This window comes from Papaver somniferum, chromosome 9, assembly GCF_003573695.1.
Source record: "Papaver somniferum cultivar HN1 chromosome 9, ASM357369v1, whole genome shotgun sequence".
NCBI lineage: Eukaryota > Viridiplantae > Streptophyta > Magnoliopsida > Ranunculales > Papaveraceae > Papaver > Papaver somniferum.
The window spans coordinates 84,609,146-84,681,234 of record NC_039366.1 but is presented as its reverse complement, the minus strand read 5'-3'; the positions used below and the strand labels follow the sequence as shown (position 1 = coordinate 84,681,234).

The window sequence follows — 72,089 nt, the reverse complement described above, 5'->3', positions numbered from 1 at the left end:
CAAAAATCTGCTAAAGGTTATTGTATATACACCTTTCATCATCCACCACGTGTACAGAAAGAGACACGTGGAAGGCATGCGAAGCGAGACATCAAAACATGATAGCAAGCATCTCATCAGAAGATGCCATCGGTCAGCAGATCTGACGGTCAGAGACAGAGGACCACAGAGGTATGATGGCTCAGAGGAGCACCAGATAATACCCATTGGGTGTTAACACACCCAATCCCGAGGAAGATCCCAGATCAACGGCCGAGAGGAAGTTTGGCTGACACATATGTGACCAGACAAAGAGACACTTGTCTGACACGAGCAGACATCCATCTACCCGCATTAAACACCAAAGAGATATACACGTGTCAATCAACTCATGGAAGAAGCGAGGATAACCCTTCGTATTCAAGCTCAGGCCGCGGCATATGCCGAAGACCTCTGCGTAATAGGAACAAAGCACAAGAAGATAAGATTACAACGGCACCTCAGAAATGGGACCCACGTTCCATCCTTATAAATACCCCTCTCCACTAAGAGAGAAGGGGGGAGGATGCTGGAGAACAATTAGAGGAGAATATAGGAGAGATAAATATGAAGAGTAAGTAATCCCCCTACTTCCGCAGACCTATGTATATTCTAAAGTCATTCGACTATCTTTGTAACCATTCAGTACATAGTGAAACACCAAACCCCGTGGATGTAGGCCTTAGTGCCGAACCATGTAAATCTGTCTCATTTACATTTCAGCACCTTACATTCCGCGTTAAACTTCATATGCTTTATATTTATACTTGATTCTTGGTTTATTTCTTTATACGAACATTATTTATGATAATATTCGACTAGACAATGACAAGCCCAAAGGCTTCGAGTCGATGAATCGATATAATCATCCTCGTTACGCATAGGACGTACAATTCTAGAACTATGATGTATGCGAATATTGTTTGTGAACACGTGAATGGCCTCGTGATTTATGTGTTTGGCGCTAGAAACAGAGACTTTGTCCCGGTAAAATATTTATCTTATCTTGTGATTTCACCTTAAAACGCGCATTATGGTTGTGCCCTATTTTGGGTTCAGCGTGCTTTCAAAACCTTTTTTATTTTGGGTTCATGGTCTTCATTTTCACAAACACCATTTCAAACTAAGACTTAATAATCCAGATCCATGAGTCCTCGCGACGGATCTGCCTTTTCAAGAGTTTTCCTTTTCAAAAGTAGTCTGAAAACAAGGCCCATGATTGTTTATTAGAGGATTTGTATTGCAAAAACTAGACCGATGAAGTCTTTACATTTCTCTTCTATTAAGGCCCTTGGGCAGCTCTTTTCCTTCTATTCCAATAGTCTTGCGGGTACGAATGGCGGTAACCCGATCCTCGTGGATATCTTTGGTTCTCCTTAGTTATTCCCCTATGCAGAAAAAGATTAAAAATGGAAAAGATACTAGAGACAGGAAAAACCAAAGCCTCATCAAAGGAGACACCGAGGGTTACCTCGGTCATGACCCGAAGCAAGCAGAAAAGAGACAAAGCTAAAACAACTACTCAGAGGCAGGATGCCGCGGAGATCACCTCACCTATGAACACTAACTCCATTGCAGTCGCGGCTCTCAAAGTAGCAGCCACGAAGACTGTTGCGGCCCTCCAGGCTACAGAAGCTAACAAGACTTTGGTTTCAAGCCAAATCCATCAACAAAAAGAGGGGGTGGCAGAATCTATGACACATCAGCCCGCACATCCACCAATCTTCGGAATGCCGTCAACCAACGTTCAGAATCAAACCATACCAGTGGTTTTAGTACCACGGGTGGAAGCTCAACCGAGGGGACCAAACTTGGAGATACCAGCAATTGAAGTTGATCCTCGACCACCTTTAATACACACAGTAGACGAAGGGGGAACTATGGTCGTAGGGGTACAAGCCGGAACTCCCAATCAGGGATAAAACCAGTCCCACCGACTGATGGTAGAGCTCTAAGAATTGAAAAAGATCCAGCAGGTCTATGCAAATGCCGTGGCTCTTCTGGCCAGGGAGAACCAAGACTTGAAAGATAGGATTTCCCAAAGCACGAAGACTAGCCAACAACTGGACGAAGCAAATTCTAAAGCACCAGAGCCTAATCGAGACCGAAGAATCATCCTAGCAAATGACGCCAGGGGAAGCAGTGCATCCGATCCGGAATATGCCACCGAAGAGTTAGACTATTATGACAGCGAAGTTCGAAGAAAGAAACGCTCAACTGAGCATGAGAACGTGGGATATTACCGCGCAATGGAGGAGATGCATGATGAGATGATGGCTGAGATCAGGCAGTTAAAATCCAGACAAGGCGGAGGAAGGCTTGAAGAGGTGATGAAAGAAGCTAACTCCACGCCCCTAACTCATCGCCTGGCAAATACCCCCATTCCGTTAAAGTGCCCTGTCCCAACTTTTGAATGCTACGACGGATCCAGTGATCCCGCGGCACATATCCGGTATTATAACGTATCTTAGCCCGATGGAGTCAAACGACGCCGTCCTCTGTAGATATTTCCCATCAAGTCTGAAGGGATCGGCTTTGTCTTGGTTTGACAACCTGCCACCTGATTCCATCAACTCCTACGATCAACTCGCAGAGAAATTCTGAGGACCTACATGTACAACAAAGCTGTCAACACTGGAATGGATAAACTTTTTCTCTGGCAATTGGTACAAGGAGAACACGAGGGAATACACCAACAGATGGCACAAGATCTGCCAAGCCATAGGGAGTGTGGATCCCGTAGTAAGTATCAACTGCTACAAGTGGGGATTAGACCGAATGAGTCCACTATTTGTTGAGATCAGGAAGCGTACCTAAGACAGAAGGAGATCTTCGAATAATTATTGAAAGTACGCTCGTCTTGAAGAAATCCAGCGTGAGAACCCGAGGGCACAAACGCAGAGGTCTCACCGTACCAATTCCGCAGAACAAACCAGCGGGGCCAAAAGAAATAGCTCAGTGGAACGGCCTCACGAAGATAGGAAGGAACGAAGGATGAACGACGAAAAGACGATCGAAAATTCGAAGATCAGGTTTACACGAAGCTCAATGCTAGCTACGCTCGGATCTTGCGAGAGATCAAAGGAAGGGAAAATTTGGAGTGGCCGTGGTCTAAGGGAAAACAGCCCCCAAGAACCGAGAAGTCTAAAGATTACTGTGAGTATCATTGCTTCAATGGACACCAGACCGAGAAATGCAAAAACCTCAAAATAATGATCCAAAAATTGATTGATGCTGGCGAACTCAAGCAATACATACGAAAGGAGGTCACCGAGGACAGATCCAAACGACCAAGCAAGTCCAACTTCCAGAGGGAAACCGCACAATCAACACCATCTCGTGTTCCGAAGCCGCAGGGCCCTCACTTACACGCAGATAGGAAAGAGGCTACGGAAGCAATTCGAAGACCACTGCGAATTATATAAGATTGATGGCGTAGAGGTGACGAGCACGAAGAGTGGATGGACGCACCTATCATCTTCGATACTGAAGATATCGAAGAAGATATGGAAGACCATAACGATCCCTTGGTCCTCACACTACCAGTGGCCGGATGTAACCTCAAAAAGATCCTCATCGACGGGGGAAGCTCAGTGAACGTTCTATTCTACGACGCCTTCAAACGGATGAAGCTCCATGATGAACAGCTAATGACCTCTTATTACACACTACGGGTTCAATGGAGCGCCCACAAAGCCATTGGGAGACATCGTGTTGCAGGTGAACGCCGGACCCATGAAAGTAGAAACACGATTCAGCGTGGTTGACGCCCCATCCCCCTATAACGCCATTATTGGACGAAAGTGGGTACATAAACTCAAGGGAGTGGCAGCAACTTACTACCAATATCTCAGGTTCCCTACACCCGAGGGAGTGATGGAAATCAAGGGAGATCGGGTCTCTGCAAAAGAGTGCCAGACCACTCAGGATCGTATCAACAACGAACAGAAGAGCAGCGAAAAACCCGAAGGATCAAAAATAAAGAAGCTGCGAAAGAAAAGGCCATAGACCTGTTCCTCAAGGAAACCACAGGGAAGGGCTTGACAAAAGATGATAATGTCCTAACACAGAGGCAAGTACTTCAGCAGCCAACGAAGGACAGAAACATACCAAATAGCAATTAAAGAACGTCCCAGTCCTCGGGGACCCGAAGCCGGTGTTCACACCAGTGGAGCCCGTAAAAGAAATCAACATAGGAACGGAAGAAAACCCGAAGATGATCAAAGTAGGGACCATAATGGACGAAAGAAGAGAAGATTCCTTAACCAAATTACTTAAAGAATACGCGGATGTATTCGCCTGGAAGTTAGGAGACATGCCGGGGATTGATCCGAAAATAATCCAACACGAGCTGCGCATCAAACCAGGCACGCCACCTTTCAGGCAGAAAATAAGAAAAGTTGCACCAGAGTATCATAAGGCAGTAGAAAAAGAACTTCGGAAACTACTAGAAGCAGGCTTCATCAAGGAAGTCAAATACCCTACATGGATCTCCAACATGGTCGTCGTTCCTAAGAAAAATGGAGGGGTTAGGATATGCATCGACTTTACTAACCTCAACAAGGCATGTCCAAAGGACAGCTATCCCCTGCCAAGCATAGATCAACTGGTTGAAGCAGTGGAAGGATACGAAGAGCTGTCATTCATGGATATATTCTGGTTACAACCAAGTAGCCCTGGCAGAAGAAGATCAACTACACACACACATTCTACACCCCATGGCCTTTATTGCTACACTAGAATGCCCTTTGGACTTCGAAACGCAGGGGCAACGTACCAAAGAATGGTCGATGCTATCTTCAGGCCATGGATTGGTAGTACCCTAGAAGTCTACGTTGATGACATGCTCGTCAAAAGTAGCTGCGCAAAGATCACCACCGGACCTGAGAGATATTTTCGAAGCAATGAGGAAACATCACATGAAAGTAAATCCAGAAAAATGCACTTTCGGTGTCACCTCAGGGAAATTCCTCGGATATCTGGTAACAAAAAGGGGCATTTAGACCCCCGAAGATTCAGGCCATAGTAAATGCCATCTCCGAAGAATTTAAAAGAAGTGCAAAGCTCAATGGGTCCTTAGCAGCCTTGGGCAGATTTATTGCCCGATCCTCGGACAAATGCAAACATTTTTTCAATATTCTCAAAAAAGGGAGTAAGTTTGAATGGACCGCAGAATGCGAAGAAGCCTTCCAAAGAATCAAGGAACACCTGGCTTCAATTCCAATCCTGCAGAAGCCTGATCCTGATGAGGTTTTGGCATTGTACATAGCAGCGACAGAAGACGCAGTTAGCGCAGTGTTGGTCAAAACCAATACGAAGATAGAACAACCTATCTATTATGTCAGTAAGACCCTCAATTCTGCGGAAAGGAATTACACGAAGATCGAACAACTCATCCTGGCATTGGTATGGGCTACTCAAAAGCTGAGAACCTATTTCCTAACTCACTTCATCCGCGTCCCATGCAAAGCACCACTGGAAGCAGTCCTCAAAAGCGCGGGAAAAGTAGGTAGAATAGCCAAGTGGAACACCCACCTGGACCAATTCAACATCATTCATGAAATTCAACATTCCCAAAAATCCCAAGTTTTGGCGGATTTCTTAGCAGACCTCCCCCTGGACAACACGATGAAGAGATTAGGGGAATACCAGAAGCCGACGAAAAGCAAGGATCCAGTTGATGTCCTCGAACCCGCGAGTCAAAGACAATGGGAAGTCTTCGTTGATGGTTCCAAAAATAAGGAAGGGGCAGGAATAGGCATTGTCATCACCACCCCAACTGGAGAAAGGATCGTACAGGCACTCAGGTTAGAATTCAAAGAGCATACTAACATCGTCGAATACGAGGCAGTCGTACATGCCCTCCGCTTAATAATAGAGATGGGGGTAACTGATGTAAGACTGACAAGTGATTCGCAGCTTGTCATACGACAAATAGGGCTCGAATACAATGTGTACGACGACACCCTCTCAGCTTACATGGCCTTGGTCCAAACATTGGCATCACAAATTCCGAACATCAAGTTCCGACTTATGCAGAAGGGATCTCAGGCACGCGGATGCCCTAGCATATATATCATCCATGCTGAAGGACAAGAGTATCGAAGCTATCAAAATAACAAGGGTATACGAGCCTTCGATTGCAACAATTTTCCTTTGCTACAAATCAAGATACAGTGGAAGAAAATATCGAAGATCAGGTGGGAGAAGACATCCGTGACGATTTTGACGAAGAAGATATCCTGTCAAGAGCAAATCAAGACGAAGATTTCAACAACGAAGATGATTGGAGAATGATGATCCATGCGTTTCTCAAGGATGGAACCTTACCCGCGGATCACAAACAAACCAGGAAAATACTCTCCAAAGTAGGAAGATATGATCTTCGGGATGGATCGTCTGTACAAGAAATCTTTCCTCGGACCGTTACTACGTTGCTTATCCAGGAAAGAGGGGCATCGAATTCTAAACGACATCCATTATGGTGACGCAGGAATCATAGCGGCATGAGATCACTAGCCGACAAAGCAAAAATGCAAGGATATTACTGGCCCACAATGATACAAGATGCTGCAAGAATGTCCCGACGATGTGAAGAATGTCAGCGTTTCGCCAAAAAGATACACACCAGCAACAACGTTGAATTCTGTGGATAGTCCGTGGCCATTCGCAAAATGGGGCATAGATATCGTTGGGCCTTTCATCGAAGGATCAGGGAAAAGACGATTTTTGATAGTAGCCACGGACTACTTCAGTAAATGGGTGGAAGCCAAAGCCTTAGCCAGGATCAGAGACGTGGACGTGTTTACTTTCATATTCCAAAACATTATTTGCAGGTTCGGCATACCAGCGGAAATCGTGTCCGATAATGGTAAACAATTACAGGGGAAAAACATAGACATGCTCTTCGACACTTTCAAAATAAGGAAAAACAAGTCCACCCCCATATACCCTCAAAGCAACGGACAAGCGGAAGCTACTAACAAGACCCTCGCCCTTATCCTCAAAAAGCAATTAGACGAACACAAGGGGCGATGGTGTGAACAGCTACACAATGTATTATGGGCATACAGGACAACACGAAGATCTGCCACTGGGGAGTCCCCATTTCTCCTCACTTATGGAGCTGAAGCAGTCATCCCAACAGAGATCCTCATGCCAACCACAAAGACCGAAGCATGGGAGAAAAATCTCACAACAGACATGATGTTAGAGAGACTGGACGACCTGGAAGGAAGGAGGGAAGCAGCATTGCAAAGATGGAAAATTATCAACGGAGACTAGCGAGAGAGTACAAAAAAGGTTAAGCTTCGAAATTTTGTAGAAGGGCAGTATGTGCTAAGAACAATCCCGCAGTATCAACGAGAGAAGAAATGGGGAAAGTTAGCACCTACATGGGGAGGACCTTTTATAATACACGACATTGCGGGAAACGGTTCCTACTATCTTCGCAATCTGAAAGGCGAGGTCCTCCGGCACCCTTGGAATGCTAAATGGCTCAAACCGTACTACCCATAGGAGCAGCGCAGCTTTGCATCTGCGTGAGAATACCAGAAGAAGAAGGCAGCGTAACCGCTTTACATGTTTCTATCTCTGGACGAGGAGTAGCAGGCCTCAACCTATCAATCAAACAAACTTTTTGGGAAATCTTCAAGCAAACGAAATGGTCAAAAGGCCCGCTGGATGAACGCATGTACATTACATATAAATTAACAATATTGGGGAAAGTAGTTAATCTACAATCTCTCAGGGCTCCCCTATCAGTGTCTATGAGTGTAAGACCAGGGGGAAGGCACCCAGCAGAAAGAGATACCCAACCAATTTTAAGGCAGCGGGTCGACGGAATGGGTGCATGTAAATATTTTCAAATAAGCATTCCATATCCTAGAACGCTGCCTCGGCCCCCACCGTTTGGGAATCCTCTGGCCCAGGATTCGCCAGCGGGGTGACAGGTCTCAAGACGATCACGAAGGTATTTACCTTCGGTGTCGCACTCAAACACTCTCAACTTTTTACAAAACAAGTTATTTCTAGTTTAACACTTCACAATACTTAAAATAAAAGATGAATTGATAACGCAGGTATGCCAAAAGGATGATCCATTTCATAAAGAGTTGATTACAAGATTCAGCAAATAAGATAAGCAGGAAACACATCAAAAAATGATCCGAAATTATATAATCAACAGGATCAACTTTCTATGACTAATAAAAGAATCTACTTGGACGATACAGCTCCATCAACAGGGTTGTCTCTGCGAGATGAAGGTACGCTACCACCTGAAGAGGGCCCAGAAGAACCAGGCAAGGCGCGGGAAGGGGACGACGATAATTCTTGACAAGACCATGTTCGACTTTAAGACCAAGTTCAATCTTATCCAGGACTTTGTTGGTCTCTTCAGCCAACTGACATCGAGCTTATAAGTGATAACAGCGGTCCGCTGGTTGGCCTGAGACAGCAATGCAGATAGGCGTTCCGCCTCTTTGGAGGCAATCTCCGCTGCTTCCTCACGAGACGCGGCCAACCCTTTGAAATAGTTGGCTTGTCCTTCCTGCTGCACTAAGGCAGATTGAGTTTTTTTAAGCTCATCATTTGCTGCGTGAAGCTGTCCCTCGAGTGCTGAAAACAAGAAATACCAAGGGGTTAAAACGAAAAATAACAGAATCACACTCGATAAAACGAGGTTATACCTTCGACATTAGCCGAAGCCTCTTCATACTCATTGACAACTGCGTCCCGAGCCTCATCAAGAAAGTCATATTCGGTGGATAGTTTCTTATAATCCGTTTGAAGGTTCGTAAGAGCAAATTGACTCGCGTCTAAATCTACCTGCTTCATTGAATCCAAGTGACGAAGATGGTTGACTTCGTCATTCACCCCCCCATCCTTTTATGGAGTCGATACACATTCACTTCAAGATCTCTTTCAGACTCCACTTGGCGAGCAACATCAGCTCGAGACGCTGCTAGGGCTTTACTAAGAGCACCAACCTCGGCCCTAGCATTATCTCTTTCCTCGGAAAGACGCAGCATACTATCCCTAACCCCGGGGCCTAAGAAAGAACGAGCCTGTTGTAACTCTCCTTCCAAAAAGCGCACTCTAGCCTCTAAGTCCGAAGCATGTTCTCGAGCATCACGCAGGTTGTCACGCGTCCATAGCAGCGTACCATTAAACAAACAACGGTCATGATTGTACTTATTTTGCATATCAACCATCAGTGTTCGCTTTTCACGCCACTCAGCTGTTAAGGCGTTGTGCTCATCAGCACGAGCATTCCACTTTACGGCTTCGCTTTCAACTTACCCACCAACTCTGCAATACGGGATTTCTGTCGTTCCCTTTCTTTCCGAAGCCATATCAACTCGGGGACTCCACCCACTGAAGATAGGGTGGGGAGACTCAGACAGAACACCAAAATACAGATAGGGAATCACAGGAGTGAAAAATCCGTAAAATACGAACCTGTGAAGGACGAGACATTCTACGAGTCTGCTCCAATTCGTTGCGGACTATAGCAAGTTCTGAACGAAGACTCTCCTCAGCGTTACCCAGCTGTTCTTTTTCCTTCAGACGGCCCCTCAGTTCATTTATTTCCACTTCAGCGCAGCACAGTTCTTCTCTTCTCTATGACGAAGCTTGGCCTCCAACTTTAAAGACTTTGCTTTGAAGAATTGGTATAGAACATGGTTACAATGTTCGCTCCTCATCATCTACGTCACAAACAACAAACATTATTATACCAAAGGGATCAGATATCACGAAGAACACAATGCGGGATATCATAAAAGAGTACAAGGATTTACCTCTAAACACGCTGCTGGGGAAAACCGTATGGTACCCATCAGCTATGGCCATCATATCAGCAACAGAGGAGGGAGGGTCAACCACTAGGTTAGCTTCCGAAGCTCTAGATTCTTCTCCCACATCTCAGCAACGCGGGCTTCAGAAGACAATTGCATCATTCGACGAGTATAAGCGTCGGAATTCTTCTCACCAGTGACCACGGGGCAGGGTTAGGGACGAACATCAGGTTCTTCTTCTTAGCCAAGCCAAAATGGCATCTTCACCTTCAGGCATTAGCGAGTAAGGGAAATCCTCGAAGGAGATCAACCGCAGACTTCCCTTGGCGGTTATCTCCTCACCCGCGCAAGTCTCGACATTACCACCACCTCAGCATGACCACCTGCGTTCTCAGCTTGCTGATCAGTGGTACCTTCTTTGCCAAATCTAAAAGAGCATCCCCAATCTTCAAGTGGGGGAAAGCAATGAGAAGTCCTCGGCAAGACCCAATGGCAGCAGTCACATCAAAGGATTCCCCGCGGAATATATCCTACCGAAAGAGAATTCTGGGGGAAATTCGGGCAGAGTACCCACACCAACAATGTCATCTCCAACAGGGGCAGATCCACTCCCTCCAGTACCACGACGGTAATATTACCCTCATCCTCACCATCACCACCCGCAGCAATTTCTTCTTCACCATCACCACCCGCGGAAACTTCATCCTCACCATCACCACCCGCGGCAACTTCTTCTTCACCATTACCACCTTCGTCATCAGGGTGAGAAGTATCGGTACACTCTTCTCCATTGGACATTTCTTCATCCTCACCATACCCTTGGTTTACGGGACTCGTAACCTCCTCATAACCCTCAGCCTCACCGGTAACCGCAGTAGAAGATTGTTTGGGTCCAAGTTTCTTCTTCTTCGACACCTACAAACCAGTATACATCCCACAAAGGCTCATTTTTTCCCTCACTTCAAAAATGAAAATTATTTCAAGCGAGGAAAAAGGGGAAAATAGATAAAGAATATAAAAAGAAACTATACCTTGGCAGCAGCAGCACTCTTCGATGGATGGATAGCACCAGAACCCTCCTCCTCATCTCCATCAACGACATCAAGAGCATAAGGAAAATTCATGCCCGCGAAATTCGGACGCCAAGGACAGAAATCTCCATAACGAGCAGGAGGAGTTTCACGAGGCTTGCTATTTTCAGAAGGACGCCAACCGCGTGGACCCGGAATCCATCCATAAGCCCAAGGACCAACTACCTCAATAACAGTAGCATGCCATTCATAATCATGGTCACGCTTAATCCTTTCACGAGCAGGAAAGAGTTTCCGTTTAGCAGATCCCTCAGTACCAGGAACATACTTCAGCTTGGCATCACTCACCTCACTCAAAAGACGAATTTCACCACGGGGAGCAGCAATATTACGAAGACTAACACTCCACGGCTTACGGTTTCTGCTGTTGACATAATCCCCAAAAGAACTGTTAAAATTCTGAGGAGTGTACCACTCTCTCTCAGCAGGATTTGGAACATAGCAGGTCATCATAGTCTCTCCCTTGCTTCGCAGGTAACATTCCTTCAGTGAACGAAGATAATTCCCAGATAGTTGTGACACGGAACGATTATGAGTGTTCGTGGAAGAGCCTTCGCGACTAGCCAACACGTCATAATAAAAGGAGTCACCCGACTTATATAGGGCAACATAAGACCCGCCTCGAAGGCTCCAACCGTAGTCAACAGATGAAACTCGTCAAACTGATAATTAGCAAGGAGCTCGTAGGTGATATCATCGTCAGGGGCATAGAAGCGAACCTCAAAAGCTTGAAGTTCATGTTTTTCCTTGAACATCTCAAGATCAATATGCTTGAAAGTGACCTTCTTCTTACCAACTGAAATGCTGCGTATCACGGGGACAGTTTCTTCTTCGTCTGCGGAATCAGAAGTAGGACCCAATTCCGAAGCTTTCCTTTTAGAAGGAAGATTTGTAGACGGATCAGCTCTCGACATAGTACCCTTGGAGTACTTCCCTTTGAAAGAAACCGCGAGGAGGCGGCAAAGATTTCTGCGGAGGCACTGAAGGAGGAGCCATTGAACGAAGGGGAGCATCCACTATTTCAGTACGAGGAGGAGGAGCCCGCGTACTCCTAGAGTCATCACGAGGAGGAGCCTGCGTACTCCTAGAATCTTCACGAGGACGAGAAGGGGCGCGGTTAACAGCATACCTAGATCCAGAAGGACCCTTCGGCATATCCCCTTTCTTAGTAGGCACAATCTTCGCACCGGAGGAAGATGAAACCCTATGACCCCGAGGATCCGATTGCGAAGACTTGTAAGGGCCTTCCCCAAGTAGAGATCTGTCAGAATCTCTACGCGGAGGGGATCGTGGCGGACTAGATGGCGGGGTTTGGTAAGGAGCCCGCGGACGATCATACATATCTACAAGGAAACACAAAAACAGTTTAGAGAAGAATACAAGGAGATCACTAAATATCAAAAAACCCATAATTGATGGTTCATCCGGATAAACGTTAAAAACCCTAAGAACTAAAAAATACTCCATCCGACTCCAAGGATAATACTCAGATACAGACTCACAGATGCAGTAACAAAGAACAGGGGCAAGCATATATGCTTCGACATGTATGATCTCCATCGCAAAACCAAGAACACAGCAGCAGGAGACAAACGGGTAGATACATAGATAAATCAATGATGAACAACTAATGAAAAAACCCATACCTGTATAGAAGAGGACGACAAGCACCAACAGCAGTCGAAGAAAGGAGGATCGGAGATATCAAAAGATACAGGGGCAGCAACAATCAAAAACGAAAGAAGCAGAAGAAAGAAACAGAAAATTGAATGCTATATTCCTCACAAGAACGGTGATAGTAAATGACTAAAAAACAAGAATAAGAAAACAAGAAGAGAATGAACACTGACAAGAAGAGGATAAAAGTTTTTTTCACATTCTCTTTCCTATTTATGAAGCTAGAGAAGACAATAACTGCTCCTCGTACCAAGGAGCAGTTACGGGAGAAGTTAATGCAAAGTGGGAAACGTGTAGGACTACCTTTCTTCTTCAAAATTGAAAAATATGCCCAAGTTAGAAGAAGAGGGGCAAATTGTATGTACACCTTTCATCATCCACCACGTGTACAAAAAGAGACACGTGGAAGGCATGCGAAGCGAGACATCAAAACATGATAGTAAGCATCTCATCAGAAGATTCCATTGGTCAGCAGATCTGACGGTCAGGGACAGAGGACCACAGAGGTATGATGGCTCAGAGGAGCACCAGATAATACCCCTTGGGTGTTAACACACCCAATCCCGAGGAAGATCCCAGATCAACGGCCGAGAGGAAGTTTGGATGACACAGATGTGACCAGACAAAGAGACACTTGTCTGACACGAGCAGACATCCATCTACCCTCATTAAACACCAAAAAGATATACACGTGTCAATCAACTCATGGAAGAAGCGAGGATAACCCTTCGTATTCAAGCTCAGGCCGCGGCATATGCCGAAGACCTCTGCGTAATAGGCACAAAGCACAAGAAGATAAGATTACAACGACACCTCAGAAATGGGACCCACGTTCCATCCCTATAAATACCCCTCTCCACTAAGAGAGAAGGGGGGAGGATGCTGGAGAACAATTAGAGGAGAATATAGGAGAGAGAAATAGGAAGAGTAAGTAATCCCCCTACTTCCGCAGACCTATGTATATTCTAAAGTCATTCGACTATCTTTGTAACCATTCAGTACATAGTGAAACACCAAACCCCGTGGATGTAGGCCTTAGTGCCGAACCACGTAAATCTGTCTCATTTACATTTCAGCACCTTACATTCCGCGTTAAACTTCATATGCTTTATATTTATACTTGATTCTTGGTTTATTTCTTTATACGAACATTATTTATGATAATATTCAACTAGACAATGACAAGCCCAAAGGCTTCGAGTCGATGAATCGATATAATCATCCTCGTTACGCATACGACGTACAATTCTAGAACTAGGATGTATGCGAATATTGTTTGTGAACACGTGGATGGCCTCGTGATTTATGTGTTCACAGTTATCCAAGAGATGACCGATGGAGGAAAATTTCAAGAGTACGTGTTGTTACCTCCTCCACCACTAACCAATGGAGATCTATCAGGTAGAGATCTCCAGAGAACATGATATATAGGGTGTAAGACCATAACTCATTCCGCCACGTTGATGCCAACCTTCGAATCTATAAAAAAAAAACCCATGAAGCGAATAAGATTTACATTGTGATGAATGAGCCATACATGCATGCAAGAATTGATGAAACAACGCATCAGCTTCACAACCTTAGAAGCGCTAGAGAATAATAAGAATCATAATGATCTCGTTGTAGGCATCATGATATTCGCGATACCTAGGAGTGAAGAGGAATAATAGAAGTCGAAATCTTACCTTGGGACATACCTACAATCTTGATAGATAGAGGAAGTTATGTGGAGATACTTGTTAATACCGGAATTATTGTTGGGTTCTACCCGTCCTAGTGTACCAAGATGACCTCACTTTTCTTAGAATAGTATGAGAGAGAGTCGTCTTTCCATTGTACCTTATCCTTCCTTATATAGACTTTCCAAAATCCCCTTGTTTTTATGACATCTTTCCATGTGTCCTAAACCTCCTTAATTACTATTAATGTCATCCCTTCTCTAATATAACCCCCTTCTTCTTTGTTAATTCCTTCATTGTGCCTTCCACCTTATGGATACTTCGTTGGTGGACTTGGTCCCTAGTCCCCAAGTCCCTGTGTTCCATGTGTGGCCTTTCCCTTCTTTGGGGCACCCTAACCTGGTTAAGGGGAGTTATTTTTCATGTATCAACATTAGTCCCCTGACTATGAGGTTAGTCGTACGATAACCTTATAGTCATACTTATATGATTGAGTCAGCGTACGCATTCCCTTGAGCATGGGGAATATCGCCGGTTACTGCCTCGTAAATGGTGTCTCTCATATATATACATATATATGTACAACTGGTACCTTCTCATCTTATTTCTTGATTTTTTCTTCTCCCCTTTTCCTTTTGTGAGCTGCCCGACTCGCATGGCTGACTCTCTTCGCCGATACGTGATAGTCTTAGCGCCTATTCCCGCATTAACCTCTGTGATGTTCAAGCATGATGAACTGAAGCGTTTGCTGCTCGTGAAGGCTGAAGTGGAAGCGATACGGGAGCGGAGAGTTACTATCAGACATGGCGCGAATACTAAGTTTAGGGAGGTGTCTGAAGCTTATCAAACCGTGCTAGAAACGGAACCATTGGGTCGTGTGTCACCAGAGGCTCAACGCGCTCTCAATGATGCTGCTACCGCACATGGCGCGTCTAATCAGTTGTACGCAGATTCCTTGGCGATGGTGGCTACGATATACCGGGTTATTTCAGATTGTCGCCTCTGGATTTCCAACCGAGTAATGTGACCGCTCCTCGGTCACACTTTGGTTTTAACATCGACCTCCTTGCTCGTACCTCATCCTTACATCGAGGATGAACTAGCTCGTCTGCTAGTTCTAAGGGAGGAAGCGGGAATGTTATGGACTCTTCGTTCGTTCCACCGAAACAAAACTCGCAGAGAATATGATGAACATGAGGATACTCTTTCACTCGCCCAAGAGGCTGGGGCCGAGGATAAGATTATTCAGGCAATTTAAACGAGTTCACGAGGCTGATCAAGATTTGCTCTTGGCCGATGCACAAGTCAGCGACAATCGCTTGATGGTGGAGGCTCTGGACGTGGATATTGCTCGCTGCCTTTCGCTATTGGCAGACTAGATTATTATTATATATATATATTTTTGTTGCTTCTCTAATTTTTTTTAGTATTTCTCTCGAATCTTGGGGTTTGAAATTGTGAAGGTATCCGATTTTCCAAATATGCGGTTTCTCGAGATACGACCCCCCTTCAATGTTGTCCACGTGTCAGCCATGGTTTCTGTGGTCGTTGTAATCGTTCATACTTTCATGATTCCTTATAAATGTGCAATATTGGCTTCTTTAAACTCCAATTTGTCTGCTTCTTTCTTTTGTTCTAAATGACATATGTTCTTCATGGTTACGTTCTTTCGTTAGCACCAATACCCTCGTTGGTTGACCTTCGATACAAGGAGGAGGAACTCACGAGGCTTTTTCTAGTAAAAGCGGAGATTGAAGCGCTCAAGGCGCGAAGGGAGATTGACAGGGATGCCAAACGAGCCCAATTTTCTGATCAATACGGTACATTCCAGATGGCTGAAAGGATTCGGGTGAAGGGGGGCGTTTATGTCCAGATTCGACGTTCATTAGACGAGACGGTTGAGATCCGTCAAGCTGCAGATCAGCTCTTTGAAGAGTCCATTGTTATGACGGAAAGTATAGATCAAGCCATAGCTGACTGTCGTCTGTCTATCTCTGAGCGGGCTTTTCCTCACTTGCACGGGTGTACTTTAACCCTTGCAGCGGTTTCAGCGATTGTTCGCTCCTTTGATATTCCTGGTGAATTGAGGCGTTTGCTCCTTATGAGGGAAGAGATAGATATGTGATTGGCTTCTCGGGTAGTGCACGTGGACAAGATGCGCGCGATTTATCATGATCGAGAGGAAATGCTAGCTGCTGCTCGTAAATCAAAGGTTCCCAGCGAAATAAAGGGGATCGATGAATCGGCTAATGAAGCAGATTATGCATTGGCTACTGCTATTGATCAGCGTGAGAAAGCACTCTTAATAGTGCAGTCCGTAGATGCAAACATTGCTCATTGTCGCGCGTTACTATTAAATGATGAATGAGTGACAGACGACTTGTCGACGTTGGTTTAATTTAATTTTTTTTTCTTTATTTTTTTTTAGCTTTGTACTTGGGTATTTATTCGGTAGAGTGTATTTCACTCTGTCTGCCTTCCTTCTCTCCCTCTCTTTGTGAGGGTTTAATTAAGGATATGCTTAGTCCATCTCCCTTTTAAAAGGGACGCTGGGTAGGAACTTGTGATAAAGCGTATTTACCCTTTCTCCCCCTACCCCCCCTCATTTTTTTGGCGGGGATTGGTGGGGCGGGATGTATGTTAAACGCGCCTACTCCCCACTATGTTTTACTTAATGGGGATCCGTAGGGCGGGATGTATGTGTTAAGCGCGCCTACTCCCTCTCTGTTTTTCTCAACGGGTACTGGGAGGGCGGAATGTATGTTAAATGCGCCTACTCCCTCCTTTTTTTTCTCTCAACAGGGAACTGGGAGGGCGGGATGTATGTGTTAAGCGCGCCTACTCCCCCCTCTATTTTTCTCAACGGGTACTGGGAGGGCGGAATGTATGTTAAACGCGCCTACTCCCCCCTTTTTGTTTTTCTCAACATGGAAATGAGACGGGAGGATGTATGTGTTAAACGCGCCTACTCCCCCCTGTTTTACTTAATGGGGATCTGGAGGGCGGGATGTATGTGTTAAGCGCGCCTACTCCCCCCTCTGTTTTTCTCAACGGGTGCTGGGAGGGCGGAATGTATGTTAAACGCGCATACTCCTTCCTTTTTGTTTTCCTCAACAGGGAACTGGGAGGGCGGGATGTATGTTATAAGCGCGCCTACCCCCCCCCCCCTTTTTGTTTTTCTCAACAGGGAACTGGGAGGGCAGGATGCATGTGTTAAACGCGCCTACTCCCCCTCTGTTTTTCTCAACGGGTACTGGGAGGGAGGAATGTATGTTAAACGTGCCTACTCCCCCCTTTTTGTTTTTCTCAACAGGGAACTGGGAGGGCGGAGTGTATGTTGAACACGCCTACTTAGTAGGCGCATTTTTGGCATTCTCGCAGTCTTTCAATTGGCTAATCAGGTGCCGTTAGCGTTCCTGCATCTTTTAGTAAATTTGTCAGCCAATCGGGTGCTATTTGCATTCCCGTGGCCTTGCGTTAGTCGACCGGGTGCCATTACATTCGATCAGGCGCCATTAGCGTTCCTGCAACCTTTAGTAATTTTGTCAGCCGACTGGGTGCCATTGGCGTTCCCGTGGCCTTTTGTCAGTCGATCGGGCGCCAATGGCATTCCCGCAACCTTTTGTCAGTCGATCAGGTGCCATTAGCATTCATACAACCTTTAGTAAATTTGTCAACCGATCGGGTGCCAGTGGCGTTCCAACAGCCTTTTGTCAGTCGATCGGGGGCCATTGGCATTCTCACAACCTTTTGTCATTCGATCAGGCGCCATTGGCATTCCTGCAACCTTTAGTAAACTTGTCAGCCGATCGGGTGCCATTGGAGTTCCCGCAGCCTTTTGTCATTCGATCGGGTGCCATTGGCGTCCCCGGGACCTTTTGTCAGTCGATTAGGCGCCATTGGCATTCCTGCAACCTTTAATAAATTTGTCAGTCGATCGGGTGCGATTGGCGTTCCCGCAACCTTTTTTCAGTCGATCGGATGTCATTGGCGTCTCCACGACCTTTGTAGATGTTACAAATCATATATCAAAAGTTGGCTTTTATTTGAAACGAGAGTTTTTACATTGATTTGTTTATACATAAAACTTCTTTAGCCATTTACCATTGATCGGTGACTTGACCTTTGTGCCATTCATGCGCCTGAGCTTGTAATACCCGATTTCTGCTACTTTCCCTACTCTGAAAGGTCTTTCCCAGTTTGCGGAGAATTTCCCTGCACTAGCATTTCTTTGCACATGAGGAGCGATCTTAAGGACCAAATCGTCTACCTCAAATTTCCTTTCTTTTACATTCTGATTATAATAATTTTTTGTTCGCTTCATGTACGCCTCATCAAACCGTTCTGCCCGGGCTCTTCTTTCTTCTATTGTATCTAAATGGGCAAAGCGGCTTACTTCGTCCGGTGTCGTATGACTATCCATTGCAACCCTCGCGGATGGAATTGCAATCTCTGCTGGCAATATCGCTTCTTCCCCGTAGACCAGAGAATATGGAGACGCCCCCGTGGAACTTCATTTCGAGATTCTGCATGCCCATACCGCGAGCAAGAGCTACTCATACCACTCTCTGTGGTGGTCCTCCACTGTCCTGCTCAAGATCCTGCTCAAGATTCGGATGAACGTCTTATTGCTCGCCTCGGCTTGCCCGTTCCCTTGAGGATAGTAGGGGGTTGACGTATGAAGCCTCACATTATATTGGCGTAGCAAATCTATCACGTCCTTGTTTACGAACGATTTTGCATTATCCGCCCTGATAATCATGGGCGCGCCAAATCTGCAGATGATGTACTCTTTGATAAATGCTGCAACAGTTGCCCCGGCATAGTCTTTGAGAGGTATCGCTTCGACCCATTTCGTGGTGTACTCGGTGGCGGTTATTATGTATTTGTGGCGCTTCGAGGACATCGGGTTGATCTGCCCTATAATGTCTAAAGCTAACTGTGGAACAACCATGGTGTTACCACGCTATGCAGCAGGGTGTGGGGTGTTCTGATTAGGTCTCCGTGTGTTTAGCAGTTGAGGCATCTTCTCACATGTTCTGTGGTATCGCTTTCCATAGTGGGCCAGTAAAATCCGCCTTCATAGAGCTGCAGAAACAACTTCCGCATTCCTTGATGTTCTGTATTGTGGGAACGAGTCATTACTTCAGCGGCCTCCTCATCCGATAAGCACCTTAACATAGCATTACTATAGCTTCTGCGGTAGAGGATCCCCTCATGCATGAAAAAACGCGCCGTTTTTTTTTGGATTTTTAGGGCCGCCTGCCTGTCGCTGGATAATTTTCCATTTTGGATGAAATCCATATATGGTTGTCTCCAATCTATCCTGTCGACTGTGCAAACCTCAGCGGGTTGTGGTGGGGCTTGACAATAGGCACAAATGTCTTGGAGGGCCGCTGCTTGTGCTGATATACTAGGCCAGTATACCCCTCTTCTCTGAAGCTTTCTGTAGAGGTGAACTGCTGCGGTTTGCCCACATGTTGTCGCGTGTAGCTCCTGGAGTATTTTTTCCTCTTCTCTCTTATTTACGCACCTGGCAAGAGATCCCCCTGTTGCTCGATAGTAAAGAGATCCTTGGATCAATACGAATTATTTCGGAGTTTGGGTAGGTGTGAGTGGGGAAAAACGATTTGCTGGATTTTACGTAATTGAAGAGTCGACCGTGTGGAGACTCCTTGAACCGAGCGAAATGTTGAACCTTACACAGATGCACTGCAAGAATGAAGTGCTTTAAGTTCGAGAGATCAATCTGTAAGACCCCGGCCTAAACCAAGAACAATGGCCGTTCCAGAGTCAATTCAGTCACAAGAGATGATGGGTTGATCTGTAGGAGGAAAGCTGAGAAATACGTGAGATCAATGGTGATCTGAGATTGTAGGTGTGTTGTGAATTCAGCGTGAAAATGCTCTGAATGATTGAATTTTTCTCAATTGAGAGTAATTTCTGTGAGTTCGTGTAGACGAAAGATTTTCTGTATGAACTTTGATGAGAAATTGCTCGTCTTGGCGAATGTTGTTCGAGTGTTCGAAAACTTCTGTCTTTTCAATCATGATTCAGAGACATTTTATATTGCCGTAGTTGAAAACACCATGATCCCATGAAGTGTAACAGTTGCTGGAATCAGAGAATGGGAAATGGGGAAATTATTTTAAAACCAATTATTCATCGTGCGGAGACTTGGTTAACTTTCCACCCACTACTTTGCTGACTCTTCCAACTGATTGCACGACTTGCTCACATTCTTATCGTGGGTGAACACACGTGCCGTAGACCGCCAGACCAAAACCCTAGTTAATATCCCCCCATGTGACACGATTGAAATCTCGTGATTTTGGAGTCAGTTGCTGACTTTATGGGACGATGAGTCCATGTAGCGCTGAGTTGAACATGTGTGAGTAAATGTTTTGAAACTCATGAATTTAACGTGTCTGCTGAGACGAGGTATCATCATAACCTAAGACGAGCAAAACTGTGTTGCTAAATTGTTGAATATTGATAGTTGAACCAACATTCTCTGGTTTGAGAAAATATTGCTAGTCCGAGCGAATATTGCTAATTGAGTAAATATTGCCGGTTCGAGTGAATATTGCTAGTTCGAGCAAATATTGCTAGTTTGAACAAATATCGTTCTTTTAATGAATTGTTGGTAGATGGACCAAGTAAAATATTAATTTAAGTTACTGACTGCTGGGTCGAGCAATATAAATACGAATGTTAATCATGGAATCAACATAAAATTATCAGAGTGTTCGAATCTGCTCAGAATTACGTTTATGCAGAGCTCTGGATTCAAAACCCTAATTTTACCGAGATAATGGTTTATTGCAAATCACATAAGACCGTCTACACGGGATGACGGGTTCACCATATAACGCCCAGATGCTCGAATGAGCAAAAATACCACAGTCTCTTGAGGACCAGTTGGTGAAAGAATGATTAAATGTTGGTTTAATCATTTACTGAAATAATGCTCGTGTGAGCGACAAATCATAAAACTTGGTTTTATGGAAAATATGAGGGACCGGCCAAGAGGTCATGGGACCGGATCTTGATGGTCGTGGGACCAGTAGATGGTCATTTGAGCAAACTTCCAATTTTTTGGAAAGAGTTTGAACCTAATATGAGCAGCTGAGTGTAGATGGTGGATTTTCGAAAATGGCTAAAATAGTAAACTCAGAATTATACGAAGCTCTGATTCAGCAATCAGACGTGAGTATCGAGACACGGGTCTCTCATCGAATTATCAACGGAGAGTACTTTCTCTCAGTGTACATGTAGATATGTAGTCTCACGACTGGACAACGACATATCTCATGAATACTGAATACTTTCAGTGATTATTTCTATATAGTATCACGAGATGGAGGGCTCCTAGACAGCTTGATCTGCTAGTATAGAGCGATAACGTCTTCAGGAACAAACAATGAGTTTACCCTGACTATATAAAGGATATGACTTACCGACAAGCTCGTATCAGGATAATTAATGATCCTAGACAGCTTGCTCTACTAGTATAGAGCCACAAAGTTAATTATTCCTAATTACAATCACTCCTACCATGGTCGAATCCACGACTGGTCCCATAACAATTGTTCTGATTTTATGATCGAATCCACGACTTGATCTCATAGAATAACAATAACTATATTATCTCATTACTCCGAATTCATGATCGAATCCACAAATGGTCTCATAAATAGTAATAGATAAATCTTAATTACTCTGATTATATGGTCGAATCTACGATCCCATGTATTGGTAATGCTCACTTTATTATTCTGAATTCGTAGTCGAATCCTCAGCTGATCCTATGAATTAATAATAAACATCTTATTACTCAGTTTTGTGAATTATTCTCCACTGGATTCCACAATTAGTAATAAATAATCAACAACCGGGCGTCTGAGCTACCTCTAAGTAAGCCCCAATTCAAATGGTGAAGGTGTATTCAACGACGATACACTAACAGTCACCGCATGAACGAGTATTTCAAAAATACAACGAAACGATGAACCTATGCAAAATAGAGAAGAAAATAATAAATAATTAAAAATATTGACCAGGGTGCTAGGAGCACGGACACACGACCAACCGACCGTGTCGTGGTCAATCCCACGCCAGTTTTATATTTTTAATGCATTTTTATTATTTTCCATGATTTGATGAAAATTCTCTCATTTTATCAAATCTCCTTCGTCTCGAGGAAACTCCTCGGTTTCATGGTACTTCCATAAATCCATAAAAAATAATATAAAATTAAGGAAAGGAGTGTGGGGCGTGACCATTGGCCAACCGGCCATGCCTTGGTCCCAATCGGCCCCACACCCCACGGTTCCTTATTATTTTATTATTATTATTATTTCTCTAATTTCATGAAAAAAATCCTTGATTTCATGGTATTTTTGCACAAATCATCAAATAATAATAAAATAAAATAAATTATGAAAGATTATGAACACAAATGACTTTACTGCTAAGATAAGACTAAGAAAAGAAAAGAAAGAAACTTCAAAACATTTACAGATTCCTAACCAACTGAAGGAAATATATTACAGGCGGAACTAACTACGTAAGAAGATATTACTAACTAGCAGGAAATCAGAAGGTACAATCTAATTTAAAATCTTTAACTTACAGCAAACCAAAAAGTATACCATGAGATGTAGGGCCTTGGCCGGCCGGCCATGCCCTAGCCGGTCCCACACGCCCCTTTGTTTTATTATTTTATTTTTCCTTGAATTCATCAAATTCCTTGATTTCATGGTATTTCTCTCAAATTAGGAAAAATTCCCTCAATTCATCAAAAATACATAAAAAATACACAAAAATTAGGGAAACTCGTGGGACCGGGCCCAAGCCGGCCGGCCATGCCTCCCACGGTCCCACACGCCCTTTTTTTTATTATTTTAATATTTTTTGCTTTCCTGAAATCATGAAAACTCATTCAATTCATGGAAACTCCCTAAATTCATCAAATTTCTCAAAATTCATGAATTTTTCATAAAATCATCAAAATATTATAAAATTAAGGAAAAGGCACCATGGGACCGTGGTCACGAACGGCCGACCATGCCTTGACCATGGCGGTTCCACGCCTCCTCATTCCTTATTTTATAATTATTTTTCATCATCTCATGGTGTTTTCCTCAGTTTCGTCGAAACCTTAATTTTGGCATATTTTCTCGAATGAATGCTCAATTGCACGCCAGAAAATATTAAAATTCTCAGGACTGGGACGCGGACGCCTTGGGGACACGAGCGTGCTATCTTGACCGACCAAGATTGGCTCTTTGGCTTACAGAAGCCGGTCCCATCAAATTTCACAGTTTTGACCTAATTTGCACAATTGCACGTATTAGGTCCAAGACTCTTCCAAACACTTTGGATTTTCATGAAGTGATCATCAGGCGGTCACGTGACTACCCAGGGTCGGTTTCATGACCCCATGGTCGGTCCCTCACTCCGTCATAACTAATTAGGTTTTCTCACCTAAGGCTCAGACGAGCATTTTCAAATAAATGATTAAACCAGCATTTAATCATTCTTTCACCAACAAATCGTCAACTCTTCAGGAGTTCTTTGTATTTGCTCACGTGATCATATGGACACTACATGGTTGATCCACGGTCCCATGTAGTCGCTCCCTCCTTCGTCCTATGATTAAACTTCTGACGAACCATGAATTGATCATCAATTGATCAAATTAGGATTTCTGAATCGAAGGATCATCATTCCAGATTCCAACCTTAATAATTTTACGACGAACTCATGTTTGTGCTCGGTTGAACGACCAATATTCTAATTAATATTTTTGGTACGCTGCCAATAATCCATCAGATGAGCAGCACATGCTCAGACGATCAAATATTCCACAATTCATCACATGAGCAACACTTGCTCAGATGATAAATATTTGCTCAAACCAAGGAATATTGGTTCAACAATCAATATTCAACGATCCATCGAATGAGCAATACTTGCTCACTTCATCGTAAGAACTATACCTCTGTCTCATGACATGTTCAATTCATGAGTTTCAGAACATCATGTTCAACTCATCAAATACATGGACTCATCTTCCCATCAAACCACGAAGTCATCAATTGACTAACATACCACGAGACGTCAATCGTGTCACTTTGGGGGGATATCACTTGCGGTTTTGGTCTGGCGGTCTACGGCACCTGTGTTCAAACACACGATGGAATGTGAAAAAGTCGTGCAATCAGTTGAAGGAATTCACGAGGTAGTAGGTGGAAAATCGACCAAGTCTCCACACATTGAGCAACTGGTTTCAAACACGATCTCCACTTCCCCACTCCTTGATTCCATCAACTGTCACACTTCATGGAATCATGGTGTCTAAAATTCCAGCAATATAAATAAGTCTCTGAATCATGATTGAAGGATCGGCATCATCAGTATCATCAATCTCACGTCAAACTGACAACACGAGATCATCAACTCATCAATTGAGCAACTACTCTCAATTGAGCAATTTCAATCACTCAGAGCTTATCATATTCAGAATTTACACACCCATAATCTTTGATTACCATTGATTCCACGCATTTCTCAGCTTCCCTCCTACATATCAACCCATCCTCTCTTATGACCGAATTTACTTTGGAACGGTCATTGTCTTGATTTAGGCCGGAGTACTACAGATTAATCTCTCGAATCTAAAACACCCCCTTTGTAGCAGTGCATCTGTGTGAGGTTTAACATTTCGCTCGGTTCGAGAAGTCTCCTCCGTACGGTCGTCTCCTCAATTCCTTAAAAACCAGAAAATCGTTTTTCCCCATCTACAGGTTGGCGACCACAGTGGGAGATCATTCTCTCGGTTGCAATCTCAATTCTCACAAGGATGGACGGTCTTAGGTCTGCCAATCCGGGTTTAAAACCCGATCCTAATATCGCAAGATCTAGTGGTACCGCTAACACCACTTCTCCGATGCAACCTGCTACTACTACTCCTCCGAGCACTGGTGCTCCAGTGATCACCCTGCAAGCGACGACACTGGTGCCATCAACAATCTACTCTTCGGTTGATCTCCTGAAGAAACCAGAGAAAATCAGCCTACCATTGTTGATCTCATGAAGGTTCAGACTGACGTGGCTGCAGCACAGAAAGAATTGTGTACGTATCTCAAAACTCTCACAGACAAGCTTGTGTCTGAATGAACTCAGCCTCAGAGCGAGAAAGGAAAAGTTAAAGAAACATCTTCAACTGCTGATCCTGAAATCTCTCCCATCCATGTTGTACATGATGAAGAATTCTGCAACGCTGCAACTGACTCTCCAGCAATGGAACCTGCAAGTTTCATCACTCGTGAAGACCTGGAGCACTCTTTTGAGGATCGAGGAAAAGACAAGACATCATATGTCCATCTTCGCCGACCTCCATATCCTGCTGTCAATACTCAAAAACATATTTCTCGATTTCTAGAATTATTTGGCGAACACGAGCACAACCATGTCGTCCGTCTGAAGGAATTTTCAAAGTCTCTGACAGACAGAGCATACACCTGGTACAACAACATCGCACCAGGAAGTATCACCGATTTAGGAGAGATGATTAATGGTTTCTACATAAAATACTTCTTCGTGTCAGAGAAAGTCACTCTCTCTGATCTAGGAAGGATGTTTCAGAGGAGCAACGAACATCTTGATGATTATGCGAAAATGTTCAGGGTTCAAGCCTTGGACCGCCACGACCCAACATCACATCGCAGCAACTAGTAGACTTGTGCATCAACAGAATGATCCCGGTCTACAAAGCCTTACTGGAAAACCTCCGGTTCCATGCTTTCTCAGAGTTTTATGAAGCAGCCAAACGATCCGCGACTACTGCACCTACTTTCCTGAAAAGCAAAGTCTGCAAGATCGAAGAACCTCGAATCAGCCGACGCCTAATCAGCAATCAGTGCAATCTTCAGCCTTCGACAAACATTATTGCTGAAAGAAGTGAAAGGAAATCCTAGACACGGCATCAGATCGCTTCTCCAACATCCCAGACTCCTCTAAAGGCGCAAAAGATAACCAACCTTGAAATGCACAAACCTCGACCCGACATCAAAGAACGGGGAAATGATCGGGGACTCAAACTGCCATCTTCCAACTGAAGAAGTGATCAAGTTACTATAATTCTTGGTTTAAGATGATGTAATCTACTGTTCATCATAGAGGGCCAACTGAAGGAAAATGGAGAATCCCAGGTACCGTCGTCTTCATAAACTCATCAATCATCCAACAAGTAAATGAAACATATAAGGTGGATCCACCATGACTTCAACTGGGGACTGAAGGAGTACACAAGAATCCTCTCTCAATCGGAACCTTTACACTCTCCGAACAACCAGTCGAAGAAGCAGTTCAATCGTTGATCGAGCATATCTGTGAATTGCTCTATTCATCAAAGGCACAAAGGAAAGACATGTTCACAACACCGAATCATATTGTTTCTGACGTCTTTCCATCCTGGAAAACTCCTTGAAACCTTCATCCACAGTCAAGAAGATGCACGACCGGGGACTGCTTACCACAGTCTCAGAAGAAACGAATTTGCAAGAACGTTGATCGATGCTGGCACCGCCATCAACAACATTCCATTGAAAACCATCAGATCCACAGGAATCACTCGACAAGAAGCCTCTCATTCTCCCGTCTCAAAGACCTTGAAGGAGCGCTCGGAAATACTTCTGGCTACATCACTCTCAAAATGAACATAAATCCAAACTGGGCAGAAACCATGTTTCACATAACCAGGAAGATCCAGGACATGACATGTCCTTCAGAAGAACGTGGATCCACGCTGAAAAGATGGGTACCTACAAAGCGCCTCTGGAAACACATCTCTCCAACGAAGAAATTTCTGATCCAGAAGATTTTACGGACATACCATCATCAGAGCACTTGGAGGAATTTCGAACTTTGACGAGATTGAAGCAAGAACCTGCAAAAGATGCATAGACATTCATCAAGAGGTTCCACACTCAGGCAAGTCTCATTCTTCCCGTGTCTACGTCATTTATTTCTTCACATGCTATCCTAGCATGGGGACTCAATTCTGCTAGAAACTCTGCAAGACGTTGTGAATGGTAGCCTCTCCAAATCGAGCACCGAGCATTCATTACCGAGATGATGTCCAAGCATGGCAAAGAATACTTTGGGAGTTTCTCCATAGCTTTGCAGGAGCGTCCATGTGTGCCACAAAATTAGAAAACTCTGATGGCTGCACAAGTATTGAATCTTACTACCGCAACGAGAAGAATGCTCCATCAACAGAAGATACTCAGGGACGAGATGATCAAAGCTACGACATTTGATGCTTAAGGGATATGATGCTTCAACAATCAACCATCCAAGAAGCCTTCAAATTGTACTCCCAATTAAAGAGTACACCTTCCATAATGGCGCATCTGGCTTCAACACAAATATCTCTACACTGATTCAACACCAGCACGATCAAAGTATTACTAAACTACAATCGATAAGTCTTCATTATCCCATGATAATACTTCTGAAGCAGATGCAACATCATTCATACATGGATGGCATTAACTCCTTCAACATACACTGGACAACCTGAGGTGATTCCGTGAAACTTCATCAATGGAGACTTCTCTACATCACAAAACCCTGCATGACTGAGGAACTTCTTCCCTTTACCGATCCAGAATGGAGATTTATGCTGCTATCTTCCACAACAACGTGGATTCACTTACAAAGCCGCTTCACGATACAGTCATGCTTTCAAGAGCACTCAGGTTGAACTCCCAGTATACCGGATTCTCAACTCACTAACTAGTTCGTCAATATAAATGCTCATTGAATGGAGGAGCAACGAATAATCATGGTTCCAGCCTTTTTCGATCTCTGGAGCATCTCTAACCATAGCATCGACATCAGCAAGGATATCTGGTGGAAATCCTTCCACGGTCTCAGCATCAATAAGAATATATGGAGAAAACTCAATCGCGATCTCAGCATCAACAACGGGAGAAACATCCTCATGACATGGCTTCATCAACTAACCGTTCTCTGAAGTGTTACACATGAAGCGGGATTCTCCAAACACTAATGATTTATATCAAGGTATCTAGACGTGAAAACACGTTAGCATGAGCATCTTCCGAAAGCTTGCATGGTGGACGGTCACAAGCCAAAGTCTTCTACAAGATGTTCTACAGATAAAGTACAACATACTTCAGCCCATGGGTTTACAAAAACGTACCAATTAGTGAGGAATAGGACAATACTTCCTCAATAAAAGATGTCCGTCTACGTCTCTTCTACAACATACCAAAAGTGCGCATCAATCGGACATACGAGCTAAAAGATATGGCCTTTACTGTCAGGTCTATGAGATCTGAAAAATCTGTACGGGATTACAAATTACAAATGTGCACGCCTCGTTGGCTGATTTCTACAACTCCAAATTGAGTGATTCTTTTCTCATGTGATAACTCAATATCTTAGCTTAAAAAGTTTGGGTCAAGCATCAAATTACGACGTCGTATGAGGTTTCTACAGCTTCCAGAGCATACAACGCGCAACCAGAGATTCGTGGACGGGATTCATAACTTCCACAGTTGATCGGTGTCCACCAGGTCTTTTCGCTAAGTCCTTCATCAAGGTACCTCCAACTTCGACCACCTAGGTATTTACATCGATTTTTCTACCCGGGTCCTCTATCTAGGTCTTGACAGAAGAAGGGAAAACGAAAGAGGGAGATTCAACAATATACTGGGGATTGTCGGTCCACCGATCATGACGATCAATTTCACAGCCCAACACTCGTGGTGCCGGGATCTCTAGTGCTAATAATTCATCATAAAAGGAATTCTACCACCGGGACATGAAACCATGGTCATTACATCATCCCCTCTTGAGAGCAACCTCAGTTATGGTCCCATGACCAGGGTTTCAGAAGTAATGTTTCTACGACTGACAGAAACAAGGTGGTAATCAAGCACCATGCTCATGTGCCAATCAAGGAGTCCTGATCTCAATTGAATCAATGGCATCAATCCTTCACCAACCGTTCAAGACACAAGCGAATGGTCTGAAGACGCAACATGAGTGTTTTACAACAAGCCCGTCTGAAATAATTTTATGCTGTCCTGTACAAACCGACGATCTGGGATCAATTGGTGAAGAATCTAGGTATGGATCATATATAATTTAATTCATATGGATGTCCTCTACAACATATCCAAAATTCACAACAATTGGAGAAACGAGCGAAGAGTTGTGGCCAAAACATTGGACCCCATGCCAGCTGTAAATTTTCTGAAGGTTTCCTGGAAGTTTACTGTTTCGTCGATTTCGGATCCTAAACAAGCTCTAAACTCAAAAAGATTCTTTGATAAAGCTTGGAAATTTCCTGGGCTTGAGGATACATATGCATATGTCGAAAATACGACCCCAAACGAAGATTCTACAACGTTTTTACTAAAGGCTGAAGTCTGAAATTTCCTGGTGACGTATTTCGGCAAAATTACTCGTGTATTCACATGGGTTTTCATTCATTCACTCACAAATCAGCAATTTCATACTTCTATGAAGAGGTCACAGGAGATATACTTACTAGGGGAGTCTCTAAACCATTTGAGAGTTCGTCAATGTTGGAATCTCCGTTGGCAACTCCATTATCTTCATTCGGTTCGGGATTTTGGGAATTCTCCATATTCTCATATCCCAAAGAAGAGCACGCTTCATCAACATAATGCTTATATACCATGATTTCTTCCTGGGTTCGTCAACAACAATTATTATTATGTCATTCAAGGAGATGCCACGATCACGTGCACGAAAAAGGGTACTTACATCGACTTCTTCATCAGTGCTGGATTCATGAATTGTTTACCCGGTAACAAGTTGAAGACCGTCAATCGATGGAGAAAAAGTCTGAAAATAAGTAACAAACCTTTATCTCATGATCCTAATTACACGGGTAAATTCATGACACAAGGAGCGGCTGGGGACTGCACGTCATTTGCTAACACCCTATAGTCCTTACTTCTGGGCTCTCCGCTCCCGTAGATTTTCCTCCATTTCCATGGAGTCTACATTGATCCGGGATCTCACTACACGATCATCCTATGGTAAAGCTAACAGAATAACCAGGAATACAACTCAGTATGAAGGATCTCTCACCACTCAGAGCACATCGTTCATACAAAGCGCGGGATTCGAGAGAACAATGAATCATGGATTAAAGGTGCTCACAACAGCGTCTACAAAAATGGTAATCCTCCACTCTTACCTATTTACGTTTCACGAACTTAGTGATAATAACGTAAAACCCTCGAAAAACTTGCTCGCTTCTTCAAGATGAGCAAAATTCATTATTTTAAACCAGCACCTGACTTTTAGTGAAACTATGAATAATTCACATAACCTTTCATATGAACATTCGCTGGTTTTCTACATGTGTGCATACACTATAATGTCGCCAAACTCATACATACATTATTTCATCATGTATACAATTGCTTGCTTCCAGCAATTGCTCAAAAATCATAAATTGATTTTCATGAAACCGTGGACAACCCACGTAAAGTTTTTACTGAGTGAACATCCACTGGTTTTGCGGAAATTGGACAGACGTCCATTCTACAGTTGTGAAAACTCACAAACATTATTTTACCATGTATAATTGTCTACTTTCAACAGTTTTTCAAAATCAAAACATGATTTTACAAAATATGTAAATATTTAACGTGAAACCCATGTAAATTTGAAAAATATATCTACATACTTTTTCTCCTTCGCGCGAGCATCTGTCTTTGAAGCGAGAGTATATTTTCAAAAATTTGTGAACGCTCACATATCGAAAATAAAAATTTTCATGAAAGCTCATATACAAAAATTTTATTAACAGACGCACGTCTTTTCAAAAAAGAAAAAACTTTTTTCTCGTGCGAGCATTCACCTTTGGAACGAGAGTTTATTCCATTTTGTAAAATCTCACAAAGATAAAATTTTGGTTTTCGTGAAAGCTCATAAACAAAACTTTATATCATTAGACTCAAGTCTATTTTGTTTGTTCTTTAAACTAATGAACAAACGAGCGTCTATTCCTAAAATAAGGATTTTCTTATTGGGCCCGGCCCGCGAATCCTAATCGACCACGGACTCGTCGTCCAAACCAGCGGTTCAACACCAATTTATGCTCATCAAACGACGCTCCAATCATGACATTGAAGCCTTCATCAAGTCGTGGTTTTCTCATGCTCTCTAAATCCGGTAACGTCTCAACTTACGACTAAGTTTAATTACTGGTATTATTATTTATGGCCGAAAAATCACCATTTAATGCTGACTGAGGAACACAGCTTTCCTCAGTAAGAAGGGACTTAATGTTGATGGTGGATTTTCGACAAAGGCTAAAATCGTAAACTCATAATTATACGAAGCTCTGATTCAGCAATCAGACGTGAGTATCGAGACACGGGTCTCTCATCGAATTCTCAACGGAGAGTACTTTCTCTCAGAGTACATGTAGATATGTAGTCTCACGACTGGACAACGGCATATCTCATGACTACTGAATAATTTCAGTGATTATTTCTATACAATATCACGAGATGGACGGCTCCTAGACATCTTGCTCTGCTAGTATAGAGCGATAACGTCTTCAGGAACAAACAATGAGTTTACCCTGACTAGATAAAGGATATGACTTACCGACAAGCTCGTATCAGGATAATTATTGCTCCTAGATAGCTTGCTCTGCTAGTATAGAGCCACAAAGTTAATTATTCTTAATTACAATCGCTCTTATTCCATGGTCGAATCCACGACTGGTCCCATGGAATGGCAATAACAATTTTTCTGATTCTATGATCGAATCCACGACTTGATCTCATAGAATAGCAATAACTATATTATCTCATTACTCCGATTTCATGATCGAATCCACAACTGGTCTCATAAATGGTAATAGATAAATCTTAATTACTCTGATTATATGGTTGAATCTACGATCCCATGGAATGGTAATGCTCACTTTATTATTCTCAATTCGTAGTCGAATCCTCAGCTGATCCTATGAATTAATAATAAAAATCTTATTACTCAGTTTTGTGAATTATTCTCCACTGGATTCCACAATTAGTAATAAATAATCAACAACCGGGCGTCTGAGCTACCTCTAAGTAAGCCCCGATTCAAATGGTGAAGGTGTATTCAACGACGATACACTAACAGTCACCGCACGAACGAGTATTTCAAAAATACAACGAAACGATGAACCTATGCAAAATAGAGAAGAAAATAATAAATAATTAAAAATTAAAAATATTGACCAGGATGCTGGGAGCACGGACACACGACCAACCGACCATGTCGTGGTCAATCCCACGCCAGTTTTATATTTTTAATGCATTTTTATTATTTTCCATTATTTGATGAAAATTCTCTCATTTTATCAAATCTCCTTCGTCTCGAGGAAACTCCTCGGTTTCATGGTACTTCCATAAATCCATAAAAAATTATATAAAATTAAGGAAAGGAGTATGGGGCGTGACCAATGGCCAGCTGGCCATGCCTTGGTCCCAACCGTCCCCACACCTCACGGTTCCTTATTATTTATTATTATTATTATTATTATTTCTCTAATTTCATGAAAAAACTCCTTGATTTCATGGTATTTTGGCACAAATCTATCAAATAATAATAAAATAAAATAAATTATGAAAACTTGGGGGACCGGGCCTTGGCCGGCCGGCCATGCCCTAGCCGGTCCCACACGCCCCTTTGTTTTATTATTTTATTTTTCCTTGAATTCATCAAATTCCTTGATTTCATGGTATTTCTCTCAAATTATGAAAAATTCCCTCAATTCATCAAAAATACATAAAAAATACACAAAAATTAGGTAAACTCGTGGGACCGGGCCCAAGCCGGCCGGCCATGCCTCCCATGGTCCCACACGCCCTTGTTTTTATTATTTTAATATTTTTTGCTTCCCTGAACTCATGAAAACTCCTTCAATTCATGGAAACTCCCTAAATTCATCAAATTTCTCAAAATTCATGAATTTTTCATAAAATCATCAAAATATTATAAAATTAAGGAAAAGGCACCACGGGAACGTGATCACGACCGGCCGACCATGCCTTGACCACGGCGGTCCCACGCCTCCTCATTCCTTATTTTATAATTATTTTTCATCATCTCATGGTGTTTTCCTCAGTTTCGTCGAAACCCTAATTTTGGCATATTTTCTCGAATGGATGCTCAATTGCACGCCATAAAATAAAAAAATTCTCAGGACTGAGAGGCGGACGCCTTGGGGACACGAGCGCGCTATCTTGACCGACCAAGATTGGCTCTTTGGCTTACAGAAGCCGGTCCCATCAAATTTCACAATTTTGACCTAATTTGCACAATTGCACGTATTAGGTCCAAGACTCTTCCAAACACTTTGGATTTTCATGAAGTGATCATCAGGCGGTCACGTGACTACCCAGGGCCGGTTTCATGACCCCATGGTCGATCCCTCACTCTGTCATAACTAATTAGGTTTTCTCACCTAAGACTCAGACGAGCATTTTCGAATAAATGATTAAACCAGCATTTAATCATTCTTTCACCAACAAATCGTCAACTCTTCAGGAGTTCTTTGTATTTGCTCACGTGAGCATATGGACACTACATGGTTGATCCACGGTCCCATGTAGTTGCTCCCTCCTTCGTCCCATGGTTAAACTTCTGACGAACCATGAATTGATCATCAATTGATCAAATTAGGATTTCTGAATCCAAGGATCATCATTCCAGATTCCAACCTTAATAATTATACGACGAACTCATGGTCATTAATTTTATTAATTATTCTCGGTTCAACGACCAGTATTCTAATTAATATTTTTGGTACGCTGCCAATAATCCATCAGTTGAGCAACATATGCTCAGACGATCAAATATTCCACAATTCATCATATGAGCAACACTTGCTCAGATGATAAATATTTGCTCAAACCAATGAATATTGGTTCAACAATCAATATTCAACGATCCATCGAATGAGCAATACTTTCTCACTTCATCGTAAGAACTATACCTCCGTCTCATGACATATTCAATTCATGAGTTTCAGAACATCATGTTCAACTCATCAACTACATGGACTCATCGTCCCATCAAACCACGAAGTCATCAATTGACTAACATACCACGAGACGTCAATCGTGTCACTTTGGGGGGATATCACTTAGGGTTTTGGTCTGGCGGTCTACGGCACGTGTGTTGAAACACACGATGGAATGTGAGCAAGTCGTGCAATCAGTTGAAGGAATTCACGAGGTAGTGGGTGGAAAATCGACCAAGTCTCCACACGTTGAGCAACTGGTTTCAAACACGATCTCCACTTCCCCACTCCTTGATTCCATCAATTGTCACACTTCATGGAATCATGGTGTCTAAAATTCCAGCAATATAAATAAGTCTCTGAATCATGATTGAAGGATTGACATCATCAGTATCATCAATCTCACGTCAAACTGACAACACGATATCATCAACTCATCAATTGAGCAACTACTCTCAATTGAGAAATTTCAATCACTCAGAGCTTATCATATTCAGAATTCACACACCCATAATCTTTGATTACCATTGATTCCACGCATTTCTCAGCTTCCCTCCTACAGATCAACCCATCCTCTCTTGTGACCGAATTTACTATGGAACGGTCATTGTCTTGATTTAGGCCGGAGTACTACAGATTGATCCCTCGAATCTAAAGCACCCCCTTTGCAGCGGTGCATCTGTGTGAGGTTTAACATTTCGCTCGGTTCGAGGAGTCTCCTCCGTACGGTCGTCTCCTTAATTCCTTAAAAACCAGCAAATCGTTTTCCACCATCTACACTGAGCAAATTAGGTTAAAATCATTAAAGCACACGGGACCGGCTGTTTGCAAGCCTCAGGTCACCCTTGGTCGGTCAAGGGGATGTGCCCGTGTCAACATGATGTCCGTGCTTCAGTCCTAAGAATTTTGATATTTTCTGGTGCACGTTTGAGCAACATTTGGAGAAAATATGAAAAATCCATGGTTTTTCTGAAACTGGGAAAAATACATGAGATGATGAAAATAATAAATAAACAAGGAATCACAAGGTGTGGGACCAACCTCGGCTAGGGCATGGCCGTCCGCGGTCCCACATGCTTTTCCCAGTTTTATGTGATTTTATGTATTTTTCTCTGATTTAATGGAAATTCCATGAAACTGGAGAGTTTGGCGAAATTAGGGAACTTCCATGAGATGAGAGACATAAATTAAAATATGAAATAGGGAATAGGAGTGTGGGACCGAAAATGGCCGTGGTATGGGCAGCCGGCCAATGGGCGCGGGTCCCAAGCCACTCTTCCCAATTTTATGTAATTTTGATGATTTTAGATAATTTTTATAAAAGCAAAGGGATTTGTTGAAAACCAAGATATTTTGTTGAAATCAGGGAGTTGACATGAAATCAGGAAACAAAACACCAAATAATAATAAAATAATGGGCGCGTGGGACCGGCTAGGGCATGGCCGGCTGGCTAGAGCCCGCTCCCACAAGTTTTCCTAATTTTTTAATATTTTCCATGATTTTAGAGAAAATACATGAAATTAGGTAATTTTAGGGAAAATTCATAAAATCAAGGAATTTTCATAATTTGAGAAGGAATAATAAAATAATGGGACGTGAGGTGTGGGACCGGCCACGGCAAGGCATGACCGGCCAGCCGGCGGTCCCGCGACACCCTTCCCTAATTTTATTATTTTTGATAAAATCATGTGATTTAGATAAAAATACATGAAGTTAGGTAATTTTCATGATTTTAGGGAAAATCCATAAAATCAAGGAGTTTTCATAATTTGAGAAGAAATAATAAAATAATGGGACGTGAGGTGTGAGACCGGCCACCGCCAAGACATGGCCGGCTGGTGCTCGGTCCCGCCACACCTTTCCCTAATTTTATTATTTTTGATAAAATCATGTGATTTGGATAATTTCTTTGAAATAAAGGAAATTTGCTCGAACAAGAGGATTTTCATGAGATCGTGAAAATAGTAAAAATATGATAAAATATAAAATTGGGCGCGGGACTAGTCACGACATGACCGGCCGGCTGCTGAGCCTAGTCTCTTGGCGCTTTTGCTTAATATTTTATTATTATTATTTTCCCTTCCTATTTTGCATAGGTTCCTCGTTCGTTCGTATTTTTGAAATGCTCGTTCGTGCATTCAAAATGCTGGTTTGTGCATTATCTGCTAATTACACTTGCACCATTTTTGTCAGGGCTTATTCAATGCTCAGATGCCTGTTTCGTTGAATATTTATTACTAACCTGTGGAATTCTGCTGGGAAGAACCACAGATTGAAGTAACGAAATATAACGAGGAATCGTAAAGTATTGCTGGATATTCATGCGATTAATTGACTACTCGTAGAATATTGCTGGATATTCAGACGATGGCTCGTAGAATATTGCTGGATATTCAGACGATTTAAGATAATTAATTGCTGGCTCTGTACTAGAAGGGCTTCCTGTCTAGGAGCATTAATTATCTGAGGGTTGAGAAATATGAACTTATTGGAGTGTCATATTCCTCTTGCATAGTCGGGGAAAACCTGGTTACATCCCGAAGACATTGTCGCTCTATACTAGTAAACATGCTTTCTAGGAGCCACCCAATCTTTCGATTCTATACAGTATGAGATGTGTCGTGGCCTCAGCTGAGAGACTACACATCTTCATCTTCCCTGAGAGACTTTTTCCATTAGAGGTGGCATGAGATTTCATGCATAAAGACATGAGTCTCGATACTCATCCGATTTCCGGATCCGGAGTAATTACTGAAATTGCTCAGTATTCATGAGATGTGCCGTGGCCTCAGCTGAGAGACTACACATCTACATGTACTCTGAGAGACGGCCTTCTCAGTCAGAGATTTTATGGCATGAGCTTTCATGCTTTGATTAGAGACATGAGCCTCAACACTCATCCGGTTGCCGAATCTGGAGTATAGTTTTATAATTCTACCCTTTGTCGAAAGTCCACCATCTACATTAAGTCCCCTGCTTAGTGAGGAACAGTCATGTTCCTCAGTCAGCATTGAATGGTGATTTTCCAGGTACAGACAAAAATAAGTAATTGAGCTTGGTCATGAGATAAGATATTGCCGGATTTCGACTGAATGAGCAAGCCATGGTTTGAGTGGAAACCTATGTGGCATAATAGAACATCATCCAGTGAACATAAATTGATGTAGAACCGCTGATTCGATGGTGGAACCTTGGTTGGTTTAGGATTCATGGGCCGGGCCCAAAAAGGAAATCCTTAAGGAATTAGGTTTTGGAAATAAAATTAGGTATGAAAGGGAATTAATCCCTTTGTTTTTTTTATTCTTTCACGACCGACCACCATCATCACCTCCTCCCTCTCTTCACGTCGCAGCAGAGAACATGAAGTTTTCCCGCCGTCCGATCACCGTCTGGCCAGTTTCCGGCAGGCGCCGTCAGGTGAGTCGTTTTTTCAGAGTTTGCTGATTTCATGAGTTTTTCATGCTTTCACCATGTCAAAATTCTATACATGTGTATATGTTGATGTGAGTTTTGTAGAAAAACCCTTGTTTTATCAAACGTATGTTCGTTCGATCGTTAGTTTTGTAAACTAATAAAAATCCCTGATTTATGAGAGATTTCTTTATATATGTGGACTTAGGTCCAATGATAAAACTTAGTGTATGAGATTTCATGTGAACCAAGATTTTACCTTAATAGATGTGAGCTTTCACAAAACCGAAATAAACCCCGTTTTAGAGGATAATGCTCGTTCGAGGAAAATAGACATATATATCTTTATGTATGTAAATTTATGTCCAGTGATAAAACTTTATTTATGAGCTTTCATGAGAATTAGTATTTTATCACAATAGGTGTGAGCTTTCACAAAACTAGCATAAACCTTCGTTTTTTTAATAAAACACCAATACGAAGGAAAATAGATTTTTTTTTAATATATATGTAGCCGTGACATATTTTATGTGAAACATGATGACATATTTTATTCACATGGATTTGTTCTTATTAGATTCTGAAAATTTATATGAACAAATTGCATTAATTATTGATTTATAAAATCAAGACATGGGTTTTGAGTAACCTTCAAACTAGACAACTTATTTATGATGAAGTCATGTATTATTGTAAATTTCATAGTTCAGTTGTGTGAATGTTCACGTTATGAAAATTATGTATATGATTTTATGAGAAAATCATTTTCCATGAACTAATGAAGTTTTGTTCGTTATTGCAGATTTCAAGGAACGAATTGATTTCGTGTGTTAACTCTTGTATTGCAACCACTATTGTTAGTGAAATTGAAAGAGGTAAGATTCAAGAATTACCATTTTGTGGATGAATTTATCTGCATGTCGATAAATCCATGCTCCTGGTTTCATAAAATGCCGGCTTCCAGCAGTCGTAGTTATTCCTCCGGTTCTGACGAAGATCCCAAAGCTCCCATAGCTAAGTCGAGAGCCAAGGTAATTCGCGATGAGGGAGAAAAGCCCAGCGTACCCTTGAATGAGCGGAGAGTTACTTTTGCCGAACTCAAGAAAAGTAAATCCGAAGACGATGAGAAAGATGCTCGTTAGCGCAAAAAGGATCGAATCCGACGCAAAATACAGAGAGCTGGGGAAAAACGCCAATTCTTGGACGGGGTACCCTCTGATTCTGATGCTGATGTTCCTTAAGAAGAAACCACTTGGGGTTTGCCTGATCAGTGTGCCAGAAAACTCGAAATTCCCATGGAGCAGATTGACGCTGAAGCTGAAGCGGAAGAAGATTCAGATTCAGATGATGATTTTTATGCTCATCCAGACGTCACCAATAGTCATGACAGTGATTCCGAAGAAGAGGATTCCGAGAAGGATAGTGATGAAGACTCTGAGAAGGACAGTGATGATGAATCTGACAACTTATATGGATCTGACGAGTAGCTTTACTTTCGATCTCTTTTTCTTTTTAGTATTTGAATACTCTCAATATTTGTAGTAGATGTCTTCATTCGAACAATCTTATTGAAGTATTTAGGTCTTCCTTTCGAACGAGAGATTTTATTAACGTGAGTTCTTCTTGATTGAATTAAGCAAACCGAGCCAATCTTCATGCCGAACTCATTGTAATCTCCCTTAACTCTTGTGGTTCTTCGTCTTATGAAAATATCCAAACATAAGTTGTATAGTACATGGGTACGTGTGACTTGCCGATCACAATTAACCTTGGTCAGTCCCCAGTGCACTATTTTACTCCGCATCTCCAGTTTGACCTTGTTCAAGACTTAGGGTTTCAGTAAAACTCGTAACTGAATCGGAGATAAGTGCCTGCCATATCTTGTATATATCTTTGTAGATTTAGGGTTTATCACTTGCGCCAATATTTCCTCCATTCCTAAGTTAGTTTCATCACAGAACAAATTTCGATCACCATACCTCTCATATCATGTCTGCTGATAATACTTCTTCTCAAAACGGACTTCAGTCGAAACATGGAGTAGAAGCGCCCATCTTGGTAAGTTGCACATCTTTTCCATCTCGTTCAGTTGAGGTTACTGATCGTAGAAGATGATTTGTTGCAGGATAACCAGAAGAATCTTTCTTCTCACAATTCAAGGCCCAAGCGGACTGCTAGAACTCCTGCCCGGTATAGGTCGGCTCCTGCTGAGACTGGATCATCAGTAAGCAATCTTATAATCCTTGAAATTTTACCGTGTCTAATTAAGGAAAAATTAAACACTTCCCCGTTCATCACAGGAGGATGTTCGTGTCGTTGTTGATGCTAGAAGGAGAAGGAGTGGAAAGTCCGTGACTGTGGTCGAGGTTGAAGATAGTAGCAATCAAGCATGTGAAGATTCTGCAGAATCCGTGGAGACAGAAGACAATGTTCATGCCCGTGAATACCCGACAGCTGGGCTCTTGTTTGAACCTCCATTGATTAACACTTTCCCAGATAATAAGGTGGTTGGTGGATTCGTCATTCCCAAGTGCCATGCACCTCTGTATACTAAGATCTGGAAAAAGTGTGGGCATATTGCCACTACAGAAGTGTGGAAAGGTTTTGTACCCACCCTCCTGACTACAGTTGCAGGGCTGCTACCGATCATTGAAGAAATGAACCAAATACACCTGCGAGACGTCAAGAATCAGGAACTACACAAGTGGGATGAGCTGATTTCCAATTGCGAGATATTGCGATTAATTGTGAGCTGGCTTCCCGTCGTCTTGAGATAATTAAGATCCATAAGGCGGCAGAGGGTGCTGATGCGATTTCCATGACCACTGCTTTATTGGAGGAGGAAAAGATACTGGCTTTGGAGTCAGCGAGGGTCGAGAAGCCGGTTGAGGATTTGAAGGCAAAGACTAGGATCTTCCAGAAGAAACTCGACAGGGTTTCCTACAGGGATTATCCATTGCTGGATGGTTTGCTCTGAGTGAATATTCAGGAGAGTTGAAATGTAGGTTTCTGACAAGGTAGAATAATCTGATAGCATGAGGCGTTTTTGTTCAATTGATGAATATTTGATGAAAAAATGAGCATCTTGCATGCTCTTTGAAGGAAATAGATTACATTTGAGATATATTTGAAATAAAGGTTAATTATTTGTTGTTGATCAAGCGTAATAGGCTTTGATCCATTTGCCACTGATAACATTTCCTTCCTTTCCTCCACTGATTGCTAAAATTTTGTAGTATCCACTAGACACCGCTTTGATGGTAACATACGGCCCTTCCTATTTCGGAGAGAATTTGGGAGCAGACATATCTTGTTGAATGTGCTTTGCCGTCTTTAATACCAAATATCCTACTTGAAAAGTTCGGGGTTTTACCATTTTGTTGTAAGCCCTGGATATCCTTTGTTTATAAGCCTCCACGTACTTTTCTACTTTAGCTCTCCTTGATTCAAGCATGTCTAGTTCAGCAACTCTTGACTTGGACACTTCAGCTTCATCCCATCGTATGCCACTAGCCGCTGCAATCCTTGCTGAAGGAATTTTTATCCCGGCTGGAAGTATAGCATCAGCCCCATAAACAAGCGAATACAGTGATGTTCCAATTGAGCTTCTCGGTGCAGTTCTGTAAGCCCACAAATCCATGGGAAATTGCTCATGCCACGATCGTGGATTGTCATGAATTGTTCGACTGATAATTCAGATCAAAGTTTTGTTGGTACTCTCTGCTTGGCCGTTTCCTTGGGGGTAGTATGGTGTGGAGAAGATCTGTTTAATCCCGTACTCCTTGAGCAATTTCTCGACATCTTGGTTGGCGAAAGGAGTCCCATTATCTGTGATGATATGTTTAGGGACGCCAAATCTACATATTACATGCTCCTTGATGAAGGCTGCAATAATTACCCCTGTGGTACCTCTGAGCGGGATTGCTTCGACCCACTTAATGAAATATTCAGTAGTTGTGATGATGTATTCATGTTGCTTTGAGGATGCTGGGTTGATCTTCCCGATGATATCAAGTCCTCAGCTATAGAAAGGCCATGGACTATTCACAGAGTGTAATGGAAGACAATGGGTATGAATGAGATTACCGTGAATATGGCATTTATGGCACTTCTGAACGTATGCGGCTGCATCATCTTCCATAGTCGGCCAGTAATATTTCTCGTGGATTTGGAGAAACAATTTCTTTTTCCCCTGATGTTCTCCTTCATGAGTTTCTTTCAGGACTGTCAGGATTTCATCTTCGGCTAGGCATCTCAACAAGTCTCCTCCAAAGCTTTTGCGGTATAAGATTCCATCAAGAAAAACAAATCTCTTAGCTCTCTGTATGAGTTTGATTGCATCTTTATTTTCTGGTGGCGATTTGTTGTCTCGAAGATATTCGATGTAAGGCTGCCTCCAGTCCCCGGTGTGAAGGAGTGTTAGCACTTCCAAATGATGAGGAGGTGTCTGACAATTAAGACAAGCTCCCTGCAAAGTCCTCGACTGTGTTTCCATGGAAGGCCAATAGTACCCGAGTCTCTGGAGTCTTCTATAAAGTTTTATTACCAGCATCTGTCCGCACACTTCTTGATGTACACTTTCGAGTTTCTCTTTCGCTTCTTCATCACCCAGGCATCGTGATAGAGAGGAATCGGGGTTGCGATGGTATAAGGCTCCATGAAGCAAGAAGAAGTTCTTCATCTCTTTAAGGCTGATTGTCCATTCTGTAATGGAGCTACTCAGTTCATGAATGATAGGTGCTCTCCAGTCATTTGCTTGAGCTTATTTAGTTTGATTAAGCCACGTGGATGATACAGTTCGTCTTTGCATTATGATAGCTTTCTCTGACCCTTTCGAATTGCAACTTGGAGGCAAGGGTTGCTAAGCAATTAGCATGCTTGTTATTGATCCGTCCAGTATGGGTGATGGTCGCGTCGGTGAAATGAGTCAGGAGTTGTTGTGCTTCAGCTCTGAATGGAGCAAGTGTTATCTCTTTGAGAGAGTACACCCCATTCATTTGATTAACTAGCAGCTTTGAATCTCCTCTGATATCCAGATGCATTGCTCCTGCTTGTTTAGCTAAGGATAATCCTAGCAAGAAGGCTTCATACTCTGCTGAATTATTTGTACAGTGGAAATACAGCTTGAATGAATGTGAGAATACCTCTCCTGATGGCGAGACCAAGACTATGCCTGCTCCTCCGGTATCATTACTAGGAGTGGCGGATCCATCAAAATACAACAACCATGTTTCCTCTTTAACGACTGAGATTCCTGGCAGTTCTCCTGGTACATCATCTTGTAACGTCGCGAAATCTTCTCCTGAGAAGGCCGCCAGTAAATCTACTATTGCTTGACCTTTGATTGCTTTGGGGGAAACACATACTATGTCGAATTCTGACATCTGAAGCAGCCACTTCCCAGGTCTTCCTATCAGAGCAGGTTTTGAGAGAAAAAACTTTATGGGATCAGCTTTGGATACAAGCACGACTCTGTTGGAGAGTAAATAATGCCTGAATCTTTGCATTGCATGAGCTAACGCCAGGCATGCTCTTTCAACTTTCGGGTATTTGAGTTGAGCATCCTTCATGGTTCGGTTGTAATATTGTATCGGATGCTCGACGCCTTCTTCATCTTCCTGAACTAATAGGGATCCAATAGCAACGCCACTGGAGGATGTGTATAGTATCAGCGGTCGTCCCTGCACTGGAGACCTCATGACTGTGGGTGATAAAAGTATTTATTGTATCTTATGGAATGCTTCCTACTGGACATCCGTCCACGTGAAACTCGCTCCCTTCTTCAGTAGAGGAGTGAACGAAGCAATAAGTTGAGCCAATCCTGGTATGAAGCGTCTGATGTAATTCACTTTACCCATAAAGCTCTGCAGTTCCTTCACAGTGCGTGGAGGAGGCATGGTGAAGATGGATTTTGCTTTGTCTGGGTTGACTTTGATCCCTTCGGCAGTGACCAGGAATCCCAAAAACTTTCCAGAAGAAACTCCAAAAGCGCATTTTAGAGGATTCATCTTCAACTTGTATTCTCTGCATCTTTCGAAGACTTGTCTCAGAACTTCTAGATGGGATGTTCGAGCTTTCGATTTCACCACGACATCATCAACATAATCTTCTACTTGCTTGTGCATCATATCGTGAAATATTGCTATCATGGCTCGTTGGTAGGTGGCGCCGGCATTCTTCAACCCAAAGGGCATCACAGTGTAATGAAAATTCCCAATGGGAGTACGGAACGCGGTCTTGGCAGCATCATGTTCGAACATTTTGATTTGGTTGTACCCCCTGTAACCATCCATGAACGAGAACATACCGTGGCCGCTGGTCGCATCAACAAGCATATCAATGTTGGGTAAAGGAAAGTCATCCTTCGGGCAGCATTTATTCAGGTTTCTGAAATCTACACAGCATCTGATTTGACCATTTTTCTTCTTAACTGGGACGACATTAGCCAACCATGTTGAGTGTTGAATAGGCTTGATAAATCTTGCTACCAGTAATTTTTGAATTTCGGCCTTGTTTGTTCCTCGACTTCATGCCTGAACTGCCTGGGTGGTTGTTTGACAGCCTTGGAGCCAGGAATGATATGTAGACGGTGAGTGACCAGTTTGTCATCCAAACCAGGCATTTCTTCATATGTCCAAGAAAATATATCCCGATACTCCTTCAGTAACTCTACCAGGCCTGTACGCTCTTCCGATGATAGAGCAGAACTGATTAAGATTGGTCTTGGATCTTCCTCTGTGTCGATGTTAACCGTCTCAAGATCATCAGTAGTAGAATTCGTGCCATCTTGCAACTGTTGTGGAGCTTCCTGAACTTCATCCTCAGGTGGCCGTTCATTCTGACACGATTCACCAGTGCGGGGAGACTCTTGATCAATCTCCCCTATTAATTGATAATCTTTGCGTCGCCGGTAAATGACCCTTCCTTCTGCGTCATGAGTGGTCATAAAATTGGATCCTGGGATCGTAGTTTCATCTTTTCGGCGTTTGACCCGTGTAGCAGGTGACTTGACTGGGTCTGCTTCTGAAGATGGTGATGACGCCGCAGATGCCTCAATAGCCTTCCAACTTGGAAGTGGAGTAGTGTAGATTTTCTTAGGCTAAGACCGACCATCCTTATGAAATCGTGAGATTGCAACCGAGAGATTAATCTCCCACTGTGGTCGCCAAATTTGCTGGCTTTTACGGAATTGAAGAGTCGACCGTGTGGAGACTCCTTGAACCGAGAGAAATGTTGAACCTTACACAGATGCACTGCAAGAAGGGAGTGCTTTAAGTTCGAGAGATCAATCTGTAAGACCCCGGGCTAAACTAAGAACAATGGCCGTTCCAGAGTCAATTCGGTCACAAGAGAGGATGGGTTGATCTGTAGGAGGGAATCTGAGAAATACGTGAGATCAATGGTGATCTGAGATTGTAGGTGTGTTGTGAATTCAGCGTGAAAATGCTCTGAATGATTGAATTTTGCTCAATTGAGAGTAATTTCTGTGAGTTCGTGTAGACGAAAGATTGTCTGTATGAACTTTGATGAGAAATTGCTCGTCTTGGCGAATGTTGTTCGAGTGTTCGAAAACTTCTGTGTTTTCAATCAGGATTCAGAGACATTTTATAATGCCTTAGTTGAAAACACCAGGATCCCATGAAGTGTGACAGTTGCTGGAATCAGATAATGGGAAATGGGGAAATCATGTTAAAACCAATTACTCATCGTGCGGAGACTTGGTTAACTTTCCACCCACTACTTTGCTGACTCTTCCAACTGATTGCACGACTTGCTCACATTCTTATCTTGGGTGAATACACGTGTCGTATACCGCCATACCAAAACCCTAGTTAATATCCCCCCATGTGACACGATTGAAATCTCGTGATTTTGGAGTCAGTTGCTGACTTTATGGGACGATGAGTCCATGTAGCGCTGAGTTGAACATGTGTGAGTAAATGTTTCGAAACTCATGAATTTAACATGTCTGCTGAGACGAGGTATCATCATAACCTAATACGAGCAAAACTGTGTTGCTAAATTGTTGAATATTGATAGTTGAACCAACATTCTCTGGTTTGAGCGAATATTGCTAGTCCGAGCGAATATTGCTAATTGAGTAAATATTGCCGGTTCGAGCGAATATTGCTAGTTCGAGCAAATATTGCTAGTTTGAACAACTATCTTTCTTTTAATGAATTGTTGGTAGCTGGACCAAGTAAAATATTAATTTAAGTTACTGACTGCTGGGTCGAGCAAAATAAATACGAATGTTAATCATGGAATCAACATAAAATTATCAGAGTGTTCGAATTTGCTCAGAATGACGTTTCTGCAGAGCTCTGGATTCAAAACCCTAATTTTACCGAGATAATGATTTATTGAAAATCACATAAGACCGGCTACATGGGATGACGGGTTCACCATATAACGCCCAGATGCTCGAATGAGCAAAAATACCAAAGTCTCTTGAGGACCAGTTGGTGAAAGAATGATTAAATGTTGGTTTAATCATTTATTGAAATAATGCTCGTGTGAGCGACAAATCATAAAACCTGGTTTTATGGAAAATATGAGGGACCGGCCAAGAGGTCATGGGACCGGCTCTTGATGGTCGTGGGACCACTAGATGGTCATTTGAGCAAACTTCCAATTGTTTGGAAAGAGTTTGAACCTAATATGAGCAGCTGAGAAAATTAGGTTAAAATCATTAAAGCACGCGGGACCAGCTGTTTGCAAGCCTCAGGGTCACCCTTGGTCGGTCAAGGGGATGTTCCCGTGTCACCATGATGTCCGTGCTTCAGTCCTGAGAATTTTGATTTTTCTGGTGCACGTTTGAGCAACATTTGGAGAAAATATGAAAAATCCATGGTTTTGCTGAAACTGGGAAAAATACATGAGATGATGAAAATAATAATAAACAAGGAATCACAAGGTGTGGGACCAGCCACGGCTAGGGCATGGCTGGCCGCGGTCCCACATGCTTTTCCCAGTTTTATATGATTTTATGTATTTTTCTCTGATTTAAGGGAAATTCCATGAAACTGGAGAGTTTTGCGAAATTAGGGAACTTCCATGAGATGAGAGACATAAATTAAAATATAAAATAGGGAATGGGAGTGTGGGACCGGCAATGGCCGTGGCATGGCTGGCCAATGGGCGCGGGTCCCAAGGCACTCTTCCCAATTTTATGTAATTTTGATGATTTTAGATAATTTTCATAAAATCAAAGGGATTTGTTGAAAACCAAGATATTTTGTTGAAATCAGGGAGTTTACATGAAATCAGGAAACAAAACACCAAATAATAACAAAATAATGGGTGTGTGGGACCGGTTGGGGCATGGCCGGCCGGCTAGAGCCCGCTCCCATAAGTTTTCCTAATTTTTTAATATTTTCCATGATTTTAGAGAAAATACGTGAAATTAGGTAATTTTTAGGGAAAATTCATAAAATCAAGGAATTTTCATAATTTGAGAAGGAATAATAAAATAATGGGACGTGAGGTATGGGACCGGCCTCAGCCAAGGCATGACCGGCCGACCGGCGGTCCCGCGACACCTTTCCCTAATTTAAATATTTTTGATAAAATCATGTGATTTAGATAAAAATACATGAAATTAGGTAATTTTCATGATTTTAGGGAAAATTCATAAAATCAAGGAATTTTCATAATTTGAGAAGAAATAATAAAATAATGGGAATGAGGTGTGGGACCGGCCACGGCCAAGACATGGCCGGCTGGTGCTCGGTCCCGCGACACCTTTCCCTAATTTTATTATTTTTCATAAAATCATGTGATTTAGATAATTTCTTTGAAATAAAGAAAATTTGCTCGAACAAGAGGATTTTCATGAGATCGTGAAAATAGTAAAAGTATGATAAAATATAAAATTGGGCGCGGGACTAGTCACAGCATGACTGGCCGGCTGGTGAGCCTAGTCTCCTGGCGCTTTTGCTTAATATTTTATTATTATTATTTTCCCTTCCTATTTTGCATAGGTTCCTCGTTCGTTCGTATTTTTGAAATGCTCGTTCGTGCGTTCAAAATGTTGGTCTGTGCATTATCTGCTAATTACACTTGCACCATTTTTGTCAGGGCTTATTCGTTGCTCAGATGCATGTTTCGTTGAATATTTATCACTAACCTGTGGAATTCTGCTGGGAACAACCACAGATTGAAGTAACGATATATAACGAGGAATCGTAGAGTATTGTTGGATATTCAGGCGATTAATTGACGACTCGTAGAATATTGCTGGATATTCAGACGATGGCTCGTAGAATATTGCTGGATATTCAGACGATTTAAGATAATTAATTGTTGGCTCTATACTAGAAGGGCTTCCTGTCTAGGAGCATTAATTATCTGAGGGTTGAGCAATATGAACTTGCTGGAGTGTCATATTCCTCTTGCATAGTTGGGGAAAACCTGGTTACATCCCGAAGACGTTGTCGCTCTATACTAGCAGACATGCTTTCTAGGAGCCGCCCAATCTTTCGATTCTATGCAGTATGAGATGTGTCGTGGCCTCAGCTGAGAGACTACACATCTTCATCTTCCCTGAGAGACTTTCTCCATCAAGGTGGCATGAGCTTTCATGTATCGAGACATGAGTCTCGATACTCATCCGATTGTCGGATCCGGAGTAATTACTGAAATTGCTCAGTATTCATAAGATGTGTCGTGGCCTCAACTGATAGACTACACATCCACATGTACTCTGAGAGGCGGCCTTCTCAGTCAGAGATTTTATGGCATGAGATTTCATGCTTTGATGAGAGACATGAGCCTCAATACTCATCCGGTTGCCTAATCTGGAGTATAGTTTTACAATTCTACCCTTTGTCGAAAATCCACCATCTACAGTAGGTATTACACGATCCTCCTCCGTTTTGGTCAGATCGTCGATGTAAGTCCGCCTCCAATCATCTGCCTCTTCGAAGGCCATGTCTTCTTTCCAGGTGTTGGCCAGCTCTTTCCTTCTAACTGTTACCGTACCCTCTTCCTTATCAGTTAGTTGTAACTTGCTAACTAGTGTTGCCAGGGCATCTGCGTTTTTGTTCTTGCCTCTGCTTGTATGATCTAGAATCGACCCTGTCTGACTTATCAGGTTTTGAGCCTCTGCCCGATATAGGGCTAAATGTGGCTCCTTGACGTGGAAATACCCGTTTACTTGGTTAGTTACCAACCTCGAGTCACCTTTTATCTCGACGCCTCCCAAGCCAAGCTCCTTCGCCATTATGAGCCCTAGGATCAAAGCTTCATATTCGGCGACATTATTACTGCAGGGGAAGTCCAACTTGAATGAATATGAGAGCAATTATCCTTGTGGTGCTTCGAACACTACTCCCGCTCCTCCTACAGTATCATATGACGATATACAAAAAAAACATGGTCCAAGGCTTGTTAATATCGGCGGCGGCTACCTCTCCCGGCACCCGGTCGTGAGTCTCGTCATCTCCTTCCCCAGGAAACATAGACATTAGGTCCGCGATCGCTTGCCCTCGTACTCCTTTAGGTCGCTGATAATCGAGTTCGAACTCTGATAGTTGTAACAGCCATCGGGCAGTTCTCCTAGTCAGGACAGGCTTAGAGGCGAGGTAAGCTATGTGGTTTGTCGCGGCTACAACGATCGTCTTATGTGTCAGAAGATACGGCCTTAGTTTCTGTGTTGCGTAGATGAGGGCTAGGCATGCTTGTTCCACTCGTGGGTATCTCAATTCCGCGTCTCTCAAAACCCGACTCACGTAGTAGATGGGTGATAATTCGTTTCCTCTCATATCTTGTGCCAGGACCGCCCCTATGGCTGAGCTCGTGAACGCCGTGTATAAGTAAAGAGGCACCCCTTTTATTGGGGGTTTGAGAACTTGGGCGCTGACAAGGCATTTCTTTAGTTTTTCAAACACGACCTGTTGAGTCTCCTCCCATTTGAAGGTAGTCCCTTTCCTTAGTAAGGGAAAGAATGCCGACATTATCTGAGCCAAACCAGGCACGAAGCGCCGCATATAAGATATTCGTCCTATAAACGCCTGGAGATCCTTGGCATTAGTTGGTGGTACCATAGTCATAATCGCCTCGACCTTACTTTGATCCACCTGAATCCCTTTATTGGTTACAACGAATCCCAAGAACTTTCCAGATGTTACCCCAAAAGCGCACTTGAGCAGATTCATCTTGAGTTGGTACTTCCTACATCTTTCGAAGACCGTCTTTAGGTGAGATTCGTGGCTCTCGGTCTCTTAGGTCTTAACAACGATGTCGTCCAAATATACCTCTACCGTCTGATGCAGTAGATCGTGGAATATGGATGTCATGGCGCGCTGGTACGTGGCACCGGTTGCGTCCAACGTAGGGCATCACAACGTAGTAGAAATTCCCATATGGAGTTTGGAAAGCAGTCTTCTTTGCATCTTCCTCGGCCATCTTTATTTGGTTATATCCGTTAAACCCATCCATGAAAGAGAAGCGCGTCTTGCCTCCAGTTGCGTCCAGCGTTAGGTCGATGTTGGGTAGTGGGAAATCATCTTTGGGACAGGCCCGATTGAGTTCCCTATAGTCTACGCAGCATCGGATCTTTCCATTCTTCTTCACCACTGGGACGATGTTGGCTAACCAGGTCGGGTGCTGGATAGGTTTGATGAACTTGGCTTTCAACAAGCGTTCCACTTCTTCTTTTATTGCGAGAGCGGTAGCCCTCGGGAACTCTCTACTTCTTTTTTTTATTGGCTGGAATTCAGGAGATACTCCGAGGTTATGAGCTACGAGGCTGCTATCTAGACCCGAAATTTCGTCATAATTGTAAGCGAAAACATCTTTGTATTCTCTGAGCAAGGCGATCAATGCTTCCCTTTCTTCCACGTCCAAGCTTTTACTGATCATGATAGGTCGCTTGTCTTAATCTGTTCCGATGTTAACTTCTTTTATTCCGTCCATGGTGAGATCTTCGGGGGCTCGTTCCTTTGCAGACTGTGTGCTCGTGTTAAGTAGTTCCCGTAATTCCTCATCATCGATTTTATTTTATGGTAGCTCGTTTAGGTTTTGCTCGTCCGATGGGGCCCATACATCAAGTGTTTCGGAGTTTTGCATGCTTGTAGACGCTCCCTCGGTTAATTGTTATAAGCGGTACAAGTGCCCCCCGTATGGTCTTGAGAAACGCTGGAACCTAGGTTGCTCTTCGTGTTTCTGCTTTCTTTCCGCTAGGAACGTCATCCTAGACGGGCTAAAGACTGACTTGGTCGGATCCGTCTTCTCTTCCTCACTCCATTTCTGCAGCGGGGTAAGTTTCACGTTGGGGATTTCATCCGCCTCCTTAGCCAAATCATAAAACACCGTATCTGCCATGTAAGTTGCTTCCAGGTCAAAGGGGTGGCTCGTGGATGGTATCCGAAATTTCCTTCCTCCTATGTTAGTTTTGACACACTGATGGTATGTTGACGCTACCATTTTATGGTTGAGTAACCACCCTCGCCCTAGCAGTACATGGAACGTCGTTTCGTCTTCTAGTACATAGAAAGGGGTAAGCCCACGAATAGGACCAATCTTCATTACCAAATAGACAATCCCAATTGCCGTCTGAGTATGCCCTCCAAATCCTTTTACCGTCGTGGTTCGCATTTTAATTGCCGACTGTTGTAGTCCAAGAAAGTCTAGTGTATGTAGAGATTAGATTTAAAGATATGCCCCCATCTACGAAGGCCCTCTTCAAAGGAAACTTATTAATATACACAGTCAAATATAAGGGTCTAAGGTGCTCTCCCGGATAGCAAATATCCTCGTCTGTGAATACAATAACTTCTTTTGGGAGGGAATCATAAGGCTTTCCTGCCGAAATTGCTGCAATAGCTTTGGCCGCTTCCCTGCTTTGATCCTCGCTAAAACCTAGCGAGTCAAAAAACTGTTGGGCCAACACTGTACCCGCGAATTTGCTAGCGACGCCGTCTGTATTTGTAAATGCGTGGCCTTCTATCGCGACCTCGCATGTTTCTTCATCCTTTTCTTCCCAAGGTTGACATTCGTCTCCGCTGTGATCATGAGAAAGCATCATTACCTGATTTTGAGTTTCTTTTCCTCCCTCGGAATCTCCCATTTCGATTTCGCCCACTTCCAGTTTCTTCTGAAACATTCTTCTTAGGTTATAGCAGTCGACCGTGGGATGTTGTACTCTGCGATGGAAGTGACAGTACCTGGAATTGCTCTTATGGATATCGTTGGGATCCGTCCTTGTTGGAGGCAACTGAATTTCTTTATTCGTTACCCACTGCTGTAAGAGCACGATGATCTGCTCTTTACTACAAGGCAATGGGGGAGGAAGCGGTTGATCCTTATATGACTGATTTGTTTGCGCGCCCCAGCCTTCTGGGTTGTTGTTTGCGCAGGTGTTCCTTGGTGTTGTTGAGACAGTGTTGACTGCGCTGCGCCAGACATAATCCGAGTTGCTCTCTTCAACACAGTCGGCAATTCTTGCTGCCGCTTCTTCCATCTCGACGAAGGTTGGGAATCGGAAGTTCACTAGGCTTTTCTTGAAGCATGGTATCATTCCGCGTACGCATATCTCCACTAGTGCATCTTCTTTAACGTCCTCATGGCAATCCAGCGCGAAATGACGAAACCAAGTGATATACTTCCCTATGTCTTCCCCTAACCGCTGGTTACATTTACTCAAGTCGATGGTCGTGACTTTCCTTTTTGCGGAGTAAAAATTTCTGAGGAAGTGTGTGGACAGGTCTGTCCATGAGATGATGCTTCCGGGCTTTAGGTTATCATACCAAGAGAAGGCCGCCTCAGTCAACGACTTCGGGAACTCCCTTAGGCATAATTTCCCATCAGAGGCTCGATCGTTCATAGAAACGATTAATCGGTTAAGATGTTCTCGCGCGTTCCCTTGTCCATCATACACTTTGAACTTTGGTGAAGTATAATTCTCTGGATATTGATAATCCACGACCTCAGGGGTGTACGGGCTTGCCATAAAATCGTAATTATTCTGTTTTACCACTTTGTAGTTTATCTCGAAAAACTTGGCCATCGCCTCCTGCGTCATCATTCTGTGATCCTCTCATTTATCCTCGGCGTTTTCTAAGGCTTCCTTGGCGCTTTGATCGTTACTAGATTCTTTCAGCAATCTTCTCAACTCTATTTCCATACGGATGTGTTCCTCCAACTCTTTCTGCATTTCCTTCAAAGTAGGTTGCGCGAGTGACGTGCTTCCGCCCTCTAGTTGCTTATCCTTCTCATGCGTTGCTTCAGGTCTTCTCGCTTGTAAGATTGGGTCCGTCACTATCCCTATCCCTTCCCCTTCTAGATTAGGGGCGGATTATTCAACTGACCGCTAGTCGCTTTTGAGTTAGTACCGCTCGGCTGCATCATGATAGACTAGGCACGAGCCTCCGGGTGTGGTCGCCAAATGTTAATACTGGAATTCTCATTGGGTTATACCCGTCCTAGTGTACCAAGATGACCTCACTTTTCTTAGAATAGTATGAGACATAGTCGTCTTTACATTGTACCTTGTCCTTCCTTATATAGACTTTCCAAAAGCCCCTTCTTTTTATGACATCTTGCCATGTGTCCTAAACCTCCTTAATTACTATTAATGCCATCCCTTCTCTAATATAACCTCCCTCTTCTTTGTTAATTCCTTCATTGCCCCTTCCACCTCATGGATACTTCGTTGGTGGACTTGGTCCCTAGTCCCCAAGTCCCCATGTTTCATGTGTGGACTTTCCCTTCTTTGGGGCACCCTAGCCTGGTTAAGGGGATTTATTTTTCATGTATCAACAATACCTTTTACGAAAACTTTTTTCAGAAGAGACTCAAGGACGATTTCCTGATACCACCGACCTACAATATCATTGGGTTTAATGGATCATCCACCCAACCAAGAGGAGAAGTTACCTTCAAAGTACATGCGGGAATTTTTTTAACCACCACAACTTTCTGTGTTATGGATGTGCTCTCAACATATGACGCTATCATAGAGCGATCTTGGGTGCATGGTATCAAAAGTGTTGCCTCCACTTTCCATCAAAGATTAAGGTTCCCACCCCAGATGGAGTTGCTAAAATCATAAGGGTCTCAGGAGAAGCAAGATATTGATATAAGCTTGAAGTGAAAAATTACAAAAAATGAGTTAATTCCCTAAAGGTCGCGAAGAAAGACCAAAAGAAGCTAAGAACCATGCAGAGATAAATGCTTATATAGCATACACAAACAAACTCAGAAAAGAATCTATCACAAATGAAGAGATTTTATAGCAATTAAAGAGCCAGTCCGAGATTGGATCACCAAAACCAAACTTCTCTGACGCCGAGACTACTAAGGAAATAAATATCAAGAAGGAAGAAAACCCATGTATGGTAAAAATAGGAACATTGCTAACACCTGTACAGTAAAAGAAATTAGTGGAGGTACTAAGGCAATATTGTTAGAGCATTGCTCTGTCAAACTCGCATCCATTGCTATCTCAAGCATGTTTGTCAATATTAGTGATCAAAACTATAAGTGTTGATTACTAGCCTATTAAAGCTAAGGTCTTGGATTAGGATAGAAAGTGTAGTTGAGCTCAAGACTCCACGGCAATCATCATACAAGACGAAGGACTACTCAAGGGACTGGTGGATCTTCATCGACTAAAAGGTATATGGAGACTTGAACTTATCTGTCACTCAAAAGTCTATTTACTCTATCTCCTACTCTTGAGACAAAAGTCGTTTTGATATATAGACTTTCATTATACACATTTGCTATTTTGAGTCGAGTTTATCTCGCCTATCTATTTCTCGAAATATGTGTTGGTAAGCTTTCGCTTTAGCCGAATTAATCTTTACCAAGTGATGAAAGTCATGTTATGTTTCGATCACTTTGAAAATTGCTCTGACGAAAAATGGTCTGTGAATAACGGTTATATAACGTTCTCTGAGAATGTTTCAATAATTGAAATGAGAATTTAGATTACATAACCATTGGTAGGATATAAACATTGTTGTGGAAACACATATATGTATAAGTCCTTATTCCTTGAACCAAAGTTTGCGAACTTTGTTGATCAAGAGAAATGGAAGTGGCGTGAGCCAAGTCCGCGAACTTGCGGAACTTCTCGGCCCAAGATTTTCTGCTGGAGTTTGTGTACTCCTTCCATGAGCTTAAGTCTGCGAACCCAGTCCGCGAACTTGAGCAGGTTATATCTAAAGTCGGTTGTTCTTGAACTAATGTTTAAATAAACTAAGGAATGCTTTTGCAACCGTGGATATAAAGTTCATGAACCGATTCGAGTGAATCAAACCGATTTTGCTTCAGTTGTGTCTTGTGTAGTTACATAAGATTTCCTTGCAATTGAACAACTCTCTAACTAGTTCATTTGAGTCATTTGAACTAGTTATGGTGAAGAAGAATAAGGTTGATATGAGAGTAATCATATGGCTAACCATTTGGTTAACTTGTTGAACCAACAAATGTTAATGTTTGGGTACGGTTCATAAACCCAAAATTGGACATTTCATTTGTGTGTGACAAGCTAAGTTTTCGATCTAACAGTTGAGAAATATTAGCTTGAATCTAATCAGGTTTTCATCTAACGGTGAATATTGAATGCTTTGTTACTGAGCTAACATTGATTGCAAACCCTGATTTGAAAGTGTATATAAGGGAGAACTCTAGCAACTAGGAAACCTAATCCACACACATTCTGTGTGATACTGGTTGAGCTAATCTAGAGTCGATTCTCCTTTAACCTTTGGTTTCTTCTTCTAAACCAGGTTAACGACTTAAAGACTTCATCGGATTGTGAAGCCAGACCGATACTACTTTTATCGTAATTGTGTGATCTGATCTTGCATCTTCTATCGTACGAGTACAATTAAAATAATTGGCTTGAGATTTTATATCTCCGATAGGAAAGATAAAAAGTAATCACAAACAAACTTCGTCTCATCGTTTGTGATTCCGCAATATATTTTTTCGCTGCGTCGATTAAGATTATTGTGAGGTTATTGATAATACTAAGTTGTTCTTCAGGAATATAAGTCTGATATTATTGATTGGTTCCTGTTCACCTTGATTTATCAAAAGACGGAACAAAACTCGTAGGTATATTCGTGGGAGACGGATTTATCTATTATCGTAGACTTTTCTGTGTGATACAGAATTGTTTATTAAAGTCTTCGACTTTGGGTCGTAGCAACTCTTAGTTGTGGGTGAGATCAACTAAGGGAATCAAGTGCGCAGTATCCTGCTGGGATCAGAGGCGTAGGAGCATAACTGTACCTTGGATCAGTGTGAGATTGATTGGGGTTCAACTACAGTCCAGGCCGAAGTTAGTTTGGAGTAGGCTAGTGTCTGTAGCGGCTTAATACAGTGTGTTTTCAATGTGGACTAGGTCCCGGGGGTTTTCTGCATTTGCGGTTTCCTCGTTAACAAAATTTCTGGTGTCTGTGTTATTTCAGTTTCCGCATTATATTGTTTTATCTTTATAATTGAAATAATACAGGTTGTGCGTTAGATCATCAATTAGATTAATCCTTGATTGTCATTGATTGATCCTCGGATATTGGTCTTTGGTACCATCCGAGTTATTCCTTGTATTTGATTAGAACTCGCAGTTCCTGCTTGAGTAAATCAAATCAAGAGAGAGATATAAACTCGTTGATATACTTTTAATTGATTGAGTCTTGTTGATTCTCTCAAAAGTGTATTCGAGTTTGTCCATACAGATTGCTAAGTGAAATATTGAGTGGTGTTGTTAGACCCCCGCTTTTTTAATTGGTATCAGAGCAGGCAAACACGTTTAAGACCTTACAAGTCTGTGTTTGTGGCAATCTGAGTATGTGGACATAACCTCTTACACGTATACCAAGATGCCTTCTAAAGCTTTTAACTATGCCAAATGTCTTGGAAATACCTCAAAGGATCACTCCTTAGCAGATTCTTCCGAATCCCGAGGTAAGAAGGTTGTCCCATCTGGTGCTGACACCTCTCTCTCTGCTGAGATATTGGGCACTATGGCAAAAGCTAAAAAGGAGCTCACCAGAATCTCAAAAAACACTGCTGAGATTATTGATTTTCAGGATCATGATCAGCTTATTGATGAATTTAAATAGTCTCTTGATCGAGAACATGAACTCTACATCATCATTGAGTCTTTCTCTAAGAATATTGAAAAACTTCTCCAAGAAACTACTCAACAGCGTGAAAAGATTAGTGTTCTTGAAGATATTGTTAAGGAAGACTCAATTAGAGAGAAACGTTTGATCGAGACTCATTCATCAGATCTTAACAGACTTCGTGTTGGAAAAGAGAAACTAGAAGCATCTCTCACTCTAGCTCATACAAGACGAAGGACTACTCAAGGAACTGGTGGATCTTCATCGACTAAAAGGTATGTGGAGACTTGAACTTATCTGTCACTCAAAAGTCTATTTACTCTATCTCCTACTCTTGAGACAAAAGTCGTTTTGATATATAGACTTTCATTATACACATTTGCTATTTCGAGCCGAGTTTATCTCGCCTACTATTTCTCGAAATATGTGTTGATAAGCTTTCGCTTTAGCCGAATTCACTTTACCAAGTGACGAAAGTCATGTTATGTTTTAATCACTTTGAAAATTGCTCTGACGAAAAATGGTCTGTGAATAACGGCTATATAACGTTCTCTGAGAATGTTTCAATGATTGAAATGAGAGTTTAGATTACATAACCATTGGTAGGATATAAGCATTGTTGTGGAAACACAATTATGTATAAGTCTTTATTCCTTGAACCAAAGTTTGCGAACTTTGTTGATCAAGAGAAATGGAAGTGGCGTGAGCCAAGTCCGCGAACTCAGTCCGCGAACTTGCGGAACTTCTCGGCCCGAGATTTTCACATGATCATCTTTTGACTTTCGTCAAGAATATAAGATGAACTTGGTTAAAGCGAAAGCTTACCAACACATATTTCGAGAAATATGTAAGCGAGTTAAACTCAGCCCGAGATATCAAATGTGTATAATCGAAGTATATATAGCTATGCGATTTTGTCTCAAATAGGATATAGAGTAGATATACTTTTGAGTAATAGATGAGTTTAAGTCTCCACATACATTTTGTTGATGAATTTCCACAATCTCCCCTTAGTAGTTCTTCGTCTTCAATCGATGAACGTCGTGAAGTCTAATGCTCAACTACACTAATCTGAAACTTAGCTATAAATAGACTAGAAATCAAGACTTATAGTTTTGACAACTAAACTTGACAAACAAGCTTGAGATAGCAACGCTTGCGAGTTCGACCGAGCAGTGCTTTAACAGATTAACTATCGCAACCTACTTCTAAGGGGCTTTGGATGTCAAATACATCTTATGATTTATCTGTGATTTGTTTGAAGTTATTTCTCAATAAACGTAAATGTCCGAGTCCAAGGCTATATATTTTCATCTCATGATATTCGACATGGTTTTTCGATGAACGTTTACCTTTTAATTATGCTTTCAAGATTTTATATGTCTTATGAAGAAATTTGAAAGTGAAGGTACTCATCATGAGTATCATGTGAATAGTTTTTTTTTACATCCATTTTTCTTCGCTGGTAAGAGCTTTTTATTATGAGAAAGCACTTGGATTTTCTGAGGATCAGAGTGTTACAGCCGGACATTTTTGGATATTCTAATTAATATCGTCTGTCAGAGTTTCGACGGATAGTTGATGCTGGCATCAGAATCCTACTGAGGCAATATGGCGTAGTAGTGGATGAGCATAATCCTTATTATTCTTAGTAATCTTGCTTTGTCGTTTTTCGTTTTTTCTCGGATGCAATGATGCTCTTCCTACTTTGTTCGATCTAGAATTTTGCTTCTTGGGGTTGTTTGCGGAAATCAGTGGGATGCCTTTTTTCGGGGTGGTGGATGCCTTTTCTTTGATTATTTTTGAAATTCACTTTTGAAGTTGTTTTTTATTTATATTTTATGGAAAACGATTAATTAAAGATTATACAAATCTTTTAGTTGGTAACCTAGCAACAAGCTGGGTTCCAACACCTTTTTGAATAACAATGCCTAATCTATGAAAAATAATACTACCAATACCACTACTAGCGTCATTACTAACTAAACAATTTTTCAAACGCTTAAAAAAACATAAATCCTCACCTAACTCTCCTAAGGTAGTGAAATCTAGAACACCCAAACCAAAGCCATGTGAAACACACTTGTTCAAGTACTTAGCGTGTTTCCGAGAGACCGCAATAGCTAAGGCTTTTCCGGGGACGAAGGAACAAATTCCATCACCTGTGAAGGGTGAGACACCTGTGACATCCATACAAACATCCTTTCCATTTTCCCAGTTGAGCACAAGAATATCAGCAGGTTTCAACTCTTTGTCATCATCTGTCAGAAAACCTAAAGAAACTTCCTTGCGCTCTGGCACACTAGCTTTGTAACAAATATCAATGACTATATCGCGAACAAAGTCATGCCGAAACTTGGGGCATATATCCTTAGCACAATGAAGCGCATGATCCCCATAGATGTCCATGGATTTGTTACAACTTGGGCATAAACCATTCTCAACAAACAACGGAATACCGAGACGATAGAAAAGCACAACTCTAAAATGTCTGGGACCAAGGCACTGATTAAGTCCACTGATAGGTACAACTAACAAATATTCTTGTGCATGCTTGACCTGGTTACACTGCCACAAGATGGAATCCCTCATAGTCATAGAAAATTGGTCTGGGATTTGCTTCTTGACTGCATCAAAATAAGTGACTGCCAGGGAGTGCATGGAAGGGGGGGGGGTAGTATCATCGACACAGTATGTAGAAAATATTTTTCAAAATTTACGCAAATTTATTGCACTATAAACTTTATGCAGACGTTTATTCCTAGGAGTGTACGCAAATGCAACTCATAAGCGTAACTTATCAGAATATAAATATGACGTGTAAATATAACTATGATCTATAAATCTAAATATTTCTTTCGAATATCTAAACTATACTTCGTAATCCAATATACTAAAGTTGTATAAAATAACTAGTATACGCTTCCTTGACACTTTGATCATAATGAAATGAGCAAGTCACCAATACTATAAATACATAAATATACTTCGAATGTTATGTTTTAAATCTAAACGACTTAAAAGAAACGTAGATAAAAACGGAACAAGTCAAGTCTGTGTTACTAACCTCGAACGGAAGGATAATGTGTTCGTTGATGACGATACATATTCAAGTTCTTCAGAGTAACACGAGGGAGTCTCAACACTTTTATTGTTCTTAGCCTAACATAATGAAGTTGACTCTAGTAATCTAATCAAGCAACTTCGAGTTTTGAAGCTAAAATATGACAACCAAACTTGACATACCAATGTTTAGTGGTTTCAACCGAGCAATGCTCTAACAACAATTTCATTTACTAATTTATGATATAAAATGTATTTGCAAATATTTAGTATTTTCAGAGTTGGTAGTGTTGTTTCCAAATAATCATTGGTCGTAACTTTATAAATAGGGACTCTTGTAGCTTACAAATTCATTCATTGAACACACACTTCGGGTATTTATGTGAGAAAACCAACTTGTTAAAATGATAAGAGTAATCTAATTGAAACATTTTGAGACGCCTTCATCTATAGTCTTCTTTGGGATCAAGAAGCCTCTAGACTTATCGTTTGTGGAAGTTAGATTTGTTGTTTAGCTTTCATTGTTTATTACTTGTTATAAACTAACAATATAGTTATCTTCCGTAGATCAAGCTTTTTTATTCCATGGTCCTTCTATTCTGATATAAGGTCACTCAAGTTTGTTTGAAGATTTGAATACTACAGATTTAAGTGATTCTATGTTCGTGAAATATAAATATTGATCAATCAATGTTAACAGACTCTGTTATATGTGTTTGTGTGAGAGAATTGCTCGGTCGAACTCGCATGCGTTGCTATCTCAAGCATGTTTGTCAATGTTAGTGATCAAAACTATAAGTCTTGATTTCTAGCCTATTTATAGTTGTCCCGGACTAGGACATAGATAGTGTAGTTGAGCTTAGATCTCTCGACGTTCATCTCTTGAAGACGACGAACTACTAAGGGGAGCTTGTGGAACTTCTTCGACAAAAGGTATGTGGATACTTGAACTCATATATCACTTGGAAATTCTATTTCTACTATCTCCTATATTGAGACATAAGTCGTGTTACGATATAATTTTATCTATACACATTTGAGATTTCGATCTGAGTATATCTCGCTTACATATTTCTCGAAATATGTGTTGGTAATCTTTTGCTTAGACCAAGTTCATCTCATATCATGAGAAAATTTCCGAGTAACATCTCACATGGTTTCTGTGATACAATCATTTGATGTAGGCTTGGAATGTTTCGATAATGATTATTTCAATATCTTGAAAATATTTCTTTGATGCTAATAGTGTGTGAAAACGACTATTATCATTATAGAAGAATGTATCAATGATTGAAATAAAGAGTTGATGATTTAACCATCTTTGGATATATGCATATATAGTGTGTTCGCACATTAGTGTATAAATCCATAAACCGGAAGCCAAGAGTATGCATATGTGTGTATACGAAATTGGTGAAGGAGACAGGTTAAGTATGCATACCCGTACGCATACCGGCGGAAGTTTTCAAAAACATCTGCTGAGTTTGGGAATTACAAACTCCTAAACCAGTCACCTTAAGTATGCGTACCCGTACGCATACTGGCGGAAGTTTTCGAACCGAAAATTTCCGCTGAGTTTGTAAACTTAACAAACTCAAAATCCGGTTGCTTAAGTACGCATACCCGTACGCATACTTAAGCTGGTTACTTTATTAAATCGGTCAGTTCATGGACTTAAACATTTAAATCATAAGGAATACAATCTTTGCAAACCGTGGCTATAATGTCCATGATTGATTCAAGTGAATCAAATCGATTTGGTTTCAATTGTGTTTTCTAAACAATTGAACAACTCTTTAACTAGTTTCATTTGAGTCATTTGAACTAGTTATGGTTAAGATGAATAAGGTTGATATGAGGGTAATCATATGGCCAATATTTGTGAACCAACCTGGTGTACACATTTAGGTACGGTTACATAAACCTAAATGAGGGTACATTTCATTTGTGTGTAACAAGATAAGTTCGATCTAACGGTTACAAGATATTAGCTTGGTTTAATAAGGTTTTTAATCTAACGATGATTATTGAATGCTTTGTTACCAAGGTAACTTGGATTGCAAACCCTGATTTGAAAACTATATAAAGAAGAACTCTAGGAACTGGGAAAACTAATCCCACACCTCCTGTATGTTACTAGTTGCATAACTAGAGTCGATTCTCCTTTAACCTCAGGTTACTTCTCGAGACCTGTAGGTTAACGACTTGAAGACTTCATTGGGATTGTGAAGCCAGACCCAACTATTATTTTTGTAGTTGCGTGATCTGATCATGCTGTTTCTATCGTGTTGAGTGCAATTGAAATAATTGGCTCGAGATTTTATATCTCCGATTTGCAAGATAGAAAAGTAATCACAAACAAACTTCGTCTCATCGTTTGTGATTCCACAATAACTTGTTTCGCTAGTCGATTAAGTTTATTGTGAGGTGATTGATAATATTAGGCTGTTCTTCGGGAATATAAGTCCGGTTTATCAATTGGTTCTTATTCAACTTGATTTATCAAAAGACGGAACAAAAACTCTAGGGTATTTCTGTAGGAGACAGATTTATTCAATCCTATAGACTTTTCTGTGTGAGACAAATTTGTCTATCAAGTCTTCAACTTTGGGTCGTAGCAACTCTTAGTTGTGGGTGAGATCAGCTAATGGAATCAAGTGCGTAGTATCCTGCTGAAATCAGAGACGTAAGGAGCGCAACTGTACCTTGAATCAGTATGAGATTGATTGGGGTTCAACTACAGTCCAGTCCGAAATTAATTGGTAGTAGGATAGTGTCTGTAGCGGCTTAATACAGTGTGGTGTTCAATCTGGACTAGGTCCCGAGGTTTTTCTGCATGGCGGTTTTCTCGTTAACAAAATTCTGGTGTCTGTGTTATTTCTTTTCCGCATTATATTTTGTTATATAATTGAAATATCACAGGTTATGCGTTAAGATCAATCAATTTGAATATCCAAACTTGGGTATTTTATTTACATTGATTGACACTTGAACATTGGTCTTTGGTACCTTTCAAGTTACTCCTCTTATTCAATAGGGATCGAAGATTTCTATTTGTTGGTTGCGGATTGAATTAAGAGTTAGAGATATTAAACTCTTTGATATACTATATTCTAGCTTGAGTCTGAATGTCTAGTCAATTCTCTAAAAAGTGTATTGGAGTAAGTCCTCTCAGATTGCCAAACGAATTGTTGGGTGTGGTTGTTAACCCCCGCATTTTCAATTGGTATCAGAGCAGGCAAACATATTAAAGACCTTATAAGTCTGTATTTGTAGCGATCTGATATGGACAGAAATGTTATCTCAATAAATGCACCACCAGATCCGGGGATTCCAGAATTTTCTTCCATGACAGATTTAATAAAATCTGTAGAAGAAATTCTATCGAAACCTCCAACAGGTTTAAATTCCCTTAAAGTGTATTAAGGTCTTGAAAAGAAACTTAAAAGCTTATCTATTGATGTTGAGTCATACCTCCAGAAAGAACAAGAATCTCTTGACAAGCTAAATCAAGTTATGATGAATAATACTCATGTCGAGGTTGATATTGATTTACTAATTAGTGAGAGCAATGCTCCTCCTCTGTGTAATCCACTTGGGTGTAGTAAACTAAACGTATTACAAGAGGAGTTTAAATCTCAGTCATCTGACGGTATCACCTCAAAGCATGAATCAGTTCATTGGTGAATTCCTGATACACTGTGTCATGATAATTGTTTTGTTTACTGTTATAAACATGTTAGCATGTCTTATTACACCAAAAGAGTTTCCCTACGCAGTACTAAACATTATCTACAGACACTGTTTTTATTAAGTTTTAAAATGAGACATCAGCGACTCAAACTTTTGTATATCTCTCTAAAGTCTTTTGCAAAACTTGTAAAAACAGATTCTTGGATGTTTCTCAACTTTGTTGAATGCAAAAGTAGTTGGAAAGAAACTCTTTCTTGGTGCCATGGTGATCAAGACATTGTTCACCTCAACATAACTTGATTGTGTTGAAAGTGCATCCTCACCAAGAAATGCTTGTTATGTATATGGTGAGGGAAGCACAAGAATTGGGGCACATATATTATGTTGGGTATGATTTTGAATGTTTGGTAATGTTGTAGAATTCAATCGGATTCTTCTAAAAAGGTATGTCTCTAAACTTGAGCAAGTTTTTTGATGATCTATGTACCTTGTGTATCATTCATATCTACCTAACTTGATTTATGTTTAAGGTTCTTAAATGTTCTGGTTTGAAAAAAGTTGTTCGGGATGTTTTGGCCTTCATGGTACACTTCAGGTATGCATACCCATTTGCATACCATTTTACAAATGAGTTTTTGTAATAAAATTCAGGGAAATTCGTTTGCACACCAGTTTGCATACTGAAAATCCGTTTGAGTACCCGTATGCATACTGACCTGTAGACGTCAATATTCGGTAAACTTGTTTTGACCGTATCTTCTTCGTCCGAACTCGGAATGACCTCATTCTTTTTGCATTCTCTTCCTTTTTGAATTCTCTTCGAAATGGAGATGAGAATTCTTTATTTTGGATGAGTTAAGATTGGTATTTGTCCTGTCTCTTTTTTTTTGAATGTTTTGCTCTATTTTGTCGCACTTGTTCCACTTTCTTGGACTTGGTCACTTGAATTCTTGGAGTAATAATCTTCTAAGCTCATTTGTAGCTTTTAAAAGAATGTTTTTGATGAATCACAAATAAGGAAGCTCAATAATGGACAATAGTACGCATTGCTATGGAATTCTTGAATGTTCACAATCATCTTATGTGAACTATGGTGCATGGTCATTAATGACTTTATATGTTATTCTTTGTTAAGAAAATATTTTTATACGCCTTTGGTAGCTATTATTTGTGTAAATCCATGCGAAAAAGATTGATTTTACCCTCCAAGGACAAACCATCTTATATGTGCATTACGAGTTTGTCTTGATGTCTAGAAATCTTCTTTAGATAATTTATTTCTTATTTTTTGAAGAATAACTAGGGTTTGGAATAACCATTATTGTGAGTACACATAGCTATGTCCAACGATTTTCATCTTCAATGTTTTTTAGATTTACTTATTTAAATTCTAAGTTTTTTTTGGAAGATGATTTTTGTAATTTTTAATCTTTATGATTTTATATATTGCAAATTGTTATGGGGTATGTTGTTTACGTCCGCGAACTGTGACTGTCCCATAGTTGTTCAAAAGTTATCTCTATTATGTCGATATGAATGTATTGATGAAAGATAGAATGAACTTTTGGCATTACAAAAGTTAAAGCCTTTTATGTCATATTTTGATGGAAGAAAGGATAAAACTTTTGTTTACAAGGATGAAGCCTATTGTATGTCATTGGCAAATAGTGATGGAAAATAGGATGAATCCTTGTCTATTCTGCAGTATTTGGTAGATCTCCGATCCACATTTTTGTGCATATATTGTGTTGTTCCATAAGGTTTCTTATATTGAGCATAACCAACTAAATTAGTCATTCTATTTTGGTTATTTTAGTTGTTTCTCCGTAAGTTCTCTTATGTCGAGCATGACCAATTGAATTGACCACTTTGTGATTAATTTGGTTGTGTATTTCAGTTAAATTAATCATGGGATTTCTTGTGATTAATTTGGTTGTATTTTTCGATTGAACTAACCATGGGTGCTCTTGTGGTTATTTCAATTGAATATTTTTTGGATTCAAATTCATTTTTTTCATGTGATTTGTTTGTCCAAAAGAAATCCTTCTTTTCTTGTGAAAGTAAGGTCGCCTTTGTTGTTCCTTCGGGGATGACATTTTATGGGGGAGAGTTCATTTTGAACTTGTGCTTAATTGCCAAATCTTTGTGGGGAGTGCGGCTGTGGAATTTTTAGGGGTTATCTTGTATCTTTATTAACTCCTTGATGAATGCATTTAGCTTCGGCTTTATGATTGCATCTAAATTTGTTGGTATGATAATACACCTTTTGGTCATGAAGTATCTCCGTGGAAATTTCATTAGGATCCCACTAATTTTCTTACCTTTGCCAATTTTTTTGACAAAAAGGGGGAGAATTAATGTGTAGTTCCCACTACAAATACATATGGTTTACGGATCATTATGTAAGGGAGAGTGGTTTTCATGTTGAGATATGTATTGACTAAGGAGGAGTGATACATATCACCATAGTATTGTTTTCAAAGTTGTGATACAATTGAACTTTGATGTTGTGTAATAATACTATGACACTGTATAACAATGATTAAGAGCATTTTGTTTTCTCATTGTTATAGCTACGGATATTCAACAACTATGATGCTGAACTTATAACCTTTAAGATCATGGAGTACTTGGAAGTGACGAATATTTCAAGTCACGTTGAAGATGCCAAGGAGATCAATCATGTGGATGAGAAGCTACATTTTATATCTTTTTTGTAATCCATATGTATTGATAGTTTTGTCACTAAAATTGACAAAGGGGGAGATTGTTAGAGCATTGCTCGGTCGAACTCGCATGCGTTGCTATCTCAAGCATGTTTGTCAATGTTAGTGATCAAAACTATAAGTCTTGATTTCTATCCTATTTATCAATGTCTCGGACTAGGACATAGATAGTGTAGTTGAGCTTAGATCTCTCGACGTTCATCTCTTGAAGACGAAGAACTACTAAGGGGAGCTTGTGGAACTTCTTCGACAAAAGGTATGTGGATACTTGAACTCATCTATCACTTGGAAAGTCTATTTCTACTATCTCCTATATTGAGACATAAGTCGTGTTACGATATAGTTTTCTCTATACACATTTGAGATTTCGAGTTGAGTATATCTCGCTTTGTGTTGGTAAGCTTTCGCTTCGACCAAGTTCATCTTATATCATGAGAAAATTGCCGAGTAACATCTTACATGGTTTGTGTGATACAATCATTTGATATAGGCTTGGAATTTTCGATAATGATTATTTCAATATCTTGAAAATTGCTTTGATGCTAATAGTGTGTGAAAACGGCTATTGTCATTATAGAAGAATGTTTCAATGATTGAAATAAAGAGTTGATGATGTAACCATCTTTGGATATAAGCATATAGTGTGTTCGTACATTAATCCATAAACCGGAAGCCAAGAGTATGCATATGTGTGTATACAAAATTGGTGAAGGAGACATGTTAAGTATGCGTACCCGTACGCATACTGGCGGAAGTTTTCGAAAATATCTGTTGAGTTTGGGAATTACAAACTCCTAAACTAGTCACCTTAAGTATGCGTACCCGTACGCATACTGGCGGAAGTTTTCGAACCGAAAATTTCTGCTGAGTTTGTAAACTTAACAAACTCAAAATCCGGTTGCTTAAGTACTCATACCCGTACGCCTTAATCTGGTTACTTTGTTAAATCGTTTTGTTCATGGACTTAAGTATTTAAATCATAAGGAATGCAATCTTTGCAAACCGTGGCTATAATGTCCATGATTGATTCAAGTGAATCAAACCGATTTGGTTTCATTGGTATTTTATAAACAATTGAACAACTCTTTAACTAGTTTCATTTGAGTCATTTGAACTAGTTATGGTTAAAATGAATAAGGTTGATATGAGAGTAATCATATGGCTAACTGATAAGCACGCAAGTGCGACACTTTTATACTCACATTTATACTAGCTAGGTCTCAATATTTTGCTAATAATATCACTTTAGAGCTTTTACAGGAATTACAAATGAAATCCGATCACCGGACCGAAAAATAACCATAGTGGATGGCCTGGTATCTTTATATATCAGCACCAATCAAATCACTCAAGGCCAAAGGAGTCGGATCTTGTGGGCTGGCAAGCCAACAATTTATGGGCCGCATCACCTAAGCCAGGAAGTTGAACAAAGAAATGATGTCCTCTACCAAACGTGTGAGCTGCACAAGGGGGCTTAGAAAGTGAGTCGTGTCCCATTTTCCACCTCTTTTTCGTTCTTATCAAAACAAGAAAAAGAAATTCTCATTTCTCAATCAAGCTGGAGGTGCAAGAAAGGGGATCTGAGCAGCAAGGTTATGAACCTTATTGTGGTTCGAATCATGAGAGTTGATGGGATTCGGAGTTGACGATAGAAGTAATGGTGCAAGTCAATGGGTTAAAATAGTTGCCGGTGATGATGGCTTGTGCCTGCAGTTATCAAGAGAAGAACAACAATTCATCTACTACAAGAAGCATTCGATCTGGATTATGGGGTCTTTGCAGTTCGTGATTCTAACAGCAACTCCAGTACTTGAAGGTGCTTATGAAGTTAAGAAGCATAAATGGAGCTGTAGTAATGGATTTAATCCATTGAATCTGAAATTCGGAGAGGGTAATTGCTTGAGATGGTGGTCAAGTTGGTGTTGGTTCAAGGATGAATTGGTTTTGTTTTGGGGGTTAATCAGCAACAACAAGGAAGATCTGTGAGGTTCTGAAATAAAAATGAAAATGGGTTTTTAACCTAATTTTGGTGGAGCTAATCAATTGCAGGAAGGGGATCGAGTACAACGAGCAATCTTCCAAGAAGTGATGAATGTTGTTAGTGCTGTAAGTGTTGATTAGAAGTGAAGACAAGTCTGAGTTGGGTTTCAACCTAAATTTATCGTTGGTTAATGGCGGATGTATGGGCAGTAATTCAGATGTAAAAGGAGAAGAAATGGGTGATTGCTGAAATGCTGAAACGAGAATGGAGCTGGTGGTGGTTGAATTGGGTATTTGTTGAAGAAGTAATGAGAAGCAGCAGACGTGAATGGAGATGGAATTCAGGAATTTTGGCTATGAAAAAGGGGTGTTGCTGTTCTCATTTTAGTTTGATTTGTGAATGGAAAAGCAGATGCAGAAAGGGGGTTTGAGGCGTGAACTGAAATTGGGGTCTGGTGCTGTGTGATTTAAGGAAATGGAGATGCTGGTGTTGTGGGTTCGATCCATAATCTGTACCTGACTGTTTGAGCTGCGAATGTTCAACAGCAACAACAATGGAATTCTGGCTGGTGTTTACTGTGAATGAATGGCGAGAAGATGGAGAAGATACAGAACCAGTGGGTTTGCTGTTAGCTGACTGCTAGCGTAAATAGGGCATGAACTGGTTATCGAGTACAAGACTATGGTGGAGCAGGTACTGTTGATCAGTGGAAGACCAGAAAAGTAGTATTGTAGCCGAGTTTGGACGAAGATGCTTGGACGGGCAGAGATCGAGCGGTGCCTGCTGTTATGCTGTGGCCGGAGTTGGCTAGTGGCCTGAATGTGAAGAAATGGTTCTGTTAAGTGGATTGGGCCTTGAACAATAAGCTGGGTCCGAGTTGGAGCAGTAGCAAGACCTATATATCTCATAATCAACAAAGATTGGGGAGGCGTTTTACAGGGAAGAAAACTAGGGTTTGCTGTTTTACTTTTCTCCATGATTTGCTAGTTTTCCATGTTAGGGCGACGGATGAACTTGTAGATGTTGGTTTATTTTGTGTTCTAAAACACAGTCAGTTTTTAGTGCTTAATGAATGTTTGAGTGTCTCAATTGATGGTTTTGATTTATAACCCTTTCATGTTTTATGCCAAGTATACTTCATAGTTCGGTATTAAACCATTCCATTCTAGACCTGATTCATTATTGTCAATGATAATTCTTTGACTATCTATGACATGTATAGTTAGTGCTACGAATTTCTACTTTTAGGTCAAGACCAAACATATCTTTTGGAAACTATAATTGAGCTTCTCATTGATAAATTTTCCGTGTAGGATGCTATGTGTTGCTGTTCTATATGAGTAATATGAGACTTTGAAATGGAATACAAATAATTCCAACTCTATATTGGAATTCCTGAATCCCTAACATGTTTGTCACCTCTTATATTTATTTTGCCGGTAATATTTTGATTCATTTAGCTTATACTATCTTTCATATTTATTTTCTTTGATTGGTAAGTTTCTGATATTGATTAGTAGTGTTTACACATTCCTCGTGGGAACGAACCGTGCTTACTATTGTGTGCTCATTTTGACACCGTGCACTTGCGGTAAAACAAAGTTGGTCTTCCGACCCATCACTAACCTCGGTTAATTATTTGTGAACCAACCTGGTGTACACGTTTAGGTACGGTTACATAAACCTAAATGAGGGTACATTTCATTTGTGTGTAACAAGCTAAGTTCGATCTAACGGTTGAAAGATATTAGCTTGGTTGAATCAGGTTTTTCATCTAACGGTGATTATTGAATGCTTTATTACCAAGGTAACTTGGATTGCAAACCCTGATTTGAAAACTATATAAAGGAGAACTCTAGCAACTAGGAAAACTAATCCCCACACCTCCTGTGTGTTACTAGTTGCATAACTAGAGTCGATTCTCCTTTAACTTTAGGTTTCTTCTCGAGACCCTGTAGGTTAACGACTTGAATACTTCATTGGGATTGTGAAGCCAGACCCAACTATTATCTTTGTAGTTGCGTGATCTGATCTTGCTGTTTCTATCGTGTTGAGTGCAATTGAAATAATTGGCTCGAGATTTTATATCTCCAATAGGAAAGATAGAAAAGTAATCACAAACAAACTTTGTCTCATCGTTTGTGATTCCACAATAACTTGTTTCGCTAGTCGATTAAGTTTATTGTGAGGTGATTGATAATACTAGGCTGTTCTTCGGGAATATAAGACTGGTTTATTAATTGGTTCTTGTTCACCTTGATTTATCAAAAGACGGAACAAAAACTCTTGGGTATTTCTGTAGGAGACATATTTATTCAATCCTATAAACTTTTCTGTGTGAGACAAATTTGTCTATCAACTCTTCGACTTTGGGTCGTAGCAACTCTTACTTGTGGGTGAGATCAGCTAAGGAAATCAAGTGTGTAGTATCCTGCTGGGATCAGAGACGTAAGGAGCGCAATTGTACCTTGAATCAGTGTCAGAATGATTAGAGTTCATCTACAGTCAAGTCCGAAGTTAATTGGTAGTAGGCTAGTGTCTGTATCGGCTTAATACAATGTAGTGTTCAATCTTGACTAGGTCTCGAGGTTTTTCTGCATTTGCGGTTTCCTCGTTAATAAAATTTTGGTGTCTGTGTTATTTCTTTTCCGCATTATATTTTGTTATATAATTGAAATATCACATGTTGTGCGTTAAGATCAATCAATTAGAATATCCAACCTTGGGTTGTTTATTTACATTGATTGACACTTGAATATTGGTCTTTGGTACCTTTCAAGTTACTCCTCTCATTTAATCGGGCTCGCAGATTTCTATTTGCTGGTTGTGGATTGAATTAAGAGTTAGAGATATTAAACTCTTTGATATACTTTATTCTAGATTGAGTCTGACTGTCAAGTCTATTCTCTAGAAAGTGTATTGGAGTAAGTCCTCTCAGATTGCCAAACGAATTGTTGGGTGTGGTTGTTAGACCCCCGCATTTTCAATTGGTATCAGAGCAGGCAAACACATTAAAGACCTTATAAGTCTGTGTTTGTAGCGATCTGATATGGACATAAATGTTATCTCAATAAATGCACCACCAGATCCAGGGATTCCAGATTTTTCTTCCATGACTGATTTAATAAAATTTGTAGAAGAAATTCTATCGAAACCTCCACCAGGTTTAAAATCCCTTAAAGTGTATGCGGGTCTTGAAAAGAAACTTAAAAGCTTATCTCTTGATGTTGAGTCATACCTCCAGAAAGAACAAGAATCTCTTGACAAGCTAAATCAAGTTATGATGAATAATACTCATGTCGAGGTTGATATTGATTTACTAATTAGTGAGAGCAATGCTCCTCCTCTGTGCAATCCACTTGGTTGTAGTAAACTAAACGTATTACAAGAGGAGTTTAAATCTCAGTCATCTGAAGGTATCACCTCAAAGCATGAATCAGTTCATTGGTCAATTCCTGATACACTGTGTCATGATAATTGTTTTGTTTACTGTTATAAACATGTCAGCATGTCTTCTTACACCAAAAGAGTTTTCCTACGCAGTACTAAACATTATCTGCATACACTGTTTTTATTAAGTTTTAAAATGAGACATCAGCGACTCAAACTTTTGTGTATCTCTCTAAAGTCTTTTGCAAAACTTGTAAAAACAGATTCTTGGATGTTTCTTAACTTTGTTGAATGTAAAAGTAGTTGGAAAGAAACTCTTTCTTGGTGCCATGGTGAGCAAGACATTGTTCACCTCAACACAACTTGATTGTGTTGA

General features: G+C 41.2%; 2 protein-coding genes across 2 annotated transcripts; both read right to left on the bottom strand.

Moving 5' to 3' along the window:
• Positions 1-18,817: 18,817 nt before the first annotated feature.
• LOC113312228 lies at positions 18,818-49,936 on the bottom strand. The gene is made up of 4 exons (XM_026560983.1): positions 49,155-49,936; positions 48,621-49,045; positions 19,300-19,814; positions 18,818-19,204 (listed from the first exon to the last, which is right to left on the bottom strand). The coding sequence occupies exons 1-4, from the start codon at positions 49,934-49,936 to the stop codon at positions 18,818-18,820; spliced, it is 2,109 nt and encodes a 702-aa protein (XP_026416768.1).
• A 1,442-nt stretch (positions 49,937-51,378) lies between these two features.
• On the bottom strand, positions 51,379-52,803 carry LOC113312227. Its single transcript, XM_026560982.1, has one exon. It carries the CDS (start codon positions 52,801-52,803, stop codon positions 51,379-51,381), a length of 1,425 nt encoding a protein of 474 aa, XP_026416767.1.
• Between the last annotated feature and the right edge of the window lie 19,286 nt (positions 52,804-72,089).

Bases quoted from the DNA above. Each gene is read 5' to 3' on its own strand.
- LOC113312227 (XM_026560982.1), bottom strand. From the start codon at position 52,803: ATGACGCAGGAGGCGATGGCCAAGTTTTTCGAGATAAACTACAAAGTG.
- LOC113312228 (XM_026560983.1), bottom strand. From the start codon at position 49,936: ATGAATCTGCTCAAGTGCGCTTTTGGGGTAACATCTGGAAAGTTCTTG. The intron at 49,046-49,154 runs GTTTTTTTTGTA...CTTCCCCTGCAG, and splicing joins ATTAACAAGCCTTGGACCAT to TAATAATGTCGCCGAATATG. The intron at 19,205-19,299 runs GTGAGAAGATGC...GTTGTTCCACAG, and splicing joins AAAGCGATACCACAGAACAT to TTAGCTTTAGACATTATAGG.